At 43.9% G+C, this 72,089-nt stretch overlaps 1 long non-coding RNA gene across 1 annotated transcript; it reads right to left on the bottom strand.

Annotated features, from left to right (window-relative positions):
• Window positions 1-30,439: 30,439 nt before the first annotated feature.
• Window positions 30,440-43,618, bottom strand: LOC128114092 (uncharacterized). Its single transcript, XR_008219721.1, has 4 exons — window positions 43,517-43,618; window positions 40,293-40,458; window positions 36,747-36,834; window positions 30,440-30,943 (listed from the first exon to the last, which is right to left on the bottom strand). It is a non-coding gene; the product is annotated as an uncharacterized LOC128114092 (long non-coding RNA).
• Between the last annotated feature and the right edge of the window lie 28,471 nt (window positions 43,619-72,089).

Below are 72,089 nucleotides of genomic sequence, written 5' to 3'. Positions count from 1 at the left end.
GAATAGAAATGCTGTGTATTTGCTATAAGCAATACCCTGCTTTTCATAGCTGGGCAGGCACAAATCCACAACAATGGAATGGTTGAATCATACCTTAATTCTGTACTTATTCTTTTTATAAACAAAACCAGTTTTCTACGGCAGTACACTTACAGTCCATCCTCATCATCATTGATACTTATTATCTTTTTTATAAGATATATTTATTGGCACAAGTGAATACACACTTGTGTGTGCAGGTGTACAAGTGTGTAGATGCATGTGTGTGCTCATAGATGTATATGTACACACACACACACACACACGATGCTAACAGCTGAAAGCTGGTGAAGTATTTACTCTTAACTACAGAGTCTGTCATATTCCAGCTTGTCTCCTTACATGTTGCCTCTTTCCCGACAAACAAAAGGTTTACCTAGCACATTTACTGTGCAGGTGGGGGGCGGCACACAGGGAGAATTGCTGAGGGCTCTAAGTGGAATAAGAAAGCATGAGGTCAAGGACTCAGATACCAAACTTCCCACAGACCAGGAACAGGGCAAAAGGCCAATACAACCCAAGAAAGAAAATAAGAGATCACTCAGAAAGTCACAATCCGCTATTATGGTCCAAAGAAAGGCATTAAGCACACACACCTCTCTCTCTCCAGGCCCCCACTATGTACCCCTCATTAGCTTGGATCTTGTTACATAGACCATGTTAACCTTGAACTCACTGTTGTCTGTCTCTGCCTCCTGAATGCTGGGATCAAAGCTGTGTGCCACCAAATCCAGCTCAGAGGAGAGATTCGATGAGACCCCAATCTAGATAGGTTGGCCTATGGGCATGCTTATTAGGAATTTTCTTATTTGGGTGAATTGAGGTTGACACAGTTGCTTCTGGTATGGGTGGGATGAGTTCTGGGATTGTATAAGTAGAGAGAGTGAGCTGAGCATGGGCAGATGGGCATTGAACTACGCTCTCCACTCTTGACTATAGATGGAATGTTACTAACTGCCTCCATTCCTTGTGACTCAAATTCCTTGTAATGATGGACTGTAGCTGGACTTGTGGGCTAAAATCAGCAGTCCCTCCCCTAGGCTGCTATAGTCAGGATATTTTATCACAGCAACAGGAACAAAATTAAGGCGAAATGACTAATAACTGAGAGAAGGGATTCCAATGAATTAGAGATGCTCTTTTAATCACCTGTGGTCCTTAGTGGCAGGTGTAATTAAAGTAAGCCAAGGTAATATTAAATAACATCCTGTAATTGAATTCTGGCATGGAGACAAGAGGCTGCCTGTCACTAACAACATGCTCTCTGTGGATCCAGGATGCTCTGGCATCACACATGAGATAAATTATCCATCTCATGAATCTGCACAGTGGCCTACGTGAGAAATGGTATTAGCCTATCGCTTTGACTTGTGGGGGTACATGAACTAGAGAGACCAAGGCTCCTGGAGGGTTGTAAGTTATAAGGGGCAGAGCTGAACCCCAAATCGTGTCTCACTGGCTGGACCATCCCCTCTACTTTATCAGCTGAAACATCAGGAAGTGTAATACTTCCCAATGGTCCTTTATAATTAGCCTGAACCTGATTAAGAATCTTTGCCTAATTTTACTAAGTCACCTGCTTATATGTATGTGTGGGGATACAAAAGATAGGTTTGCATGTTTATGGACATACATGTGTCTGCACATGTGCTTGTGGAGGTGGAGCTGAGGTGCGGTTTCTTAGGCACCATCTATTTTAATTTTTGAGACAGATCCCTTGGCAGCCTGGAACTCACCAAAGATTAGCCTCCTGCCTGGCCAGTAATCCCCAGAGATCCACCTGACTCCACCTCTACCATGCTGGGGTTACAAGTGCAGGTGTTAGCTTTTTAAAAACCTAGTTCTATTTAAATCTCTAAAGAAAGAAATTGAAGAAGATATCAGAAAATGGAAGGATCTCCCATGCTCATGGATAGGTAGGATTAACATAGTAAAAATGGCAATCTTACCAAAAGCAATCTACAGATTCAACGCAATCCCCATCAAAATCCCAACACAATTCTTCACAGACTTGGAAAGAAAAATACTCAACTTCATATGGAAAAACAAAAGACCCAGGATAGCTAAGAGAATCCTATACGATAAAGCAACCTTTGGAGGCATCACCATCCCTGACCTCAAACTCTACTATAGAGCTATAGTAATAAAAAACAGCTTGGTACTGGTATAAAAACTGACATACAGACCAATGGAATCGAATTGAAGACCCTGACATTAATCCATGCACATATGAACACCTGGTTTTTGACAAAGAAGCCAAAACTATACAATGGAAAAAAGAAAGCATCTTCAACAAATGATGCTGGCATAACTGGATGTCAATATGTAAAAGACTACAAATAGAGCCATATCTGTCACCATGTACAAAACTCAAGTCCAAGTGGATCAAGGACCTCAACATAAATCCAGTTACACTAAACTTAATAGAAAAGAAAGTAGGAAGTACTCTTGAACGCATTGGAACTGGAGACCACTTCCTAAATATAATACCAACAGCACAGACCCTGAGCACAACAATTAATAAATGGGACCTCTTGAAATTGAGAAGCTTTTGCAGGGCGAAAGACACAGTCAATAAGACAAAAAGACAGCCAACAGAATGGGAAAAGATCTTCACCAACCCCACATCTGACAAAGGATTGATCTCCACAGTATATAAAGAACTCAAGAAACTAGACATCAAAATACTAAACAATCCAATTAAAAAATGGGCTAAAGAGCTAAACAGAGAATTCACAAATGGCTGAAAGACATTTAAAGAAATGCTCAACGTCCTTAATCATCAGAGAAATGCAAATCAAAATGACTCTGAGATACCACCTTACACCTGTCAGAATGGCTATGATCAAAAACACCAATGACAGTCAATGTTGGAGAGGATGTGGAGCAAAGGGAACACTCCTCCACTGTTGGTGGGAATGCAAGCTTGTACAACCACTGTGGAAATCAGTGTGGCAGTTTCTCAGAAAATTAGGAATCGAACTACCTCAAGACCCAGCCATACCTAACTCTTGGGCATATACCCAAGGAATGCTGATTCATGCCATAAAGATACATGCTCAACTATGTTCATAGCAGCACTATTTGTAATAGCCAGAACCTGGAAACAACCTAGATACCCGTCAACTGAAGAATGGATGAAGAAAATGTGGTACATATACACAATGGAGTACTACTCAGCAGAGAAAAACAATGAAAGCATGAAATTTGCAGGCAAATGGATGGAACTAGAAAAAAATCATCCTGAGTGAGGTAACCCAAACCCAGAAAGACAAACATGGTATGTACTCACTCATAAGTAGATTCTAGATATAAAATAAAGATCAATCAGACTACAACCCACAGAACCATGGAGGTTATATATATATATATATATATATATATATATATATATATATATATATATAGAGAGAGAGAGAGAGAGAGATAGATATATAGATATATAGATATATAGATATATATATAGATATATATATATAGCATGGAGGTCCCTAGGACGACTGTGGCTTATAATAAATTTTGGTTTTACTCAATTACTGAGCAAGCCTCAATGAAACATCTCACTATTAAGATAAGAATACATACTGTATCAAGCTAATAATAGAAAAATAATTAATTTTAAACAATAAAAAATGAATAAAAATAAAAGAAAAATTTGAAATATTAAACAAACAAACAAACAAACAAATATTTTACTAAAGTAAAAAAAGGGAGAACTAGGGACTCATCACTCCTCTCCACATTCTATTCTTTCCTTTGTTTTATATATTTAAAATTTTTTATCGGTGGATTCTGCTGGAGTATCCGATGCAGATAAGCACTGGAGGGCTCCTGTTGCAAATCACCCTCTGGAGCGATGGAAGGATCTTTCTACTAGCACATGGATGAGACCCAATCTAGTGTTGGTGTGGCCCCGGGGTTCTGTTTATGTCTCTCTTCAGGACAATGAGGTTCCTCTTTGGATTCCTGAGCACTGAACGCGCCCTGTGGCTGCTGCTGAAGCCCAACATGACAGAGACCTAATGGGTCTTTATGAAAAAAATCTACCCTTCTGATGCCAATGGAGATTGAGAGCCCAATATCGCCAGCTTTGGCAAGCAATAATGTAAGCCTAGGAACTGTAGCCATGAGATTGGATTCTCCAGAAGAGCTGCCAGCTAAAGTCGTGCTGAGATCAAGAAAAATGGGCCTTGGCGGTTCGTGTTACTGGAGTTGTATCCATGCCAGTGGATGTCCACACACTCCAGAAGAGAATTTGACATTGTTGCTGCTGCTGTTGCTGTTATAGCAATGGCGGCCACCGCTGCTACTGTTTCTGGGATTACCATTTCATAATTGCTTACTACAGCTAGCACAGTGGAGACCCTGGCAACAAAAGTAGCTACCACATTTAGTTAATCTTCCATTCTATTGGGCATAATAAATTTAATTCAGTAGTTATATACATCTCGATTGGCTTTGAAAATTATAAATTTATAAACTCAAGTTCCAGTTGCTTTTGGGATACTATCTTACAAGGACTCCAACGTACAGTATGGCTCGTTAAGGAAGGGAATGGCCCAGTTGCCTTTAGCCTACTGGCTATGGGTGAGATAGGACCTCTGTTGGTCTTTTCTGTGTTGAACACACAGATTACAAGCCCAGTGCCACTTTGAGATCTTGGGCAGCAGTTAACTCTGCAGCTCACACACCATTGAGCCTGTATGATAATGAGTATTCAGAGACGGGTAACGCCTGGGGGGCACTCACCAAACTAAGACAGAGCACCTGTGGGGCCTGGGCAGGCGTCTCCATGACGAGTAAGGTGACCTGCTGATGTCCCATGCAACCCAAGTCAGAAGCTCATTATTTAATAAAAGGGGGAACTGTAAGTCCCTGGCCCCCGTTTTGGGTAACTGTTGCCTTGCTTGGGGATCTTGACCTTGATATCCTCCCTATGCTAATTCCCTGCCAGGTTCTACCCTCCTGAATAATGGGCATTAACAGCTTAGATGCAAGATTGTAAAACATCAGTAGCGAACTTCTGCCCTCCGGGGTTTTCCCATTGTGCTGTAAGCCTGTGTTTAAGACCTCCTCCCTCCTTCAATAAATGACATTCGGCATTTAAAATTAAAATATATATATATATATAATATATATATATACATATATATATTATATATATATATATATTTGAATGAATACTGCGAATGTAATCTATGAATACCACAAATGTGATTAATATCATGAGTGTAATTAATGAATATCATGAGTATAATTTAAAAAATAAAAAAATAAAAATAAAAAAATTATCAAGCAGGAAGTGCAGTTACAATATTTAGTCTATAATGTCTGATCTATTTGTATTTGGCAAAATTAAGGAAGATGTCCTAGCTATCTTATATTTGTGAGTCTAAGGTTTCATATCTAACTTATCTTTTATCATAACAAAGAAAATTATAACTATCTAGTCTTCAACTACATCAAAGACCTCAGAAGGATAAAATATTACCTGAGAAAAGGGAGATGGACTCAAGCAACTTTCGGGAGTCTTGCAAGAGTAGACAGAGACAGCTGGCAGGCCTGGACAGTTATCCAAAGTTCCTTTGTAAAGTTGGGGCACCTATCTTCAGCCCACAGGCCTAGAGTCTCTCAGTCACTTTTCTCTGTGTTCTGTAGAATGTCTGGCAGTTTCCTCTACGAAGCAGGAAACTGAAGGACCATTTTGTCAAGCAGTTTAGTGGTCACATTCTTATGGGTCCTGCATGTCCAGTTGATCAAGCAGTCCAGGCAAGAACAGTTTCTTGCCCAAATGGCTATTTTTACCAAGAAGAAGATAAACTCCTTATAGAGTGTCTTTGATGCCCATCCTCCTCTCTGAGGTAAAGGTGCTGCCAGGAGCAGACATGTCTCATTGTCCAGAAAGTCTAAATTTTTTAAAACATTTTAAATGCCATATTCTGTAGGTCTTTGAAGTATTTGAAGACTAGATAATTATAATTTTCTTTAGTTATGATAAAAGATAAGTTAGATATGAAACCTTGGACTCACAAATATAAGATGGATAGGATATCTTCTTTAGTTTTGCCAAATACAAATAGACTAGATATTATAAATAGACTAAATATTGTAGCTATAATTCTTGCTTGATAATTGTTTTGTTATATGTAATTTTACTATGTGAAAGTTAAAACCTTCCTTTTTGAAAAAAAAGAAAGAAAAGGGGGGCTAGAAAGATGGCTCAGAGGTTAAGAACACTGGCTGCTCTTTCAGAGGTCCTGAGTTCAATTCCCAGCATCCACAGGGTGGCTCACAACCATCTGTAATGAGATCTGGTGCCCTCTTCTGGCCTGCAAGCAAACATGCAGAAAGAACACTACATAATAAATAAATAAAATTTAAAAAAAACAAAAAACAAAAAAAACCTAGTTCTAGAGATAAAATGCAGGACCTCATGCTTACAAGGCAGACACTAATGACTGAGCCATCTGCCCAGCCTAAACTACCTTATTTATATACTAGTTGACATCTCCAGGCTCCTTGAACTACCAAGGGCCTTGGGAGTATACAGCAGATGACAACTAGTATTTAACAGGTCAACCCACCAGACCAACCTGAAGGGGAACTCCACCTGGCAAGGCCGTGGGGTCACTGGCTGTGAAAACTGGCTGTTTTCTGTCTGTAACTTTCTCAGGTGCCACCACTTACCTCCCTAAAATGAATAGCTGTGGGATTCTTTCTCTAGCCCATTGGTGGTGTGTTTTACATCTTTGGGCACACATAGAGTTGTGGATGGTCAGGAAGATGATTTCTGCTTAAGCTGTATAATTCTGATAATGCTAGAATATTTTTCATAACTGACACAAGAAAGTAACAGTACTCTCAGTCACAGAGACAGCTAATTTTGGACTTCAGAACAAATTCAAAACAGACTAGTTGAGAATACACAAGGACAAATTCCCAGGTGTTTATTGCTAAATCAAGGTCAGACATGAAGCAACTTTGGCAGACATAAGCCCCCTGCAGTAATTCTCTTTCTGCACATACCCCAACCACTCAAGGTTCAGCCAACTAACTGTTATTGTTAAGTCCTGAATTTCAATGTCATTCTCTGTCTGGGAACGCTAACCATTCAGGCTACATGCTTGGCCAAGTTATTACTCACTGGCCAGTTAATGTGACCTTGCCAGCCTGTGAGAAACTGTGTGATTCCTTACGAGTATCAGTTTGGCTCTGTCTCTGATTGTTTACTCCAGAAATGCTTTGTGACCCTGAGAATGAAACTCTTAATTTGTGCAGAGTTTGCCTGTGAAGGGGGCGCTGTGTGGAGCTATGTAGGGGAGCTGTGTGAAAGAGCTGTGTAAAAGGGCTGCTGCTATGTTGAGAGGGATGTGAAGGAATGGTGTAAAGAGCTGTGCAGTGAGGGAGGGAGTGTGAGTGTGTGTTAGAGTGTGGGTGTGCAGAAGGAGCTGAGGAGAGAAGAGGAGTAGCTAGGCAGGAGAGAGAGCAAGAGAGATTTTTCAGAGAGGGTTTTTTTAAGGTGAAGTAAAAGAGAAAGTTACCATCAGAAAACATGTGTTATTTTCCCCCTCAGATAGAAAAAGTCTAGCCCTTGCCCCATTCATGGAATTTTTTTTTTTTTTTTGCATACCCTGGTGGTGACTGGAGGCTGGCCCTCCAGTTACTGATATTGAAGATATTGAACACTTTCTGTAACCTTGACAAGCCAACATGGTTTGGGGGTCCAGGATTGCCCACTCTCCTGTGTAGAACTTCCTGGGAAAGATAGCTTTCCTAAGTCACAGGCCCCTCTGAGTATCTCCTCATACTTGGTATCTGGAAAATCTTTTAGTTGAAGGCTCCTGAGAAGATAAATTAGTTAAAATTAGAGCCTGGGGCATATGCACAGTCTTGCTGCACATTGCACACTAAATAAACACCAATTGCATTGAACAAAAAATGATTAACAGGAGGCATAAGGCTCCTTTGAAGTAGCACACAGTAAAGTGGACTTTCACTGATGTACAGTTGTGTGAAGTTTAATAGGTGTAAAGATTCATACAAACACTACAGTCAAGAAACAGAACAGGTGGCCACACAAATGCTCTGTGAGGTTGCTTTGACATCACACCTTCCTCCTAGGAGCTAATCTATGCACTGTTGCTGAGCTCTGTCCTTTGGAAAATGTCATGTGGATGCAGTCATGTACTACGTAATGCTGATGAGTCTGCTCATCCCAAGTCTGCTCAAGTTACTGCTGGCATTTTGCATTTGGTGGTGATGCTGTACAATTGTGTAGCAGTTCCCTCAGAATTGAAGCATTCCTTCCTGGAAGGAAGAGGAAGGATCACAGGACTGGGGGTGCAAGCAACCTTACAAGTCCCAGAAATATAAAACTCACATGATTCACAAGGCCCCTCCCCAACATTATAAAAGCAATAAATAACTGCCTAGCCAAGCCACCTGAAGGAGAAAATATTTGGATTGGAGAGATGGCTCAGCAGTTCAGAGTGCTTGCTGCTCTTCCGGAGGACCTCAGGTTGGTTTTTAGCAACCACATGAGGCAGTTCACAACCTTTTGTAACTCCAGCTCCAAGGAATCTGTCACCCTCTCCTGGTCTTCACAGGTAGCTGTACATACATGGTGTTCAAGCACACACACACACACACACACACACACACACACACAGGCTCAGAGAGACAGAGAAATAACAAAGAAAACAATCTTTAAAAAGAGAAGAAATGAAAGCAAGGGCTTGCTGGAGGGGCAGATTAAGTGTGAGTGGAAGGAGGCAGGATTCACACAGTGCCGCTTTGGAGTCTGACTAGGTGGCTTTTATGGAGGTCTGACATCTTCATAGGAATACGGCAGGAAGAATGGTACATAATGCTCTGAGTGTGAATCCAGGGCCACCGGAGACTACAGAAAGTTCCAGACCTTGAGCCACTGGTCACTACTTCAGGAAGTCAGAGAGTATACGAAATAGAAAAACATATCCCGGTGAGGCAGCTAGGCCATCCTGCGGCTCTCCAACAACCCACACTGACCAGCTCTGCCCAAGGCCATGTTGTGCTTGTGTGGTAAATTCTTTGCCCACTGAGCCGTCTCCTCACCACCACCACCACCCCCCATACACACACACACACACACACACACACACACACACACACACACACGTGGCTTTCTGAAAGAAGTAACTGTCTCAGCCTGGCCCTCTTCCTTTCTCTCCCTCTTATCACCAACACCACTCATATATATGCAAATGGACCTGAGGTAGCAATTTAAAAAAATAATAAAAAAAAAAATAAGAATCTCAGGCTGCACATCAGTTCGAGGGAGGTGGCATGGAGGAGAGCCAGGAATCTGGCCTACTTTATGCTCTCAGAATTTCATAAATCACTCATTCAACCAGGCACAAAACTGGGTTATGCCTATTAAGGTTCTGGGAGCTGTAAGAAACCTGTTAGATTTATTGTTAGCCATATCTGCAAACCATTCCTGACAGGAATAAAAGCTAATTGAGTCAGGCTGGCCGCTTTTATTCTGGTGTGGCTGGAGGTTAGACATATGCGGATGTTTCAAAGAAAATAGGACAGCTGCATGCCCCAAACCACGGAGAGAACAGTCCACTTTCAAGCTCGGCTTCAGCCAGAGCCAAATCTCCTTTGCAGAGTGTGCTCTCTCTTCTTGCCTCCCGTAGCTCACCCAGTGTGGAGCTGTTCTCCTGGCCTCCTGGCTTCTTCTCATGGGGTGTTTGTATTGCACTGCTAGTACTTGTGGGGGACAGTGGAGGGTGTAAAAAGGATACACTGGCCCCTGCATGTGCATGCAGAAGGGTATCCCCTGTTTTTCTCCTCTTCATCCCCACAAAATAGATTCACTTGCTGAACCTGAAGATTGCTGGTTTTTTAATTACAATGAGTGAGTCCTGGGTCTCCATGCCCCAACACTGGGGTCACTGAAAACAAAATGTAGCCATGCCTGGATTTTATGGAAATGCTGGGGATTCAAACTCAAATCGGCATGTTTGCACAGCAAACAATTTTCCCATTGGGCCATCTCCTAAGCATGCATTTGTCGGTATTTTTAGAACTGCTTCTAACTTGCCTTCAAGAAGCCCTCAGTTTACAAGAAAGAGTACTGGACTTGGGAATCTCCAGAACTGGCTCTTTTCTGTGCCTATGTTGACTACCATGAGCCTACCTTATAATGAGACCAGAATCGTGAATACATTTTTGTCACTTAGAGACTCTGTAGCTAGACAGGCTTCTAAAATAGGCTAGTTCTTGGCATAGGCAAATTTTGCACTCAAAATTAAGTCCCTTTTTCCCTGTGATCTGAAGCCAGTCTCTGTTGGAGGATATTATTTTAAGGTGTGTTGCTTTTGTTTATGTTGCATTTGTTTAACTCTGTGAAGCCGTGTTACTGTGCCTGTGTAAAACACCTGATGGTCTAATAAAGAACTGAATGGCCAATAGTAAGGCATGAGAAAGGATAGGCGGGGCTGGCAGGCAGAGAGAATACATAGAAGGAGAAATCTTGGAGGAAGGAAGAAGTAGCCAGAGAAGGAGGAGGACTTTAGGGGCCAGCCACCCAGGTACACAAGCCACGGAGTAAGGAATAGTGAAAGGTATACAGGAATAGAGAAAGGTAAAAGCCCAAAGGCAAAAGCTAGGTGGGATAATTTAAGTAAAGCTGGCTAGCAACAAGCCAAGCTAAGGATGGACATTTATAATTAAGAATAAGCCTCCAAGAGTGATTTATTTGGGAGCTGGGTGGTGGGCCCCCCAAAAGAGCAAAAACAACAACAAGAAGTCTCCAGCCATTGAGCCTGGTCCCTGGTTTCTCAGGGACCTCAGAGGGTGAGATCTGATGACTTCCATGCCTGGCAAAGACAGGGCCACTAAGAGGGAAACCCCCTCAGATGCAGACTCTTGCATTCTCACTGCCCAGGCCAGACTGAAAGCTCAGGGAGGATTTCTCTAGGTCATATCATGGCTTCAGTTTCTGTACATCCATCAGACTAAATGGAGCAAATAAATTTCAATGTCATTACTATGTTGAAATGAAAGTTTCTAAATCCATATTCTAATTCAGGAGCGATGGTGCTGTGTTTGATGAGTGATGTCTGTCCTGGTCAAGTGGGGGTATAATGGCACTTCTGTTACATTTATCTATCCTTTTGTGGCATAGTGATCCCCTAAAAACTAGTACATGTATTTGCAAGCCCAGAGACAAGAACACATCCACACATGCTGATGTCTATGTCAAGAAATTAAACCCATTTAATAAAGCAATTGCTTTATTTACTGGGTAAACAATAAGTTAAATAAAACTGAAAACTTCTCTTATGTTAGGGAGATAACTATCTCAGTAAAATACTAGGATGAAGACCTGGATCAATACTCCAAAACCCATGTGCACACAAAAGGCTGGAGTAATAGTGCATGCCTACAATACTAGCACCGGGAATGTGAAGACAAGCAGGTCCCTGGGGCTTGCTGGCCAGGTCCAGGCCAGTGAGAAACCCTGTCTCAAAAAGCAAGTGGACAGAATTTGAGGAATGACACTCAAGACTGACCTCGGCCTTCCACATGAACACACAACATGCATGTGTACCTTCACACAGGAACATGCACACATATGTGCATACCTATACATATACAAAATAAAACTCCTTATGGATTCTCAGCAATTATCATGAAATTCTTATGTAAATCAGTTTCAGATGTATGGTTTAGTCTTTACACAATGAAGCTTGAAGTTACATTTCCTAGGTTAATGAACCTCTGTTTTAAAAAAAAAAAAGAAAAGAAAAGAAAAGGAAGTTCTGGGCTAAGTCAGTGGCTTCATCTGGCCTTTTTTTTTTTTTTTTTATTTTCGGGACAGGGTTTTTCTGTGTGTAGCCTTGGCTGTCCTAGAATTCACTCTGTAGACCAGGCTGGCCTCAAACTCAAAGAGATCCACCTGCCTCTGCCTCCTGAGTGCTGGGATTAAAGGCGTGCGCCACCACTGCCTGGCACAACCTGGTATTTTGACTTGGGTCATTGTACTTACAGGAGAAGTATTTCACTGAGTGAGCCGGCCCTCCAGTCCCCCTGGAGGATTCTCAAAGGGGGAATCTAAGACCAGTCTATAGTTTTGAAATCTTCTTTTGTCCCAAGTCTGGTGGCTCATCCTTTGTAATCCCAGCATTCAGGTGGCTGAGGTTGAGGTTGGGAGGATTGCACTGAGTTCAAGGCCATCCTGAGAAGAGAATAAGACCGTGTCTCACAATAAATTTTAAAAATTGTATTTCCATTGTCATTTGCTGAAGGATGCTCAGATCACAAAACAGAAAGCTGTTATAGATCTCCAGATGCATGGCAAGGAGGGTCTGTTCTGAGCTAGCTGCGAGACAAGAGTGTCTTCGGTCTGCACCAGGAAGCCGTATGTATCACATTCATGACCAGTGGCACCGATGGCATCTCCTTGCTTCCTGGAAGTTCCTACCTGTTGTAGAAGATGGTCTTGTGAGGAAAACAGCCTCCATCTTCCTCACCTCATCTGGGCCTGCCTGCAGGATTCCGTCACCATCTGGCTTGTGTACTGTTGACATTTCCTCAGGAAAGGAAGGGAGGCGGGGTGAGGAGGATCCTCACCGGAGTTTCCAGCCGCTCCTCTCAGCCACTTGTATACAATTCTGTCCTAGCTGCTTGTGGTCTAGGGGTCTCAAGAGGTCCTGAGGGAGGTTGCCTGAGAGGGTCTCCACCTATACTGAGCAGAGGCTTTCCACTGAGGCTGCTCTGCAGTCACTCATACTCCTGTGGGCAACCCATCATCCACGCTGTAAGTAAGCCCAATAAGATCATTTGGTTCTCCAGGATGATCTGTGAGGCAGTGGTGCTTTGGTTTGTCAGTGGGACTTATGAGGAGGGTGTAGACATTGTTTATGTCTCCCCAGGGAAGGATTTCTTGAAACACCATCTGATGTAGGGCTCAAGGGACTAGCTCAGAAGCCATCATCACCAAACGAGCTCCTGAGTGGAGTTTAATGTTTTTCAATGGATCACAAACACTCAAGCAGTAATTAATGATTTGATTCATGGTGCTTCTGGGAGCCACTGTCCAACAAAATAATCCAAGTAATTTAAATCTGCAATAAAGTGGGAGGGTGACAACATTCCAGGGCTGCACACAGCAATGATTTGCTGGAGAGGAGAAACACCAGCATTTTTATTAGTGCTACATCCAAATAATCCATGGGAAAGCAATATTGAGTTCATGAGTGATTTGAGTACATTCCTCCGTAATAATCCTCCAAGGCAGAGTCAAGTCCAGAGGCATTTTGGTGAATGTGCATAAGACTGAGGGTTCAGTAAACCAACACATTTCATCAAAATTACTCTGTACGTTTCTGAGACAGACCATGTTTGCAGAATGCTAACTGCCTTTTTACTCTGAATAAATTTCTTCCGCTATTAGCATCTGGCATCTGCAACTGATGTGAGCTCAAATATATCCCTGGTAGAGGCAGGACGTCCCTACATGAGCCCCTCTCAGTGTCCCTGGCTTGAGGCATCTACATGCAGGTGCAGCTATCCTTCACATACCCATGGAGGAGCTTGGCACTGCTCTGTGCCAGCCCTATCTTGGGGCTCCGGGCGTGCCTAGGTAGGAGTATTACCAGACTTGGGGTCACAGCCTGTTCCCAGAGGTCATAAACCAGATTTGGCAACCTTTCCTCTATAAGCCAATTCAAACAGCAAAATTAATTTTAAAAAGGAAGAATAGATTTATTTAATGTAGGCACATTGGGAAGAGGGCAGAAAAATCTGGTGCACCCATTCCTGTGCTACCACCCAAGTCTGGGTCCTGACTTTAGGTTACTGTTTAAATTAGCAGTTACTTTAGGTTACTGTTTAAATTAGCAGTTCTCAACCTGTGGGTCATGAACCCTTTGGGGGTCAAATGACCCTTACACAGGGGTCACTAAGACCATCAGAAGACATAGATATTTACATTATGATTCATAACAAGTAAAATTACAGTTATGAAGTAGCAATGAAAATAATTTTATCGTTGAGGGTCACCACAACACGAGGAACTGTATTAAAGGGTCACAGCATTAAGAAGGTTGAGCACCACTGATTTAAGTAGAAGGCAAGAGTTATGCATATCTAAGCAGTCCAGGTCAGAGTGTTGGCCTGCCCATACTGGCCCATCATTATGGTCTAACAAATGGTAAACCTCTTTCATGGAGAAGTTTCCCCTGCGGCTGGCCTAGGCTCTAGACTTTCTCTTTTTCTGGCATGAGATTCTTAGGAAAATTCCAGCTTCATGGGGTCCTTTGTTTTAGTAGTCTGGCAGCTAAAATGGGGAGCACAGTGCAGAATATCTTCAACCATGCAAGGCTGGTTGTAGGGGGAGACACTGACACACACTGAGATGGGCAGATGCAGCTTGGGGGCAGGGGAATGCACCAGAGCATCTGTGTGCTGTGAGCATCATCCAGAGACACCTCAAGACTATGAATCCCGAGGGGTTCGCTGGGGCGTGGAAGTTCTGGAAGACAGGGTGGGAGTCTCCAGTGGCACCCATTGAGCCATGTGAAAAGAAAGCCCGTGTGTTTCTTTCATTGATCATTTACCTCTGAGGACAGAAAAACAATCCTTACATTAATGGTCCATTATGGAATCAAGGAGATTTTCCAGCAGGGGACCCCAAGGGTCTCTGTGGGGACACCTGCTTCACTTGTTCCACGAATGTTTTTGCCGAGTGGCTGCTACGCCACAGGCAGTTTTTTTTTTTGTTTTTTTTTTTTTTTTTTTTTTTTTTTGGTTTTTCCGAGACAGGGTTTCTCTGTGTAGCTTTTGCGCCTTTCCTGGAACTCACTTTGGAGACCAGGCTGGCCTTGAACTCACAGAGATTCACCTGGCTCTGCCTCCCGAGTGCTGGGATTAAAGGCGTGCGCCACCACCGCCCGGCGACACAGGCAGTTTTACATGGTAAGAATAAATAAGAGAAGCAGGTAAGAGAAATGAGTACTTACCTCCTGATACAATAAGGATAATATTGGAAATTTCAAAGAAACTGGATGAAAGGACTGTGGATGCTCTCACCATAAAGGATACATGTCAGAAGCGAAGGGTCAGGGATTACCATGTTCTGCTCATCACACAAGTAAACCTGCATTAGTGCTCCACATTGTACCCCCAAATATGGCCGACTGTATGTGCCCACTTTTAAGAAAATGGTGAGAACACACCTGAGGAGATATACATGTTTGCTTTGTAAGGAGTTGAGATCGATTCCCCAAAATGTCAGTCAAAAGCCAAGTGTGAGGTACAGATTCAAACTGCAACACTTGGGAGGCAGAGACACGTAGATCCCTGGGACTCTCTGGCTAGACATACTAACCAAACCGGCAATCTCCAGGCTAATATGAGATACACGATGGACAGCATCTGAGGCATGCCACCCAAGGATATCTCCTGACCCCCACACATGTGCACACCCGTCACCCCACACACTGTTAAGTGCTGAGGCAGGGAATGACAATGAACATGTTGGGAGGAGGCACCTCTGAGGGCAGGGTTACCCAAGGTCAGCAGGAAAAAGCAAAGGGAGGTTTTGTTGTGACAACGTGTCCCTTACTTGGGGATGAAAGAGCTCAGGCCATTGCAAGGATAAAAGCAAGAGCTGAGCAATAAGCTGGATGTTGGGGGGGTCTTTGGTGGGGGTGAGGGCAGAAGCCTTGGACAACGGCTGGGCGTCTGCTAGGTTCCACAGCTGCGGAAACTTCTTACAGCATCATGATACTGCTAGGATGCTTTTCTCTCACCCTGAGTTATGAACTGAGTAACTGTATGTCTAGATCACCCCAGGGTAACATCTGCATTCCTTAGATCATGTTAATAGCGCCTCTCTCCCTTTTTGAGTTGCAGGTGTGTTCTGGATTGGATTAGAAAGTTGATGTTCGCCCTAGCTATGGAGAATTGAACATCTCTCCCAAGCCTGCCTTGTAATTGACCTACCTGGTTCATTCTCCCTTGCCTCCGGGTATAGATGCCAAACCTATGAAAACTCAGAACACAGTGTAGCACGAATCTTAAAAGTTCTTATTAATAAAATCAAACCTGAAACCAGGTATTAGGGTGAATGCTAGAAGATCAGAGAAGCAGAACAAGCCACAGCTTTCTCACCTTGCCAATTTCTCAGCTGATCCTGTTCCCTCAGACTGGAAGTTTCTGAGTACTCACCAGAATGGATCTCAGCTGAACTGCTTGCTGCTCAAAAGCCTAAAAGCTTAACCAGCTCTAGTTCCTGGTCCTCATGCCTTATGTACCTTTCTGCTTCCTGCCATCACTTCCTGGGATTAAAGGCTCTTGTTACCATGCCTGGCTGTTTCCAGTGTGACTTTGAACTCACAGAGAGAGATCCAGATGGATCTCTGCCTCTGGAATGCTAGGATTAAAGGTGTGAGTGCCACCGTTTTCTGGCCTCTGTAACTATCTAATGGCTGTTCTGTCCTCTGATCCCAGATAAGTTTATTAGGATGCACAATATATTGGGGGGCACAATATATCACCACAACACAGCTTCTGGATTTTTTATCAGAAATGCTAATCAGAACCATTTTTGAGTGATGCTATAGTTCACCATAACTTGAAAGATGACATTTCATCAGAGATCACATATGTGGCATTGTCTTCTGGGCTCCACCTTCACCCACATGCATCTCTAACTTTCATTCAGATGATTGTGACAGTTACTCCGCATTGGCAGTTTACTGGACTTAAGATCACTGTGAAAACACACCTCTAGACATCACTATGAGGGTATCCCAAGAGAGGTGTGATTGAGACGGGAGCGGCAGCATCCCATGGACTGGGGTCTCAGACTGACTAAGAAGAAAGTGAGCTGAGCACCGGCATTCATCTCCCTCTGCTTCCCACTGCCTCATGATTTTACCGCTGTGACTTCATATCATCCCCCATGACTTCCCTGCCATGATGAACTATACCCTCAAATTGTGATACAAAATAAACTCTTCCTTCCTTAATCCTTGATAGGATTAGAATCTCCTAGAAGACCAGTCACTGAGCATGTCTCTAGAACAGGTTAACTGAAGTGGAAAGATCTACCCCAAATGTGAAGGGGACTGGTCCATGGACCCTCACCTCTCAGTTTCTTTACGGCAGATGCAATATGGCCAGCTGCCTCACATGCCGGCCCTCACACCTTCTCCACCATGAGCGACTAAAATGTGAGACAAAATCAACCTTTCCTTTCTTAAATTTTTGAATTGGTTATTTTGTCACAGAAATTAAAGGAAGTAGACATTACACATTCCAACTCAGCCTTGAATGCTCTGGGCTTTAGGGTCCCAGCTGCTGAGTCACCCTTCATCATTGGCTCTTAGTGAAGTCAAAGAGCATCACTTGTTCTATTCACAGATGTTATCAATGTAGCCACATCCCGCCTCAAAGATACAGAAGACCCAGACAGTCAATAGTTCAGTTTCTTCCCGTTTCTTCCCTCCCTCTCCTTAAACTGAGCTCTTGATACAGGAGTGTTGCACAAATCCTAGTTGGTCTTATAATAAAAACCCAGAGCCAGATATTGGGGTAAATGCTGAAAGAGCAGAGGAAACAAGCCACAGCCACTTCTCACCTCGCCAACTCCTCAGCTGAAAAGGGAAGATCCTGTCTCCACAAATCCTCAGACTGAATGCTCCTGAGTCCTCAGCCAAAAGGGCTGAGTTCCTGTCTCCTCTGGCCTTATGTGCCTTTCTCTGCCCAGCCATATCATTTCCTGTCTCAACCTTCCTAGTGCTGGGATTAAAGGCGTGCGTGCCTCCCAAATACTGAGAGCAAAGGCATGTGATCCCAAGTGCTGGGATTACAGGTGTGGGCCACCATTGCCCGGCCTCTGTGTTTAATCTAGTGGCTGGCTCTGTCCTCTGATCTTCAGGCAAGTTTTATTTGTTAGAGTACAAACCAAATATCACAGGAGCTGTTCTAGGCATTGTCCAAGCTTCTCCACATACTCTGAGAAAAGCATCTATGACACAGCAGCATTAAAGGCCCATTAAGAGAAACCTATTTCCTTCTAGTTAAGAGAATGCAGTCTCAGGCCTGAGATTGGGCCCTAACATTCTGGTTAGGCTGGTAAGCCGTCTAGCCAAGGGACCAACCCTGGGAAGGCTAGCTCACCTTAAGTCACACTAAAGACACAGACAGAATAATTATCCCTTTAATGAAAACTGTACAGTGTCTATGACCCACCGGGAGGTTCAGCTGGGTCTGCCCACCATCTCAAATCATCTCATCTACCTGTCCTTCTACATCTATGTTTTCCGTGTTCTTCAGTGGTGAGGAACTTTGCCTCTTTTTTCTCTTCTGTCTCCTTTTGGATGCTAGCCAGAACTTTGGGTTTCCCTAATCTTTTACAAAACAGACTCCCTCCTGGAAGTTTGTCTGCCTGACTCCATGTGGCTGACCTCCGTGCTGGCTCAATCCAAACACCATGACCTCTTTTCTTTCCTCCTCTACTTCCTATTACCTTCCTCCAGGCACCTGCCAAGATGTAAGGCTTGCCTGGCCTGGAAAATTCTAATCAAAATGTCCAGGAGATTCTGTTTGAATCTGTTCTTAAATTCTCTTATTAATGAGACTAAGAATATCAAGAAAGCACCCTAATTTCTCCAGTATCGCTTTTTCTTTTACTTCACTGATGGTTTATAAGTCATTGACCTTGTTTAACATCAACTCCAAAAAGCAAGTTAGGAGTATTTTTGCCTCATAAATTTTCTGGCAGAACATAGATTTGAAGTATCAAATAGTATCAAGTAGCTGTAGGTCTAGGGCCTGAGAAGGGCACATGGACACCATGTGTAGCAGCCACACCCCAGTCCAGACTGCAGAAGGCACAAAACAGGGTCATCTGAAAACACACAGCAAAGAGCTCCACATTGCTGCTTAATTATTTCCGTCCAACACAAACTAGACTTACCTGGGAGGAGGGAAGCGCCATTGAGGAATTGCCTTCATCAGAGAGGCCTGTAGGCAAGTCCATGGGGACATTTGCTAGATTAATGGTTGATTTGGGAGGGCACAGTCCACTGTGGGTAGTGCGAACCCTAGGCAGGTGGTCCTGGGTTATATAGGCAATAAATCAGATCAGCAACACTCCTGTGTGGTTTCTGCTTTAGTTCCTTCCTGATTTTCTACCTTTGTTTTCCTTGAAAATGGACTATAACATTCAAGATTAAATAAATCTTTTCTCCCCCTAGTTGGCTTTGGCTCATGATGTTTATGACAATAAAAAGTAAAGTAGGTTACTCCATGACATATACCGGGTGGCCAGCACTGCTAGAGGATAGGCATGAACAGGGGGGGTGACTGGCATGGACTGGGTATTTCCTGCATGCCCAGGAGTGTATGTGCCATTTGAGTGTATTGTATTTATGTCTGCACATGCACATGTGGTGTGTGTGTGTGTGTGTGTGTGTGTGTGTGTGTGTGTGTGTGTGTGTGTTTCCATGCACTTATGGAGCTGCGAGTGTATGCATGGAGTCCAGAGAGTCAACAATGTGTATCTTCTACCATCATTCTCTGTTGTATAGCAATTTTATCCAAAATAACACATTGTTTCTTAGAAGGAAGCCTATCAAGACACAGGATGTTATAAGTGGAAATGAAACATTCCATCATTCAGGGAAGCTAGTTAAGCACAGGAAGAAAACAACTCAATAGCTTCAGGAAGTCCCTGAAACTAACCAGATTCACTTGCCCCGGCTCCTTTCTCAAATGCATACTACTCTCTGTGAAAGACACTCTCAAAATAGTTAAGCTGCTTTGAAGATCAGAGCAGCTGAGCTGTCTGGAATAAGCAGAAACAAACAGTGACTTAGAAGAGGCAGAGACCAGCTGAGCTTCCCAGAAAAAGACACTTTATTGTGCTGAGCGGTCTGAACATTGTGCAGTGTGCTATGTATGGGTTTCCAGATTTTTTGAGCTATTGCCTGTGCTTGGGTGGGATTTTGGTGATACAGAGCTGTCTTTGAGTCATTTTTGCTCCAGTCAGTATCCTCATATTCATATTCCTGTAAGTACTCCCCCACCCCACCCCACCCTACCCCACCCTGCCCCAAAATATAGAAAAAAACTCATCGGTTCACCAAATTTATGGTGTCTGTACTTTGGTCCCTCATCAGTTTCCATCTCTGGGGTGAATAGATATTTGTTCATTTTGCCCCTGAAACAGTGCCATATAACACTCTCCATCTTACGTTTTGAGACAGAATTTCTTGCTGAACCCAGATCTTGTTTATTTGACTAAGCTGGCTGGCCAGAATGCCTCCAGGGTCCCCCTATCTCTATTCCTGGCATTGGGGTCACAGATGTTCACAGGTGCTGGGACATCTTCTCACCCCAGTGCAGGCTTTCAAATATTCTGCAAAGTTAAATTCAGGGACACAACAGCTACATCTGCCTGAAGAGGTTGTCCAGATGTTTTTGAGGTAAGCGTTTTTTTGAAAAATGGGAAAACAAACACTCGGAGAAGTTAGGCTAGCTGGCCAACATGACGCAGCTAAAGGCAAGAACATTTTAAATTCAACTCAGCGCTGACTTCGTGAGAACCCTGAAATGCTCCTGTGTGTGTTTCATCCAGCATTGTCAGAGAAATCATCCTTTAATTCAGAGAAAATATATGCCCCTGTGCTGGCACATAGCAGTGTGAGCTCGGTCACCTTCCCAGACACAGTGAGAAATATAATAGCTACAAAGGGACACAGTGGGATGTGCCAAACCTGCCACCGTTACTCGGCTAGAATTAGTGGGAGAAAAAAAAAGAGAGAATTTGGAATGGCACCTCTACCTCCCCTTACAGAATGACTGTTATCCACTTTCCCAGGCTCTCTCATTCAGAGAGCAGAATATGAGGCATCACAGGCAAGGCAGAGCACTGGGCTCACCCCCACCTTAGTCATGGAGGCATCTGAGCAGATGGGATGTGGCTGTCGCAGTCCCTCAGAGATACAGTTTCCATCAAATGACCTCCAAGGAGCTTTAATGCTCACAGAAATGCTACCGCAAGCCACCGGCTGCGGCACTTCCTTTTTCTCTTTGCTGTGGCCAAACACCTGGCCAAAGCTACTTGATGAAAGGAAAGGCTTATTTGGGGGTCACAGTTTGAGGGTACATTCCACCACAGCAGGGAAGGTAGTTGGTCATGTTGGGTCCAGAGACAGAAAGCAGACAGAGAAGATCACTGGTGTTTAGCTCACATTCTTCTTTTTATTCAGTCTAGGACCTAAGCCCATGGACCTAAGCTGCTTACATTGAGGGTAGGTCTTCCCACCTCAAATAATATGAAACTCCCTCAAAGAAATGCCCAGAGCCTTGCTTGGCAGGTGATTCTAGAGTCTATCAGGTTGGCAATCAGACTCTCCATGCAGAGCATCATCCGTTTGCTTGTTCCCCAGATGTGGGGAATTCTATTGATCTTTCTCATCCCCTCGGTCTATATTCCATCACTTCAAAAACCTGTGGCCTTTTTCTCTACATAGAGCTAGAGTTCCATCCCCCACCATGAACACTGTGAAGGACTGTCATATCCCAGGCCAGATCTGAGACAAAACAGAACTCACCCAGACAGTGGACTCATAGAAGCCAGCTTTCACAAGGTATACTTGAACTTATATTTGGCTAGGTAGAAAAGGGTTGGTACTTCATAATGTAGACAGGATCCATCCAGTTCTGACTTGCCACATGCATCCTTATATACCTCTGGACTGCCTAGCTCCCGGGTTCATGCTGCTATCCCTGCAGCTAGCCATCAGCTTTTTAAAAGCTAAGTCACAGGCAGCTTTCCCTGCTCAACACTTCAATCAATGGCTTTACTTCCTATTCAGGATAAAACTACAATCTTAAACTTTTATTTATCTTTCTGTGCCTGCATGCATGGTAATGGGAGGGGAGCACATGTGTGTACCATGTGTGTACTTGGAGGCCCGGAGTCATTCTCCAGTGATGTTCTTCAAATGCCATCTTGTTTCTTTTTTTTTTTTTTTTTTTTTTTTTTTTTGGTTTTTCGAGACAGGGTTTCTCTGTGTAGCTTTGCGCCTTTCCTGGAACTCACTTGGTAGCCCAGGCTGGCCTCGAACTCACAGAGATCCGCCTGGCTCTGCCTCCCAAGTGCTGGGATTAAAGGCGTGCGCCACCACCGCCCGGCTGCCATCTTGTTTCTTAATAGCATCTCACTGGGACCTGGAGCTCATCAACTAGGCTAGGTTGTCTAGAAGGCAAGCTCCAAGTATCCTCTATCCCCCATCTCCCCAGAAGTGGGATTACTACACCAAGATATTTGTGGAGGTTCTGGGGATCAAACTCAAGGTACACATGTTTGCTTGGCAAGTGCTTTAATAGGTGAGCTACCTCTTCACCCCCAAAACCCCAACTTGTTAAACAAAGTCCAATAAGCTCTGTCCCTAAAAAGCACTCCCTTCTTTATTTTGCCCCCAAGCCTCCTGAGACTCACATGGTCTGGCTAAGCTCTTCTCTCCAGATGCTCATGACCATGTTGGCTCTACTCAGATTCCCCTCATCTGAGATTTTTCCCTGGCTCCCAATCCCACCAATCCCCTAAGTGTCTGTGTTCTATTGGCTTCATAGGATTTAGAGCTATGCTGTTCCATGACTATTTTATTAGTCATGTGACCCACTTAATGCCCTTCAAAGGGCCAAAGTGTCACTTGCTCACATCACAGGAAGGATTGAGACTTGCTGAATGAATGGGGAAAGTAGAAAGTAGAAAGTTGGGTCTTGTTTGCTCAGCAAGGGAAGAGGGTAGCATATTGGGATATGCTAGATATATCAGACCCTGAGATGTAAATAAATAAATTCCTATTGTCATGTATGTGAAGAATGCTCTGAGATGCTGTTTTTTCTAAAACCAATTTCCAGTCAGCCTCACCTGGCCATAACATGCGCTTAGTGAATGTGGTGGTTTGAATGAAAATGGCCCCCACAGGCTCATAGGGAGTGGCACTCTTAGGAGGTGTGGCCTCGTTGGAGTAGGTGTGGCCTTGTTAGAGGAAGTGTATCATGGGGGCGGGAGGGGCTTTGAGGCTTTGGATGCCCAAGGCAGGCCTAGTGTCACTCTCTCTTCCTGCTGCCTGTGGATCCAGATGTAGAATTCTCAGCTACCTCTCCAACACCATGTCTGTCTGCAACCCACCATGTTTCCTGCCATAACAATAATGGACTAAATCTTTGGACTGCAGGCCAGCCCCAGTTAAGTATTTTCCCTACAAGAGTTGCCATGGCCATGGTGTCTCTTCACAGCAATAGAAACCCTAACTAAGTCTGTGAATGTCTCTTCCTTTCCCAAGACAGGCCAGCCTTGCCTCACTGCTTCTTCTGGCTTCCCAAGAGAGAAGAGCACATTCTCCCTTGCCTGTGCTCACAACACAAAGACTTGCCACATAGTACCTGTTCCAAAGCAAGGACCCTTTTACTATGTATCTGCCCCACCTGACAACCTCCTAGACCTAAACCCACAAGAAGGACCCTGTTTCCACAACATTCACACAGACCTGGTCCAGGCTGTGTGGTAGGCTTCTGAATCAAGCAAAGATTCAAATCAGCACCACCAAGGTCCAGTTCCACAATTGTTTTTTTTTTTTTTTTTTTTTTTTTACTATTCTCATCTCTCATCTGGATCTTCCATCCTTCCTTATCTGCAAATGTTGAGATGTCTGATGTTAGTACATACCCTCTTTCTCTGCTGTTCTTGAACTCCCACCAAGAGCAATCTCTTCTTCAATGGTGTTGAGACCCAGTCACTGTTTGAAGGGGAAATGACTGTATGGACTCACGAGTTTGAACTGATCTCCAGACTGTGTCACTGTTTGGAGAGGTTGTGGAGCTTTTAGGATGTGGATACTTGCTAGAAAATCTAGGTCATCAGGGGCTGGCTGGCCTCAAGATTAAATATCAAGACCCCACTTTTTGTCCAGTCTCTGCTTCCTGACTCAATACAACCAGGGGTCTCAGACTTGTGCCATTTTGCCTTAGCTGCTAGAGTGAACCATGTGCCTTATTAAACCATAAGCCAGGACCAACTGTTCCTTAACCTACTTCAGTTGGGTACTTTGTCCCAGTAGCAAAAAAAGTAACTAATATGACTCTAGACTACACTGACCATCTCTTCTACAGCTATTCCTTAGCTGACAGGTTCCCCTACCAGAGTCTGATCTCCTGCACCCTGTTTCCCCACCTTAGCTTCAGGCTTATTTCTGGGAGGCCTCTGAGGCACTGGTTCTGATGGCTCCTCCCACTATTAACACTAGAGCCAGCAAGGTCTTCTGGAGCAATTTATCCAGACATTCCTCTGCACAGAATCTTATCATGTCTTCTCATCTCATGCAGAAAAATTCATTTAGTGGCCATGACTGTTTCGAAGGACTTAGATGGCTCTGCCCTTCCAGTTTTGCTGACTGCAAAACACTTCTTTCTCTTGGGCTGGTTCCACTCCTTGCATGCAGATCTCCACAGTAGACATCCCCAGGCTCTCATCTCCAACATCTTGGGATCTCCAACATAATCCAGGCTTTACTATGACAGTTTCGTGCAATGGCCTCTGATCTCTGAGCACAAGTCTTGGCTCCAACATTAAATTTCCTGGCATTCTTTTTCTTTTCTCTCAGATGGTACATGGTATGTGTCTATTTGCCTCATGTGCTCTTTTTCACTGTTGATCTGCACAAGACTGGTCACTAATGACAACGCTTACTCACTGGGATGGCGATGGACTCTAGAACAATAAACCTCAAGTGAATCCTTTGTTCTATAAGTTGCCTTGGTCATGGTGCTTTATTACGTCAACAGAAAAGTAAATAATACAGAAGTTGATACCAGGAATGGGGCATTGATGTGACAGATCTGATCCTGTGTTTTCGTTTTTGAGAGGGGATGACTTGGACTAGAAAAGTGGTTTAACACTGTGATCGGTGTTAAGGGGCCATCCTAATATGAGCTTGGGAGATATTCCTACTGAGAGCTATGTCAACTGTGGTGGTCTAACTCAAGCAGTCTCAAAGAGTAACAGTATTAGCAACTTGGATAAAGACTGATTCTATGACATTTTAGCAAAACAAAATAAAAACTGCTTTTTGCCCATATCCTAATAATTTGTCTGATGCTAAGTTTGAGTCATGAGATAATTTTTTTCCTCAGGTGCAGATTTCAAGACAGTCTAATATTCACGCTGTCATATGGTCATTAGTAATCAACTGCATACAAGACTATGATGAAAAAGATAAAACGGGCATAAAGAGACACAAAGTATACACTTTGGGGGAAAGAACATTCAGAAGTGTAATGTTACAGCCAAAGAACATGAGGGAAGAAAGGCTGTAATTATTACAGAAATCAATGTCATTAAAGAGAGGCCTTCTCTGCACTGGAATAAAGGGAAGGGTGCTCTTAGAGCAAGACTCTGCCCAGGTAACCTCCCAACTTGTGAAAGAACACTGAAGGGGTTTGGGCTCCTAGAGAGCAACTAAATAAAAACATCGATGCTAATATGATCAGTGGATCCAGGGACCATCCCAGGATGGGAGCTAAACTTGACAGTGTCGTTCAAATGGTGCTATATTAGAGGCATGGAGAATGCAAGTGTGAATGGTCATAGACTCTCTTCCATGAGAAGATTCTTCAGAGAGCCACTGAGGTCGGGTGTTCTCTAGCAGGGAGTCCCTTCATGAAGGCTCAGAGAAGTTCCAAGAAGACTTGGCATGACGCTGTAAAGTGAAGCCTGTGTTGCAGTGGAGACTTCCCAAGATAATGGAGATGCCAGGGTTATGAGATATCCACCATGAAAAACTCCATGCATGGAGTAGAAGCAGTTCTAAACAGATTTGTGTTACAGGCAGTAAACCTAGAGGGGCAGAGCCATCTACACCCTTTGAAATTAAAGTCGCAGACATCAGACAAGGAGCTACAGGGTTTGCTCTGGTGGCTTTCTGTCTTGCCTTGGTCCAATATTTCCCCCACTATGGCCCCATTCCTTGATTTCAGAATGGCAATGTGTACTCTGTGCCATTCTGTCTTGGAAGTGTGTAATTTGCTCTTGGATTTTATAGAGAGGTACAATAAAGACAATGCCTTGAGTTTCAAAGAGACTTTGTACTTTGGATTTTTCAACAGTGTTGAGACTGTGAAAGACTATGGGGGTTGGGGGAGTTGGACTAAACACATTTTGCACTATATAATATTCGAGCCTAGTGGGTCCAGGGACTAGAATGTGGTAGGCTGAATAAGAAATGTCCCCCATGGAATTTGGTTTCTGAATACTTCATTCCCAGTGTGTGGTACTCTTGGGGGAAGGTTTAGGTGACACAGCCATGTTAGAGGAAGTGTGGTACTTACTAGACTCGTGCCGATTTCAGCATTCTCTCTCAGCTTGTTTGCATCTGAAGATGTGAGCTCTCAGCTCTCTCTTTCAGCTGCCATTCCTCGCAGTTGGCTGCTACGCCTCCCCACCATAACGAACTCTCATCCCTCTGGAACAATAAGCTAAAATAAAGTCCTCACATCGTAAGTTTCTGTCATCATGTCATTTTATCACAACAACAGAAAAGTAACTAATTCACTAGGCATAAAACTCTACCAAGAGCTACAGACTTAGCCAACCCCTTGGGTTAAACATCCCCTCTCTGGCATGTGCACATTAAAAGGAAGACCAAGTGTAAGTCAGTGGCATCTATTGTGACAACAATATGGACGAAGACAGGTCTACGGTTTTGTCAACGTGGACACATGGTCAGTACCACTTCAGTTCTGGGGAATCTGTCAGGAAGGTCAGCTTACATCCACTGGGTAGACTTTTGGTTAGGCCAGGAAAATAAGCCAGGGTGAGATGTAAATGTCTTTGCTTATATCTTTCATAGTATTCTTTTGCTTTGAACAATAGGTCATTTTAGGCCCTATACACTGATGTATGCTACAATAACAAGTGTACTATAGCATGTTCATTCTGTTATATTTAAGTAATTGGTATTTATTTTTCTAAAATAAGTGTAATGATCTATCGTGGTTTGAATGCGGAATGTCCCTCAAAGACTTATTGACCTAGTCTCATTTGATTACTGTAAGCCCTCTAAAAGCAACTTGGGAAAGAAAAGGTTGATTTTATCTCACAGTTCCAGGTAACAGTCCATCACTGAGGGAAGGCTGGACAGGAACTCAAAGCAGAAATCTGAAGCAGAAATCATGGAAGGATGCTGCTTGTGCTGGCTTGCTTGCTCTCTAGGTCACTTGCTCACTTCCTTGTGCAGCTCAGGACCACCTGGCCAGGGATGTGCCACCCACAGTGGTCTCGGACCTCCTGCATCCATTAATAATTATGACAATCTCTCATAGATATGTCCATAGAATAATTCCATCTATATAATTCCTCAGCTGAGGCTTTCTTTTCAAATGAATCTAGGCTGCATCAAGTTGATAGTTAAAGCTAAGATAGTGTGTGTATGTGTGTGTGTGTGTGTGTGTGTGTGTGTGTGTGTGTGTGTGTGTGTACATTGCATATGTGATTCTGTGTGTGTGTATAGGTTCCTCTGCAAGTATGTACATCTGTGGAGGACAAAGTTTGATGTACATTGTCTTTCTCTATTACTATATATCTTTTATTTTATTTTTGAGACAGAGTCTCTCACTGAATCTAGAGCTCTCTGGTCCTATGCTAATTGGACGGCAAGTCCTAGATACCCTCCTGTTAGTGACTCTTAGTGTTGAGATTACAGATGCAGGATGCCATGTTTGGCTTTTTACATTAGTACAGGGAATCCAAAGTCAGGTCCTCGTGTAGTGCAACAAACACTTCATCCTATGAGCCTCTACCTTTGCCCTAAGATCGGGTGTGAGTGCTTGTTCTCCAGCTGGTGGTACTCTTTGGAGAGACCGTGAAACCATTAGACACTGAGACCTAGCTGGTAGAATTGTGTCACCAGGGGTCTTTGGAAGTTATAGCCTAGCCTTGATTGCTCTATACTTCCTGGTCTTATCATCATCAATTCTACTGTGGCTTCCCTGATGATAGACTGGGGTCTTCCAATACCTATGAGCCCAAATAAATTGGTTCTTTAAGTTGTTTCTGTCTAGTATTTCATGAGTGATGGATTGAATATGTATCATCCAAATTTATATGTTGAAGCCATCCACCACCAGTGTAATGATATTAGGAGGTCGCACCATTGGAAGTGAGTGGGTCCTGAGTACTTTGCCTGTATAAACACCCTAGGGGGCTTTCTCAGCTGCTTTCTGCCATGTGAGGCTACAAGAAGTTGTTCTTGTACAATCAGAAGCCCAAGGCCCTCACAAAAAGCCCAACCTGGACCTTAGGCTTCCACATTCAGAGTTATGAGAAATAATTCTCTGTTGTGTATGAGACACCCAGTCTCTGTCACTTTGTCATAAAGCTCCAAGTGACTAAGATAGGAAGTGACAAAATCTTATCTTCCTTAAGTAAAAAATTGTCTGAATGCTTATGATCTGCTTGCAAGATGCAGTAAAATGCTACTTCTGCTTTTTCCTGAACTGCAGACTTAGCTCTCCAAGGTGACATACTAATGATTCAAAGCTCACAAGAAATATGATATTTAAAATGTAACTGTAGTGTGTGGGAAAGTCTTTCTGTTTCTATTTTGTCATTACACAAAGCTGAGATTTTCTGCTTTAGAAAAATTTATATTATATTATTTTCTGAGTATTGGATGTAGAAAGTATCTAAACACCACAAATATAAAGAAAAGTTAAAATATAACCCAACCTACCATGGGTAATCCATTAGCATATTTGGAGTCTTTCCAAGATGTGGATATTGCAAATTTAATATCTAGAATAATCTTTAAGAATAATTTTATGACTTGCTTTATTTTTTGTGAAGAACATACTCATATTCCAAAGTTTCATATACATATTTTCAATTCTTTATTTTGTGTGAGAGAGTGATCTATGTCCATAGAGTGTGTATATACGTATATATGTATGCAGGTGCTCATGAACAGACATGCAGGTGTGGAAAGGAGAGAAAGATGTCAGTTGTCCTGTTCTGTCAATCTCCACCTTAGTTTACTGAGACCTGGCTTTGGACTGAGTCTGGAGCCAGGCTGGCAACTAGCAAGCTCCAGGAATCTGCTATTGCCATTACCTCAATGCTGAGGTTATAGGCATGTGACCATACACAGGTTTTTATGGGTGCTGAAAACTGGACTTAGCTCCTCATACTTGCATAGAAAGCTACTTTTGCCCACTTTGTAGACTTTCTTTTCCAAAAAAAAAATTAACCATGACTTTAGGACGTTGTTTATTGAATGATCCTGGATGTTGAAATCACTTAATAGATGTCTATCTTAATTATTTTTCTGTTGCTATGATAGTAAAATATATCCAAACAAGTCCACACACTATAAACCCAAGAATATGGGGGATATTTCTCATTTAAACCACCACATTCCTCTTCCTGGCCCCCATAGTCTCATGGCCATATCACAGTTCAAAATGAATTTAGACCAGCTTCAAAAGCCCCCATAGGCTTTCAGTCACAACACTGTTTTAAAAAAAATCCAAAGTTCAAATTCTCTTCTGAGACTCAAGGCAATCTCTTCATTTTAATCCCCTGTAAAATCAAAAAGTAAACCACATACAACCAACATAGAATGATGAAGAATATGCATTATCATTCCAAAAGGGAGGAAAGGGAATTTCGGTGGGCAAATGCTGGACCAAAGCAAGACAAAAACCCAACGGGCAAAATACCAATTCGTACATCTCTGTATCTGATGAAAAAGAGCTCAGATGGCTCCTCCCTTCTAGCTCTGTTGTAAGTCTTTGTCTTAGCTCGTCCCACTCCCTGTCTTCAGCTGTCCTTGGTGGATGTCTCAGAGCTCTGGCCATCTCTAGCATCCTAGGGTATCCAATAAGATGAAGACTATATCTCATAGTTTTACACAATGGCCTCTCAGGGCCTCTGTGCAGGGACTCCTCTGCCACATGCCTGGCCTCAGTGGCTCTCTGAAACTGCCGAGGAAGGCTATAAGACCCCTTTACTTGTGTATCCTTCATGACTCCAAAGATAGCACCTTGTGGGTGACACTGCTAAATTTGGCTGCCTGCCTCTAGCCTCATTGTTAAAGTCCTTGCTTTCCTCTGAAACCTCTTCAACTGTGTCTCTACAATCAGCTTCACTCTCAGTATGACTGTCTTCTAGGCTTCCAGGAGATAGCCTGGAGTGGGCATTCACTCCACTCATGACCTTGGGATAGCTGGCCCCATAGAGATGGTGCTTCTTGCCTGCCTACTGTGACCTCTTAAAAGGGAAGGGGCCAGGGGTTGAAGGGACTCAATGGGAAAAAAATAGACTCACTGATACAATCTCTCAGGGAAAGATGGGGAAAGCTCCAGACCAGGTGGCCTAACCAGGCACCAGGAAACCTTCCACATCCAAGAGAGAGCTCATGACCCCTTCCCCCTTCCCTTTTAAGAGGTCACATAGGCAGGCAAGAAGCATTGCCTCTATTGGGCCAGCTAACTCAAGGTCCTGGACGGAACAAATACACAATACAACAGCCCATAAACTGCTGTTTACAGCTTTCAACTTCTAGTTCAAAGTTACAAAGTTTTCAACATCCCTCCAAAAGAACAATGTGGTCAGGATCTTCACAGCGATACCCCACTCCTGGTACCAACTTCTGTATTACTTACTTTTCAGCTGCTAAGACAAGACATCGTTACCAAGATGACTTATATAAGAAGGAGCTTCTTTTGGCTTACAGTTTCAGAGATATCAGTCCATCATAGCAGGAAAGGACAGCAGCAAGTGGCAGGCAAAGCAGCTGGAATGGGATGATGGGAGGTCACGTCTTCAGATGTAACACTAAGAGGAGAAAGCAAAGCAGAAGTGTTGAAAGCCTTTTAATCTCAAAGAACACCCTGGATGACGTACTTTCTCCAGCGAGCCTGCACCACCTAAAGCTCCCCAGACAGACCCACCTACTGAGAACCAAGTATTCAAATACCCAGTCTAATGGGGGAATATTTCTCACTCAAACCACCACAACTACCATGGACAAACATCTGGATTCCTTTCCCAGCACTGAGTGAAACTGAGTGTGGTGATGCATACATGTGTTCTCAGAGCTCAGGAGGTAGAGGCAGAAGGAGTAGAAGGTCAAGGCCATACTTGAATTTGAATCCAGTCTGGGCTACATGTGACTCTGTCTCAAAAATCAAGCAAACAAACAACAAGGAACAATGAAACAAGGGGGGGGGGAAAGAAGGAAAAGAAAAAAAGTAGAAGAAGAAGAGGTTTGGAGGGGTTTAGATAAGAGACAAAGTTTCATAGAAATATCCAATAAGTTTAGCTATGTGCCAATGATTTCTAGAAAATAGCTATTCTGTCTCTCAAAGTCCCCTAGAGTCCATGTCTATGATGGCCATCTCTGTCCTTTAAGGCCCTTATACTAGCTAAAACACTACCCACCACACTGATTAATAAACAGGAACTGATAAATCTCCCTGGGAAGGGGAAATAGAGATTTCATGAGTGGACTGAGGACAGGTGGGAACAGGAACGTGACTTGGGGGCAGGGAGGGAGAGAGTGCTGAGGGAGACTGCTGGGGGGGCATTTCAAGGTTGGGCAGAAACCTGGCACAGGATAATCTACCAGGAGTCTATGGGGGAGGACCCCAGCTTAGACTTCTAGCAATAGTGGATATGTAGAATGAGCTGGCTGTCTCCTGTGACCAGATTGGTACTTGGCCCAATTGTCACCAGAGAGGCGTTTATTCAGCAACTGATGGATGCAGATGCAGAGACCCACAACCAAACATTAGGCAGAGTTCGGGAATCCTGAGGAGGAGGAGGAGGAGGAGGAGGAGGAGGAGGAGGAGGAGGAAGAGGAAGGAGTGTAGGAGCCAGAGGGGTGAAGGACACTGTGGGAAGGCTCACACAATCAACTAACCTGGGTTCATAGGGGCTCACAGAGACTGAACTGACAACCAGGGTCGCTGTATGAGACTGACCTAGGCATTCTGCAGATATGTGACAGTTGTGTAGTTTGGTCCTCTTGTGGGACTCCTAACAGCGGGAATAGGGGCCATCTCCTACTCTTTTTACTGGCTTCTGGGACCCTACTCCTCATACTGGGTCACCTTGCCCAGCCTTCACACATGGGGAGGTGCTTAGTCTTACTCCAACTTGATATGCCATGTTTTGTTGATACTCACGGAGACCTGCCCTTTCCTAAATGGAGACAGAAGAGGAAGGGACTGGAGGGTGGGATGGGGCTGCAGCTGGGATGTACAATAAATAGATGAAAAACAAACAAAGAAAATGGGGCTGAGCTGTGCAGGTTAAGGTTGTACTTGGTCCGTTGGGCTTTTCTCATTTTATTGCCCTGGTTCTCTGGCAGCACTGGAGGGCACTGGAGGCTTGCTGCTCCATCTGCTATGTGAAGGTGTTACACCCTACTGCACCTGTTCGTGCAGGCGTCCACATTCTATATTGTTTGAGGTTGGGGTGATAGCGTGGATATACTGAGCCGTTTCTTGTCTTCATCCTTCTGTACCTGCTAAGTTAGTTCAAGTGTCTTTCTGCGCTTTCATGCTTTGAAATTGATTAAGTAAATAGCTACAGAAAGAATGTGACGAGCCCCCCACCTCCCACTCCTGCCCTTTACACCACCCTTACCTACGGCCGCCTTTGGACCTACTAAAATCTCAGGATTCTACCATGCCACCGGCACACTGCTCCCTGATTTAAATATTAGGTTATATATTCATGTTCCAGGTTCAGTAGAAGGAAAACTGAGGTAAGTCACCCTTTAGAAAAGCCTTATTGTGAAGTTTATAGCAATATAGCACAGAAGGGAGCCTTCAGACCCTTTACTTCCAAAAACGGAAAGTATTTTATGATGGTAATAGGTTTGTTTTCAGAATAGGAGAGGGATTCCATACTATGTGACACAGCTTCCATGCCAGGAGCCATAGAGGAAGGCACCAGAAAAGGATAAAGCTAAATAATTCAAAAACTGTCCTGAGTCTGTCCATGGAGGGGGAGTGCTCTGTCTTAGGTGGGGTTTCTATTGCTGTGATAGAATACCATGACCAAAAACAACTTGAGGGGGGCAAAGTTTATTTCACTTACTCTTCCGGGTAATAGTTCATCACTGACAGAAGTCAAGGCAGGTATTCAAGGCAGGGCAGAAAACTGGAGGCAGGAACTGAAGCAGAAGCCATGGACAAACATTGCTTTCCTGCTTGTTCCCATGGTTTGCTCAATATGCTTTCTTACAGTACTGGGGACCTCCAGTCCAGGGTTGGCACCACCCCCAGTGCATTGGGCCCTCCCACATCAATCATTAATCAAGAAAATTCCCTAACGACTTGCCTGTAGGCAATCTGATGGAAAGAGTTTCCCAATTAATGTTACTTCTTCCCAGATGAGCCTAGCTCATGTCTAGTTGACATAAAAGCTGGTCAGAAACTGGCTTGTCGCCAGAGGAAAGGATAGACATGGCCACAGTGTGCTTTCCTTATCAAATCTATCTGAGAGATCTGCAGGTGGTGTTGATTTCTGGGAAACATACACACAGAGAGGGAGGGGGGGAGAGAGAGAGAGAGAGAGAGAGAGAGAGAGAGAGAGAGAGAGAGAGAGAGAGAGAGAGAAACAGCACTTAGAGGGTCTATAACTCAACACTCCCTGGAACCCTACCAGCCCAAGAGGAAATACTTGGATTTGAATGACATCAGAGATTCCCTGAGGAAGTGGCCCTTTTGTATCCCTTCCCATGAATTTATCAGTAGCACAGCTTAGGCAGCCTACATAGCCTTCAAGCAGCAATGCCAAAGAGTAACTAACAACTAGCAGATAGTCAAGGTCAACAACCAACAAAGCCAAAATCAGAGATGGAGACAGGGAGGTTCACTAACTGGATTCACTAACCCTCACTAACTGGGTGAGTGAGCAACATATGAACACATGGTCATCTTCCTGGTTGCCCAGGGGACATGCACAGAGCATGTAGGGCCTCCATAGACTCAGCCCACGACAGCTCAGAGAACTAGTCATTCTTACAGCCGTTATCTCTGCCTGTTCCTGGTTTCTGCCATGGCCTTATAAAACCCATACAACAAAGGAGTTCAGTGGATTTTTATGTCTTGGAAACCATTCCACTCTCAGTTTCTTATTTTTTCTTAATTTTTGATCTTTCCTTGCCTTCTCATTTTTCTGTAACTGTCCTTAATGCTTGTTTCTGTTTTGCATGCTCCCACAAGGATCTGTATCTTTAATCTCAGTGTGAGACAAAAGACTCAGGAGTTATTGTCCCAGCTCAATTTTGGTGACCCTGAGTACTTGACGACCTTGGTCTTTGGGTCCAGCACATCTGGGCAGAGAGAGGTCCAGCTATACTCAAAGCCTGTATCAGATAGATGAGAGACAGATGATTGGGAGGTAGAAATGAAGAGTTTATTAGATTATAGATACATAGAGTAATATAATATAACATAGGTATATGCTAAATAGGTAGATAGATGATATATGATAGATAGATAGATAGATGATAGATAGATAGATAATAGAAAGATAGAAGACAGATAGATAATAGATAGATAGATAGATAGATAGATAGATAGATAGATAGATAGACAGATAGACAGATGGATAGACAGACATTCTGTGTGTGGTACGTTGAGGGAGATGCAGTCTGTGACCCATCTATTTTCATCTGCCTTCAATAATTCTAGTGAAGGCAGCAGATTCCATCTGCCAAGATCTGTATTTCTGTGCCTAGAAGTTTTTTCCAGAATGGTATAAGGTTACTATTCTGCCTGCAGTGAGAAAGACGGACACACAGCCCTGAATCAATGAATATTGGGATTTATTACACATGCACTCCAGATCCCTGACTCCTGGGCCAGGAAAATTCATACGCCATACATTGCTCACAGCTTCCCCTGGGGCTCATCTTCAGATGTCCAGTGTCACCATACCTAACAATGTGCCTTACTTGGTCATTTTACTTCCTAGCATTCCACTCATCTCAAATATACCACTGCTATGAAATCTTTAAGTTGGAGTGTAGGGAAGTGCATCATAAAACATGACGAGGATGGTGAGGTCACTGGGTGTTTGGAGAACTCAAGAGCAAGACCATTGGATTCAGGGTCGTAAGAGGGAAGGAAGGAATTGCTTCCATAAGTAGGTAACTTTTGTTAAAAAGAAAAATTGCAACAAACCTAGTTGTTTGGACTCAGCAGCAGGTGGGATCAAAACTGGTTCTGAGTGCTCAACACCACAGCCGAGGCAGATTTTACCCATGGCCAGATAGAAGGAAGACAGGCAGACTGAAGATAGATATGGGCTGCAGAGGCAGCACAGCTGGTTACAACTCCTGTCTCATTTAATCACAGTCTGAACAGCTGGCTGCTGTAACTGGTCGAGACTCCGCTACTTGATATAAGAGAAGATTTAGGCTGTTAAGCATCAAGGTAGATTGCAACTCACTATGCATGGAGAGCCTTTAGGCCAAATTTACAAGTGCAGGTGTATGGAGGCCATCCTCAGCTAGGAGTTGCAGCAAGTTGAGCACCCTTTGGATGCTGGCCTGCACACAGGGACTCAGAAGTGCAGGGATGGAGAGCTGGGAGGGCAGATGTGCAGGAAGGAGACTACAAGGTAAGAGGTGGTTGACGTGCCACACTGTGTTGAGGGGGCAGAAGGAGCTGTGGCAGGGGACCCTCCAACTCCCAGCATGAGCTTAGTCAGCATCTCCCTCCCCCTTGTCACACCCTTTTCCCTCAGCTCCCCTCCCTCTCTCTACTAAGCCCCCCCTCTGCCAGTCCTCTACATGGTCCTTTCAGGGTTCTGTCTCAGGTCCTTCATGCCTTCCTTATATGCAGGTTCTGTCCCACTCACAGTCTGTCTTCTACTTCAGTTACCATGGATAAATCAAAGGTTAACTGATACCTTTCCCCCAGAGCCATGCTTTATGCTCTAATCCCAGGACTCAATAGCACACACCTCTAAGGAATCCCACTGGGCACCTTGCTTTCCACACAGCACACACACGAGAATCAAGTGGTTAGGAGATGGAAGTCTACCTCTCTCTACCCCTTGTTGGACAGCTTTCTTTTCACTCCAGAACATTCCCATGCCTGAGTGTTTGCACAGTCTTCCTTCCTGCAATAGCCCCTCATCCAGTGCCGTGCGCCCCTGAGTTGTCTCATTTCAGGAAACACTGTTCAGCAAAGTCAGAGGCTTACCCCACTCGCTCCACACAAATCAAATCTCTTTGAGATCCTGCTGGTACTTTCATTGTTTACATGTGTTTGCATGTGCTTTTGTGTATTTGCATGTTTATTCATGTTTGCACGAATAGAGGCACAGTATGCACGTGATGTGAGTGAGCGTGTACGGCTGTGCCTGTTTATGAAGAGGCCAGAGGATGCTGTTGGGTGTCTTCCTCAATTACTGTCAACCTTGTATATTGAATCAGAGTGTCTGCTTGAACTCAGAGCTCATGGATTTGGATAGTCTATCTACCCAGCTTGCTCCAGAAATCGCTGTCTCTGCCTCCTAAGTACTGGAATTTCAGGTTGGCCACAATACCACCCAGCATCCATGAGTGTTAGACATCCAAGATCCGCTTTCCACACTTATGTTGCAAGTGCTTTACCTGACAAGCCATCTCCAAGCCTTCTGCTTGTATATCAACATCACCCCGCTCCAGATATAATGGTCATTCCTGGTAACTGGGATTTAATCTGTGAGAGAAAAAAGGTCATATCTATCTCATTCATTATTCTGGGGAAAAAATATTCCCTCACTATCCATGGTATGATAGAGAGTCTACAGTCATTTGTAAATGATTGAGTTGAATTAAACACAATCCTCCAATCACCCAACTTTTGGGCTGTACTTAGCGTGCTATGAACACAATCATGAAGAGTACAACACAGAGAACTCAACACAATTCCTGTCCTCAAGAAAAAAACTGGAATCTAGTGCAATGTGTCAAAGTCCAGTAATGCAAATGTGCAAAAGCTACAGAAAGAAAAAAATGGACGAGCAAGTGTGTGTTGAGTGTTCTGCATTGAGAAGAGCGAGAACCTGAGAGCATTATGAACTATCCTGACTCACTGTGGCTTCCTGGGAGACTGGACAGCCTGCAACTCCATTCAGCACATAAAAGAGCACTAAATAAAACCAAGTCTCTAGGATGCTACAATATTAATGATGACATAAAAGCTTTATGGGCAATGTGGGCTGTGACCAAAATTTCTCTACAAGAAAATCAATAGAAACAGAATTGCCACCGTGAGGGTGAACATCTCATCGCTCGCAGTAGGACACAGCTGGCATTTATAGCTGTCAAAGAAAGTCCACTTGAAAGTATGAGAAATACCTTCTTCCTTTAAGAGATGATTTTAACATCAAGATAGGCAGAGCCAGAGCCTGGGGAAATAGCTCACTGGGGAAGAGTGCTTGCTGATCAACCCCAAAGACCTGTGTGTAAATCCCCTGCATTCTGTAAAAAGCCGGCGCAGCAATGTAGTCCTGTGATGCCAGCATGTTGGGGACACAGAGACAGGTTGGTCCCCAGAGCTCGATGGTTAGTGAACTTAGCTGAACTAGTGGGCTCCAGCTGTAAAATGATTTCAGTCAACTTTTGCTGGACTCACACACCACGACTGAAGTTGGTGACTTAAAATTATATCGATCACTCAAGGGCCCGCTGCCTTGACCTCCCCATAATAATGAATTGTAACCTGCAACAATGAGCTAAAATAAATCCTTTCTTCCCCAAATTGCTTTTAGTTGGGATATTTACCACAGGAATGGAAAGGGAACTAGGACATTAACCTAACAGGCACAGCCATCAGGCCCATCATCCATCAAGCATGTATTTTTTCGGCTACAACTGTGAAGCATGGAATCGTTTTCTTTATGAATGTCTCTTAAAGGTGCTGGTTGTTAGTGTAGACTTGTCCCTTGAAATTTGAAAGGTAAATTCCAAGGCCCACTGTATACCTAAGGTGGAAAACAAATTTCTCTTCTTTCCCACTCCAACCTATGTCCAGACACTGTCCAACATAGCTCATCAAAGTTTTTCAGTGATACACAGAACCTAGAGATACTTCAACTAAACTCATCATCAACGTATCAATAGGTGCTTGAAATTTAAAAATAAAAAAGCCTTCCTATTATGAAATTAAATTGAAAATCAATTTCCAACTTCTAATTTCATCTTGAAAGTATTATCCACAGAATTTTATTTGGGGTTGTTCATGTATGTCACTATGTTGGAATGAATGATATTAAAAGGCTAACATATCTTTATAAGATTGTCCCCCAATGATATTAACTTGAGGATAACATCACAAACCAAGATCCTGACATTGATGCACTCAAGACCTAGAGCATCCTTATAATCCCACAGGGTCCCTTATAATCCCTCAGATCCCTTTTGGTTACCCACATGTTACTCCTTCCCTCCCTCAACCTATATTTAGTCTTTGGCACCATAAATATGTAAGTTCTAGAATTTTATAATTTTGAGGACATTCTATTTCTAGAATTATAGAGTATGCAACATTTGAGAACAGGAGTGTTTCAGCCAGCATAGTTTGCTAAGGATTAGTCAAGTTGTTGGATGAACATAGGCACATACTGCATCTTATTACTGACTAGAATTTCCCAGCATGGATGTGCCACCATTTTGTCATTCACACAAATAAAGCAAGTGGAGCTCTTTCTACTATTGGGCTACTATGAATAATTTGATGCCAGTAGGCATCCAGGGAGAGGTTTTGTGCAGGTACTAGTTCTTATTTCTCTGGAATGCATGTCCAAAAGTTTAATCACTGGTACTTGATTTTTATTGTCTTAAGAAACTGCTTGTGATGGCTAGGGTTAATTGTCAGCTCGACAGACTATAGAGTCACCTGAGATATTTGTAATTGTCTGGATTGCATTAATTGATGTAGGAAGACATATCTTGAGTATGAGTGGAACTACTCCTTTGGCTAGGTATCCTGGACTGTATAAAAAGAAGACAGGGAGCAGAGCAGAAGTGATCAATCATCCTTTGCTTTTTGACTGTAGATGCAAGATGGCTAACTCCCTCAAGCTCCTTCACTATGACTTCCCTGCCATGAAGGACTGTAGCCTGGAACTGTAAGTCAAAAATACCCACTTCTCCCTTAATTTGCCTTTGTCACCAAGAAAAGGAACCATGCTGGTTTGAATAAGATAACCCCCATAAATCTCAGGCATTTGAATATTTGTTCTCCAGTGGGTGGCTCTTTGGAGATATTTAGGTGGGGTGGCCTTGGTAGAAGGGATGTCATTGGGAGCAAGCTTGGAGGCTTCAAAAGATTCCCACAATTCCCAGTGTGCTCTCCCTGTCTGCTACTTTGTGACTCAAGACGTAAGCTCTCAGCTCTTCCTGCAATCACATCTTGACTCTGTCACTAAGGACTCTAACTCTGAAATCTTAAGCTCACTTAAATGCTTTCTTTTTCAGTTGCCTTGGAAATGAAGTTTTGTCACAGAAATAGAAAAGTAACTAAGACGGGAACTAAGACATTGTCCAGTTGTTTCCAAAAGTTTGCCATATGTATTCCCATCAACAACACTGGTGAGTCAGTGGCTCTATACCCTGGCCAGCATTTCTTGGTATCACTGTTTTGTAGTTTAAATATCCTGATAAATGTATGGTGCTACTTCATTGTGGTTTTAATTGGTATTTCTCTAATAGTGATGTTGAAATGTATTATTTACACAATCTCTTTAGTTAAAATCCACCCTAGCCTAAGTGATGAGTCACAGAGGCTGTAACCCTGGAGCTTCCTGTGAAACTTGCATGCAGCTCACAAGGTCAGAAAATCTCCTAGAGACAATTTGGCTGGTCAGAGTCTCCTGTCTCGAGCAGTTATTTACTTCTGCCATAACCTTAAAGAGGGGCCTTGTGAATCTTACTAGTTTCAGGATATTCCTGAGAACTGTGAGTTGTTTATTTGCCAAGTTCCATGACCCCCACCCCCACCCACCGACACTTCCTCACTCCTAGAAGAATATTTCAATGTGGAAGATGCTACACAACTGTTCTGACAGCCTTGGTTGTCAACAAAATGTGATTTGGAATCAGCATGGAAACAACCCTCTGGGAATGTCTGTGAAGGATTATCTAGACTTGGTTGGTTGCAGTGGGAAGACTCACCCCTAATGTGTATGGTACCTCCCATAGGCTGGAATCCTGAAGTGAATACAAAGAGAGAAGCTCAGCATTGGCATGCCTGTCTCTGTGCTTGAAGTAATACAAGGAATACTTTCATCATAATCATGAGGAAGGCATGGCTGTGAGATGCTCCATGGTCTGCTCTTAGCTGGAGGACCAGAAATCTTAAAGAGATTTGACTTAGAATCAAGATAAATATAATCCATCAGCCCCAACCCTACAGCCCTTCATACCTATGTCAGCTGAGTTTCAAAAGATCATACTATCTCTCAAGATAGTGGCACTAAATGAGTATGAACTGCTCAAATACATGAGACGGTAGAAGGCATTTCACTTTTAAACTATAACAAGACTATAGCACAAAGAATAATTGCCACTTTGGCTCTACCAAGTTTCCTAATCCTTACATACCTTCCTTTATCTTACTTAAATCTTTGCTTTGGGCACGGGAGACAGCTCGATCAATAAATGTCTGCCATGTAATCACAAAGACTCAAGTTCAATCTGCAAAATCCATGTAAAAACAACAACGCAAACAATAAGGAAAAACAGGCATGATGGTGGACAGTCGTCGTCCGAGCATAGGAAGGCTCACTGGCTGAACAAGGTGGACAGAAACTTAGGAAAGACAGAGAGATTAACCTTGGGCCTCCACTTTCATACCCATATGTGTTCACTCACACACGTGAGCATGCACATATAAATAAAGATTTTAAGAAATGAAAAAAATCTTTGCATTGTTAATTCATGTTCTTTAGCTGTTAAAATATCCTGTACATATTTCATTAATTTAAAATATTAGTTAATTTATTTAGATTTACAAACTTAGGGTTTTTTGTTTTTGTTTTTAATATATAAATGAGGGGCCCACATGTTAACGGTTGGTATGTAGACATGCAGTGGATTTTTACATTTATCTTGAGTCATCTGTTTTTTGCTGAATTTGTTAGTTCTAAGAATTGATCTATAAATTTCTGAGGGTAGTGGTTCTCAACCTTCCCTATGCTGTGACCTTTTAATACAGTTCTTCATGTTGTGGTGACTGCCCCCCCCAACCATAACATTATGGTTCATTGCTACTTTATAACTAATTTTGCACTGTTATAAATTGTAATGCAAAAACTGATGTGCAGAATATTTGATATGTGACCCCTGTAGGTTGTCGGGTTGTTGACTGCCCAAAAGGGTCATGACTCACAGGTTGAGAACCACTGCCTTAGGTTTTTCTACCTAGACAATCCTAGCATCTGCATGCAGAGACGATTTTTCTTCTTTTATTTCAACCTGCTTGCCTTTGAATTGCTTCTCCTGCCTTTATTGCACTTTTCTTGCCTTATTGCACTGGCTACAGCATTAAGCATGCTGCAGAGATGTTGAAGAGAACAATATGAGTCAGTTGTGCCTTGCTCTCAGCCATGAGGTAAATAGTCAACTTTCACTAGGAAGAAGACCATAGGCTGTAGGCTCTTTGTAATGTTAATTATGTATTTGAAGAAGTTACTCATTGGTTCTAATTTTCTGAGAGTTCTTTTTTTAATTATGAATAGGTATTGAATTTTATTCAATGTTCTGTCTTCATTAATTAATATTATCATGTGGTTTTTCTTCTTCAATTTGTTGATATGGTAGATTACAAAGATTGATTTTCCAACATTGATCATCCTTTACATGTGAAGTAAACCTCATATTTTATGTATTGCTGAGCTCCTTTTGGTAAATACATTTGCAGCTAGATTCTTAATGGATATTTGTCTGTCATGCCTCATTTTGCTTGTTTTTATTATTCTTGATTTTGACATCAAGGGAACAGGAGCTTTCAATTAATTGGGAAGTATTTCCTTCTCTTAACCATATGTAAGAAAATATATGGAATTATAATTAATTATTTTCTACTAGAATTTCCCTTCCTCACCAAAAAAACGAGCCTGAAAATTTACAGGGGTGGTTTTGTTTGTTTGTTTGCTTGCTTATTTTGAGACAGTGTCTTACTGTGTTATCCATTTTTGCTTCAAACTATTTGTTTCAGTCTTTTATTGCTCTTATTATAGGTATGGACCACTACACCTTCATATGAACTATATTTCCTTAATACTTACAGTTGCTTACAACATCCAGTTCATAGTGGATGGTTTTGAGCTGATCCACTCAGTCTAGATTGTAGAAAGAAAAGTAGGGAGCTGTTTGTAGCACCTTTCACTCCCCTTTCAGGCTTTGCAGTAACTACAGTAGCAGCCCACTTGGGTCTTTATATATAATTTATATAATATATTAAATAAATTATATTTAATTTGTGCCATCTATATTTTTTGTGCTAGTTTTGCTATATTCTTATCAATTTCTTTTATTTTCTCAAAGGTTCATCCGTGTTTCATTGTTGTCTCTCTGTCATGTTTTGCTTTCAACGTTACTGATATCTGCTTTTACACATATTATTTCCTCCCTTCCTCTACTGTCCAGTCTATTTTTTCTATGTTTCTGCTCACAGTTTATACATTTGTACTTTTGCCCCTTTGCTAATATGTATTTGGGGGCTATAAACTTCTCATTCAGCTTTCACCACACTTCTGATACATTTTATTCATTTTTAAAAGATATATTGCCGGGCAGTGGTGGTGCATGCCTTTAATCCCAGCACTCAGGAGGCAGAGCCAGGCAGATCTCTATGAGTTCAAGGCCAGCCTGGGCTACCAAGTGAGTTCCAGGAAATGCACAAAGCTACACAGAGAAACCCTGTCTCGAAAAACAAAACAAAACAAAAAAAGATTTATTTTATTATTTTAAATTTTGTGTTCTATATGTGTGAGGGGGTGGGGGGTGGGTATGTACACATGAGTGAGTTGCTCACAGAATCCAGAAGACGGTGTCTGATCTCATGGAGCTGGAGTTACAGGAGCTTGTGAACTGCCTGACTTGGGCACTGGGAAACAAACCCAAGACCTAAACAAGAACAGTGTTTTCTCATAACCACGGAGCCACCTCTCCAGCCCCACGTTTTCATTTTCTTTCAAGTCATGTTTTTAATTTCCTTGGCACCTTCCCCTTTGACCATGGCTTATTTAGTTGTGGGTTTTGTTTCTGGCCTGCAAGCCCCATCTTTCAACTGGTATATTTACACTGCTAATATCAGTAATCACTGATGTGTTAGGACTTGAGCCTATCATTTTAATTTGTGGTTGTCTGTTGTGATTGCTACAGGTCTGACATACATGAGGTCAAAGACACCCACGATGTTCTCCTCTACACTGCTCCTCCGTTCCCAGGGCACTTCCTCGTGGTTTCTTCCTTTCTTCATTTCTGGAGTCCTGTTGACGGTTTCCTATATAAAAATATAATACACATATAGCACATAAGTGTGGGGCTTAGTGTTATTGTTGTCATTCTGACACAATCTAGAATCACTTTGGAGATGGGCCTTTGGGCAAGCCTGTGAGGGATTATCTTGATTATGTTAATCGATGTAGGAAGAACATTCTTAACTGTCAGTGGGACTGTTCACTAGACAAGAGATCCTGGACTCTATAAAATGGAGAAAATTAACTGAGCACCAGCATGTACTCATACTTCTCTTCTTCCTGATTATGGATAGGATGTGACCAGCAGCTTCAAACTCCGGCTGCTACGACTTCCCCAACAGGATGGACTGTAACTTGGAACTGTGAGATGAATTAAATCTCCTCTCCTTTAACATGCTTTTGTCGGAGTATTTTATCACAACAGGAAAAGAAATGAAGACACCAAGCAATAGAAATAGTGGAAACGTGTCTTTTAAATGTCTCAGAGTAAATGCCCCAAGATGCTTATCTCCCACCTACTTCCAACACTGCTCAGAACAGTGACATGGATTTTTTTCTCAGTTCAAGTTCCTTAAGCATCGAGGGTGGTTGAGCTCATCAGCAGCTGGAGCCTGTCGTCAGTCAGGATGTGGAACTAGTCTCAGTAGTCCCGAAGTTCCACCCATGCATCCCACCATCGCAGGCCTTGCTTTTATAATGTCTGAAAAATCAATAGGACACATGCAAGCACCATGTACTCACATACTGAGGGAAAAATGTTTCTTAAATATTCATCTTAAAATATTAATCCAGTAATATACATTCCTATGACAAAATCCCATTCCCTAATTCCAAAACGTCATGTGATACCACTCCCCAAACTCAACGAAAGCTAAGAAAGAGGAGTCAGAAAAAAATTCTTCTTCTCCCAAGACCAGGATCCTGCCACCTGCACACAGTTCATACAAGATAAGTAAGGGTGGAGCTGATCGGGGAGCGTGATCCAGTGTGAGCTGTAACTGGATGGCAAGGCTGAGGCTTCAGAAGAGGGACAAAGGAGATGGGGGCATCTGAGAGAGGAGTAATTGTCATCTCAAGAATAGATGCATGGCGTGTGGATCTGGTGGCGCAACTTGGATGTTGCAGTCAGAAAGGGACGCTAAACACAAAAAAGGGAGATGGAAATCATGTGATCAGAAGTGGGAGGGGTCCTGTGAGCTTCATGCCTTATAACCTTGTAGTCTAGCGGTGCAGCCATTGTGTGTGCGCGTTAGAGACCTGAACACAAACTGATGGCACAATTACTGTAGTCTCCCGGCTACTGCTGTTAGGGATGGGTATGTGCACCCTCCTTTTGTGTATATGTGTGTGTGTTACACGTTGGGAGGTAAGGGATACACATGCATGCATAAGTACCTGTACCCATGCTTACATGTACCCTACTCACTTAAGACAAGGAATCTGGAGCTAGGCTAGCAGTCAGAAAGCCCCAACCACTCCCTCTGGCTTCATCCCCTACAGCATTAAAAATACAGGTGCACATGCAACCATGCTGTCTTTTAACATGTGTCCTGGGGATTCAAGCAGCTCCTCATGCATGTGCAGCAAGCACCGGTATCCACTGAGCCTGCTCTTTAGGCCATGCTTGCCCTAATACCACTCTCTTCCTTTCCCGGTGCATGCCAGCTGAGTTCACACCATTAGCACCTCAGCAGGAGCCATGAGCCGGAAGATCGGCCATGACTGGACAGCTTTTCCCAGAAGCCTCGTTCTGATCTTGGCTTTTAAGTCAAAATGCAAGTTAAATCAAATTAGATTAGCTGAAGCATGTTGTATACCCAATGTGAATTCAAGGGGACATATGTTTAGGACTGACACACCAGGAGACAGAGTCACAACTGAGCTGGACATGTCTTAGATGTCATTCACTCTTCTTATTGCTATAACAAAACACCTAATAAAGCCAGCTTAAGGAAGGAAGGGTCTGGTCTGCCTCAGGAGCGTGAGACAGCTGGTCACAGTGGAGCAACAGTTCAGAAGCAAAAGCAGATAAATGCTGGTACTCAGATCTCTTTCTTCTCTTTATTCAGTCTGAGACTCCAGCCCATGGAATTGTACCACCCATGAATTTGGGTGGTTTTCCTGCCTCAGTTAACCCAATCAAGAAACTCTCTCACAGACAAGCCCAAAGGATTGTTTCATGGAGATTTTAAGTAGCATCAGTTTGATGGTCGATATCAGCAGTCATATGGTCCCAAGTCTTCCAAATCATACAGCCCTTACTTTCCTCTGGGCCTTTGACTATGCTGTTTCTTTGGTGTAGAAAATTTCCTTCTCCTTTGATTAAGTCAGATTTCATTTAAAGAGTCATTTCTCAACAAAGCTTCCTTTGAACACTCATAACTAAGGTCAGCTATGGTAGGCTTTCTTCAATTGTACTGTCAAGTGTGTACACTAATGGCTGGATGTCTCCCACCCAAGCTGTGTTCAGCGTGAACAAGATCACTTTGATCTGTATAATGAGTTCAACTGCAACTCTCAGCTCCCTGAGACCTACTTGGCAGATGCCGGGCAATATTTTCCAACAAAGGAATCTAAGACAGACCTGTTTTTATCTGGGATCAAGCCATGATGGTGAATGCACCATTTGTATAGTCCTGTGCTAAACTAGCATCTACAGAGATGAGGAAGTGATGACGAGGTTTTGTTTTATGATCCAATGTCAAAACAAGAACGACAGGCTGGAGAGTTGGCTCAGTGGTTAAGGGAATGTCCAGTTCTTGAAAAGGAACCAGGTTTGGTTCCACAACACCTGTGTCTGGCAGCCCACAATGGCCTATCCCTGCAACACCAGGGATCCCACACCCTTTTCTCTCCTCCAAAGGCATTGCATATACAACACACACACACAGAGACACAGACTTAAAAATAAAAGTGAATCTTTAAAAATATAAATAAATAAGAATGAGAATATTGCTTCTGTCAAAATGAAATTACTACCCATGGTGCTTCTGCCTCCTGGGAAGGCCTGGTCCGTACCCTCCAAGGCAATCAATGCTCTATATGATCTGAATTCTTTGCCTCCTACTGGTCCTAAAAGAATAGCTTCAGCTACAGCAGCCTCCAGTGTTGTCTCTTAGCTAAAGAGGGTGGAGGTCAACAAGAGTAGGAGTTTCTGTGAGACTCACACACAAGCTGTTGGGTGATTCTGTTGTGTGATATTTTGCTTATGTTCTGACAAAGCTTGCCTGGAGATCAGAGGGCGGAGCTGGCCACTATCTAACCATAGAGACCAGGCCGTGGTGGCTCACACCTTTAATCCCTGCACTTGGGAGGCTCATGCCTTTGATCCTAGCACAATTGGGAGGTAGATACAGTTATATAAGGCGGATGGAGACAGGATCCCCCACTTTTGGTCTGAGGATCTGGAGAGGTAAGAAGTCACTAGTGGCTGCTCCTCTGCTTCTCTGATCTTTCAAGTTATTAACCCAATATTTGACTCCTGGTTTTTATGATAAGACTAAACAGATTCAAGCATCATGATTCTTCTTATGCAGTTAAAAAAAATGAGGGGACCCAACAGGAGACAGTCTTCAGAGCCATACTACAGAGGATCCTCAAGTTAAAAAAAAAAATGTGTCTAAGTTTCACTTCCTGTTGCTGTGATAAAATACCCCAGTAAAAGCAATTTAAGGGAGGGAGAGGTTTATTTGTGTATGCCAGGAAGAGCAGGAAAGCAACTGCCTACAGGGCTGCTCCATTATTAGGGAAGGTTTTTACTGTGGATATGAGTGAGCGAAGAACAGAGACATCTGGAAGAGTCCAGACCAGAGAGAGAAAGAAGTGGACTGAGCGAGGCTTGGCAGACTAGACATAGTCAGGGCTAGAGAAGTGGGAGAGTGAGAGAGAACAGTGATGATATGGAGATCACAAGAGACAGAGAATAGAGCACAGTGTGAGAGACACTAGTGAGAATAAGAGAGAGTCGGGGGTAGAGAACAGTAGAGAACAGAATAGTAGAGAACAGCGGGTTGGAAGGAGTATGAGTAGCTGCGGGGAGCCTGTGAGCTGGATTGCGTTTAGGGGAGAGGAGGAGGTAAGAAAGGCCAGGATGCTAGCATGGATTTGAAATGTATAACAGGTATTTGTGATACTGAGGGAGCCGGGAGGCCAGCGTGGGCTTTGATATGCTGACAGGTGCCAAAAGATATTTCAATGGAGTCGTAAGACCCTTCTGCCAGAGGTCAGGGAAATGACTCCTTCTGGCAGATGAGGACCAGCTTCACAAGTTCCTGAGGAATGCTGGCTTTTATCTAATCTCCAGAAATCCTCCTACAGTCCAGGTTTTGTTCATTTCTGGATATTTGGACATCCTGAGAGACCTAACAACTTGCTTCACAAGTCCAGCTGACAATCCATCACTGAAGGGAAGTCAAGGCAACAGGAACTTGAGGCAATGGAGGTCACAGTTAAGTGCAGAGAGCAATAATGAATGCATGCATGCATGCATGCATGCTAGCACTCAGTTTGCTCTCTCATTTAGTCCTGGGCCTAGCTGACCACCTTCAGGGTGCATCTTCCACCTCAATTAACCTAATTAATAAAATCCCTTTTAGACATGCCCAGAAGCTAAGGTAATACAGACAACTCCTCTGTAAGACTTCCTTCCCAGGTAGTTCTAGATAGTGTCAATTAACAATTAAAACCAACTGTCATAGATTTCTGTGGACAATTGTACTCCCTGCAGAGAGAGAGTCTCCTTACAGAAAGCCCTTGAAGACAGCACACTGTATGGATGGATCTCTTCCAGATGTATGCAAGAGACCTTTAGACATTACAGAAAGATGGACAGGCCGGGCGGTGGTGGCGCACGCCTTTAATCCCAGCACTCGGGAGGCAGAGCCAGGCGGATCTCTGTGAGTTCGAGGCCAGCCTGGGCTACCAAGTGAGTTCCAGGAAAGGCGCAAAGCTACACAGAGAAACCCTGTCTCGAAAAACCAAAAAAAAAAAAAAAAAAAAAAAAAGATGGACAGCGCCATAAGAGTCCATGTGCTGACCTGAGGTTCCAGATTAGGGTATATGGGCACACACTTTTATCAATTCTGTTACATTGGGTGGTCTTACCTGTCTGAGCTTGAACTGATTCATATATAAAGCTTATGTGAAAATTGAGATACTAAGGTCAACAACGAGCTCATGGGCACAAAGACTCAGTGAGGTTCTGGCAGAAGCCTCAGGCAGCACTGAAATCCACACATGGTAGGCCTGTACTCCAGGCCAGCTAGGTGGCACCCTAGCTCTGGTCTCCAGTAAGGTAGACAGAGTCTTGGAAGTGGTGGTGAAGAGAGGGCCATGGATTCTATCCACTTGAAACAGCAAAAGCCATAGTTCTTGCAGCCCAACTCCAACTCTGTATGGCCTATGTGGCCTTTCTCAATGGGAAGCCCCCACTAGACAGCTGTGTACAACTGAATATGTGGTTCTCAACAGCAGGAGACCCAAGAAGGTCACCAACTGCCTCACCAAGGTCACTGACCAAAGAAAAATTCTAGGGCAGACAGAAAGGTTTAATGCTATTCCACGTTGCCCCTGGACACCAGCTAAGTTTTGGATGAGGCTATAAGCCCTGCCTCCTAGACACCATCCCATCCCCCTACCTCTGTAAGTATCCTCTGTGTTCTACAATCTTGTTAAAAGGTAAGTGGAATTGGGGTAACCATCCTCCATGGTGCCTGGTTTTGATCTCCAGCAAGACTTTCTCTGAGTGCTGGATGCACACAACTCATTTCCCACCTGGCAGGAGTTGCTGGCAAGTGTAAAAAACAGGTCAGGTAATCACACTCATTTGTCCCAAGGGAATACTGACTAGCTGAAGAAAAATAAGTTAATTTGGCTGAAAAAACACCCATGGTTTTCAGTGAATTGTGGTCGCAAGAGGAATTTGAATTAACACATTCATATAGTCATGCATTCATTCATCCATGCATTCACTAGTCAGGACTTACTTTTAGTAAGTTAGGGCCAAACCAGAGTCCAGGAAGACTGGACTGAGTGAAAGCACATTCCCTATAAGCCTGATGACCTGAGTTTAAGAGTCTCAGAACCTGTGTTAAAGAGACAGACCCAGTGGTGCACATCTGTAATCCCAGAATCCCTGTGATGAGATGGGACTGAGGAAGCTTACAAGTTGGTTGGCCTGGAGTATGTGAGGCAAAGGGGCAGAGAAGGTGGAAAGTGAAAACCAACTCACAAAAGTTATCCTCTGAGCTACACACTCACACATACACACACTCACACATACACACACTCACACACACACATACACTCACACAAACTCATATACACACACACTCACATACACTCACACACATACACACACACTCACACACTCACTCACATACACTCACACACACTCACATACACTCACACACATACACTCACACACATACACACACTCACACATACACACACTCACATACACTCACACACACACACACACACACATGCACACACACACTCACACACACATGGTGGGGGGAGTCAGATCCTTTGTGAGACACTGAAAATATCAGACCAAAAAGGAGGGCCACATAAACCATATCAGGAAACCCCAGTAAGATCACAGGCTTCAGCATAAATTGATTGGGTTGGAATTCAAATTCTACCATTCATGTCTTGGGTATCCTAAAAGAAGCTACTTAAGATCTCCAAGATTCGGTTATTCCATCTATGAAATGAGAATGATAGCTACCTCCCAGGATTCTTGGTGATGCATTTGTCAGATGTCAGCATAGTGTTGTGTTCAACAATTGGAAACAGCCTTTATTGTGATCACTGTCAGAAGCAGTTCATTGTCAACATCCTTTGTGCTAACCATTCTAAAAGAATAGTAAACAGCCCTTAAGGAAGCAAAGAGACAAGAAGGGCTGAGAAGGAAGAAGAGGATGAGGAGGAGAAGGAGAAACTTCAGTGTGGGCAGGTGAGAAGGATGAGAGAGAAAGCCATCAAGAATAAAATGTTAGCTGGGCATGACGGCACAGACCTTTGAATTCCAGCACTTGAGAGGAAGAGGCAGGCAGACTCTGTGAGATAAAGGCCAGCCTTGTCTACATAGAGAGTTCTGGGTCAAACGGGGTTACATGGTAAGGCCCTATTTTGTTTTGTTTTGTTTTTTTTAATTAAAATGTTAAAGAAACCAATGACAGAAGAAGATTAGGAACTCCAGAACAAAGGCCACATTTAAGGAACAAAGGAAGTGCTATGGAAGGGATCCATAAAGGGTTAGAACTCGTAAGGTCCAGTGCTATTGAGCCTCCAACCTTCTCCAACCCTATTCCACTTCCACCCTGGAAGTGCTCTCTAGTTGTGTTTCTCTGTGTGTCTCTGGTCCAATTCTTTGCTCCAGGACAAAAGAACCTGGGAATCTCCAAAGGAGCCCTTTGGGCTCAGATCCACATACAGAACTCTATGATAGACCATTATTTCACAAGGTCCCATCTTTCTAGAATGAGAAAGGCAGGTGGGGACGAGGAGTCATGCACAGGACAGAAACTTTGGAACTGTGCTGCCAGGTTTACAATTTCTCATGGGCGTTCTCTGATCCAGTCTGGTGATATGAAAATAGAATGCGATTCAGGATGTGGCAGAACATCTGGTGTTGGGCAGTCAGGGTGTGACTTTGGTCCCAGAGGTCTCTTCTACATAGAGAAACCAACACAAAACACTAGGTGGACTGTGGAGCAGTGAGGAGAGATGGGTAGTCCATCAGGTCACCCAGGGACTTGTAGTCCAGAGCAGTGACCTCAGACACTGGTGTCCAAGCCCCTCAACCTCTGCCATGATTCCAGGATAGGGCAATCCACCAGGCCCAACTTCACACATCTGCATGGTCAGTCCTTGGTTCCGAAGGAAACAAAACAAAGCAATGCACTAGTAGGAAAGTTCCACATTCACATAAGCAGGTGGCTAAGGAAACGGTGATAGCTAGAACATATCAGCTGAGCATAAGTCAGAAAGTGGGAGTGGGCACACCAAGCCAGGTGTACCCAGGGATATGCAAATAGTCCACACTCTGCATGTACATGTTCAAAATCATGTCACCAATAGGCTAATGTATAAGAGAAGAACACTTTTGATGGGACATGTCAAAACTTTGTCCAGGCAAGGGTGGGATGTGCACATGTGTTTGGGTATATCTGCAGGTGCATGTGTATATGTGTGTGGATATATTGGTGTGTAGAAGCCAGAGAATAAAGTTGAGCGTCTTTCTCAATTGCTCCCCTCACTTTAATATTTGAGACAAAAAACCTGGAACTCACTGACTCTGCTAGATTGGGTGGCCAAGAATCCCAGGATTCTTCTGTCACTGGCTTCTCAGTGCTGGAGTTATAGATACACATCACAAAGGAAGCTGCATGCCTGGCTTTTTTACATGGGAGCTGGAGATCCAACTCAGACCCTCCTGCTTGTGTGGTAAGTATGTGCAATGAGCCATCCCCCTAGCACTCGAGACCTTTAACTCATCACATTAAGCCTTTATCCAATCTCATTTTATAAATGAGATCACACAAGCATCAGAGATCTCAAGCACCATGCCCTGGTTTGCAGAGCTAGTAAAGCTTATGTTCAGTCAAAGACCCTTCAGACTCGGAACCAGGCTGGGTGGCAGTGGTGGCGCACGCCTTTAATCCCAGCACTTCAGGAGGCAGAGCCAGGTGGATCTCTGTGAGTTCGAGGCCAGCCTGGTCTACAGAGTGAGCGCCAGGACAGGCTCCAAAACTACAAAGAGAAACCCTGTCTAGGAAAAAACAAAACAAACAAACAAACAAACAACAAAATACAGACTCTGAACCAGGACCGCCCCACGGAACCAACTGTTTATTCGTTGTTAATTCCACCAACCTCAATTCAGGTAAATTTGGTCCCTATGTGATAAGGGGAAGCAGAGTGTGTAGACAGATACCCTGGGAGTTGCATTCTGTATTTCTGGGAGGCCTGAAGAGGGAAGAGTCAGAATCAGACACAACAAACAGGGTACAGGATTACGTGTCATTAAAGCCAGATGCATTATGGGAAAGAACATGCACAATGACCAAGCACTTATGTTGACGCTTGTCTTTCAAAAAAAAAATTATGCTTCTAGTAATGGAACTCATTCCTCCTCTCTTAATCCATCAAAAGAGTTGCCACACACAACCATCGGGACCCCTTGGTATCTTTACTCCTGAGGTTTGCTCTTCCCTTGTAATGTATTTTCATCTTTTTTTATTGCCTTGTTTTGAAAAAAAAGCTTCCTTGTTCCATTTACCTCTGGAAATCTGTGTGCACTTTTATTTCAATCCATTGTATAAGAGGCCATGAACCTGGGAACACCTGAACCCCTAGCCCTGACCACAGGCAATATGTTTATATGGGATATGGTTTTGTTTAGGAATGAGAGGAGAATGCTAGAACCTCAAGGTCACACATCCTTTTGGCCATAAGTAGCCCATTTTCATTCCTGTCTTTGACAAGATGTCTTTTGGAAAACCATACCTGGTCTCTGTGGACAGTGTGGGCTATACTAGTGATACATGAGCTTACTCACTTTCTTCACTATAATGGGAGACCAGAGCCTAGGAGGAAGGGCCTCTTTCCTTCCCATGCTCATCTTCATGGCCCCATCATTTTCTGTCTTCTATCATGCCTCACCTGTGTCTGTCCACAGCTGCCCTTGACTCCCTCTGCCTTACTGGACTTAAACAGCATCAGAGCCAGTCTTCCTTAGCAACACAGTACCAGAGTGCTGAGAGACAACATCCCCATGATAGCCAATCTTCCTTAGCAACATAGTACCAGAGTGCTGAGAGACAACATCCCCATGACGACTTAAAGCTCTACCAGGCAGAGCAGAACTGAAAATGTAAATTTAGCATCTCAGTAGAGAAGGCAGTGACCACTTGGTGGGATTCATGCCACTTATTTGAATTCATTAAGTTCCCAGTCCCCGGCCTTTGTCTATGGTTACCTAAATCACAAGAATAGGCTTAAATACTGGCTTGTCCATCCTACTTAAAAATGGGACTTTTGTCTGCACTTTCTTATCTCTTAAGGGTAGTGGGAACAAAATGCAAAAATATATGCAGAAGCAATTTAAACCCATATATTATCTATCTGACCAAGACTCCAAAGTATCATCACATCCCCCTAGGCACTGTGCTTCCTCCACGTTTAGAAACATAAATATTCAATCCCTTTTGAATGGAGTCCTACATTCATATGCAATAGCTCCAACCTCTTGCTTCTCGCTGCCTCCATTATCAAAATGATCCTTTTACAGCTAGCTTACCTACCACTGCTAGGCAAAAATGCTAGTTCTAAAATACCACCATTCTATGCCCATACCCACATACCCAGCTCAATACCACCAGGAGCCCTGATGGCATCTAATTCTGACTTTTTGCTTATAAGCCTTGAAGTAGCCCACGGCGTAGCACCTTTATTGTGCTTACTCACTGTCTACTCCCTCACCACATGGGATCCAAATTCCCCAAAAAGAGCCACACCTATCCCGAAGAATCTATAAAGCGATGAGAACATCTATGATTATGGAGAGTTGCCCATGGACAGCCAGTATCATCTTGTGCCGTATTTAATCCCCGTAATACATTAATTCTAGCCTTCCTAATGCTGTGACCCTTTAATACAGTTCCTCATGTTGTGGTGACCCCCAACCAAAACATTATTTTTGTTACTACTTCATAATTTTTGTCCTGTTATGAATCATAGCATAAATACCTGTGTTTTCCAATGGTCTTAGGTGACCCCTGCAAAAGGGTCATTTGACCCCCCAAAGGGGTCACCACTCACAGGTAGAGAACCTCTGCTTTAATAAGACCACCTGTATCTCTGACCTAACATCCTTTTGACTATCACAGAAAACTGAAGAATACAGTAACTTAGCAGACCACTATCTTCTAGTTACCCCAACGTTGAGAATGTCATCACATGGCTTCTGAGACCTACAGAAGAAAGGTCTTCACTTTTCTGTAGCTTACATGTTCAGTGCCCCTACCAGTATATTGGTAAACGCTTTGATTTATGACTTTGTTTTATGCCTAACAGGAACTTGTAAAACTGCTTCCAGGGTGGATGACATCATTCAAGGCAACCTAAATATTGTTCTTTGGGGGCAGGAGAAGGGGAATGGTGCACACGTACATGTGTGGAGGCTTGAGTACAACTTCAGGTGTCTATTCTCAAAGCCCCCAGTCATTTTGTTTTTAATATATGGTTTCTCAGGACCTAGAATTCACCCGAGTAGGCAAAGCGGCCTGTCCAGCATGACCCAGAGATCCACCTGCTTCCACCTCCCCATCACCAAGATGACAAGTACATGCCACCACATCGAGACTTTTGTGTGGGTCCTGGAGATCAAGCCCAGGTCCTGATGCTTAGATAGCCAGCACTTTATACACTGAACTCTCTCCCTGGCCCCAGACTTCTGAGGTTTTATTATCACAAGTCTTGACATGAATTTTGTTTATAAAAGATTTTTGCTTGAAGTTTAGGTTTCTTAAATCTTGACACTTGTGTCTTTCACTAAAATTTTGGGACATTACAACCCCTACAACTTTGTAAAAGAAAGTTTTATTTACTTTATTTATTCATTTGGTTATTTCTTTATCAATTCATTTGTGTGAAGGTATATGTACACATGTATATAGAGGTGCAAAAAGCTTCAGGGTCCTTCTCTATCACTCTGCCTTATTCTTTTAAGGTACTATGTAACTAAAGTTTTCCTGCCTGGCCCACAGTCAGGACAAATCTCTCTCACCTGCCAGTCCCACAGCCGTCAGACCCAAGCAAGTAAACACAGAGACTTATATTGCTTACAAACTGTATGGCCATGGCAGGCTTCTTGCTAACTGTTCTTATAGCTTAAATTAATCTATTTCTATAAATCTATACCTTGCCACGTGGCTTACCAGCATTTTCACATGCTGTTTGTCATAGTGGTGGCTGGCAGTGTCTCTCTGACTCAGCCTTCCACTTCCCAGCTTTATTCTCCTCCTTGTCCTGCCTGTACTTCCTTCCTGCCTGGCCACTGGCCAATCAGTGATTTATTTATTGACCAATCAGCAACACATTTGACATACAGACCATCCCACAGCACTTCCCCTTTTCCTTTTTTCTTTTTATTAAAATAGAAAAGGGGAAAAAGCTTATAACTAACATAAGAAAAACTATATACAAAAGTACAATAACTATATACAATATATACAAGTAATAAATACCCAAACAATGTCTAGTTCATTTGTATTTGACAAATTCAGAGAAAACAATTCCATTATCTATCCTATTGTATCTAATTCACTTTCTATCCTAATTAATCTTCAACTATAACTAACTAATCTTCAACTCCCTCAGAGACCCAAGAAGGAAATAATATTAGCTAACAAAAATAAAAACAGGAAGTACATGCAAGCAACTTCCAAAAAATTGTGAGTTGACAGAAACAGCCAGCTGCCTGGACAATCATCTGAGGTTTCTCCACAGTGTTGGGGCATCATCTTCAGCCTATAGGCTTAGCATATCTGACAGACTCATTTGTGAAGTAGGATGTACACAAGGTCAACAGTTCAACCACACATGGGGTGAGAGCAGTCTATATACCAGAAACACCTGAATTCCACTAGTGTCATGTCATGACTCAGGATTAAATTCTGGAAATTGTTGATGTTTTTTGAATTCAGCTGTCCATTCTTCTTGGCTATGTGTGTATGTGGCTTCATCTCAGTAGTACTACCTCTCCCTGAACCTACAGCTCACACATTTTTGCCTATGCTGGCAGGCAACAAGCTCCAGTAATCCTGTCTTCACCCACCCTAGTTCTGCAGTTACAGGAATGCCCTGGAACATCCCAGATTGTTATGTGGGTCCTGGGTTCTGGACTCAGGTCCTACAGTTGCCAAGCAAGCAATCATCCCACTGGGCAATGGCTCCAGCTTTTCAATTACTATTTCTGAATATTTTCATCCTCTGTCTCTCTTCCTCTGCTTCTGTGATTTTTGTCATGACAGTATCAATGATTATCACTATTGTTGTCCTATTTCTCATGTCCTGAGGCTCTATTTGTTTATTTTGTTGCTGTTCTGTATGTTGCTCAGACTGTGTACATTCTGCTGATGTGCACTGTCAGTGTTTCAATTGACTTGATAAAACATCATGATCATAAGCAACTTAGGGAGGAAAGGACAAATCTTTCTGTTTATAACTCTCAGGTCACAGCTCATCACTGAAGGAAGTCAGGGCAAGAACTCAGGCAGAAACCTGGAGGCAGGAACAGAGGCAGAAGCCATGAAGGAGTGCTGCTTACCAGCTTGCTCCCCATGGCTTACTCATTCCCACTTTCTTATATGACCAAGGACCACCTGCCCAGAGATGGCACCATCCCCAGTCGTCTGGACCCTCCCACCCCAATCATTAATCAAGAAAATACCCTACAGACTTGCCTACAGGCTGATGTCATGGAGACATTTTTTCAATGAAGATTCCCTCTTCCCAGATATTTCTAGTTTGTGTCAACTTGACAATAAACAACCAGTACATAACTTAGTATTCTCTACTAAGCCATATCCTTCTCTATGGCCATGTCAGCAAATATTTGATCATCATTGTCCAAGAGAATATTTTGAGGGCTTTTTTTTTTTATTGTGGCTACCTTAAAGTGTTAGCTAATTCAAGTGTTGAAGTTCAAGTGTACACAATAACCATGTTCTCTCTATTATTGTTATATTGGGTAACGTTTTACTATACCCTAGATGTTTGGACTTCTCTGTGTATGTAGGAGATTTGATCTCCTATAACTCACTCATATGATAAATTGTTACCATGTTTAGACTGAGCACACGGGTCCTCGAAATTCCTGGCAGTCTATCATTCCAATGGCTATTTCGTTGTCAACCTTTTGGTATGTTTTACTGTTCTGCTTGATTTAAGTGGGGCCTCTGGGCTCTCACTAGCAATGGGAGGTGACAAGAAGGCTTCCTCGGGCCAGGCTATCTGAGGCACTTGATCAGGAGTGGCCATGTGTTTTTGATGGGCTTGCCCTCACATGGGAGAACATTTTCTGGGGAGATGACTCATGTAGCCAGATCCCTGAGCTGTATGGACGTCTCTGTGTCTTTACTTAACTGCAAATATTAGTGGAGCTAGCCTCCCTAGTGCAGGAAGAACACTAAGGCTAAGTGCAAGACAGAGCCACACTGGCACAACCTTCTAATTCAAGCGGAAGTAATGTGCCTGTGGCCGGTGGCCTTGTGGAGCCAAGTGAGTCTTGTTCCACTGACTGCATGGCCACAGTCATGGATGACAAGCTGCTACCTCTGGGACTGGCCATCACTCTACCATGTTTGTTCTCCTCCGAATACTGATGGAGTCTCCTCCTCAGTTGAGGCACATCACCCATTCTGTGTGAGGAACTAAATGAGACAAATCCCTTCCCTCATCCTCTCCTGGAATATGACTAATGTCAGGAGGCCTGAGACAGTCTTCCTTCCTACATGGGAAGCCTCCAGGTCCCTGTCCTGAGGGACCTGCTTTCGTGGTCAGGAAATATAGAAGCCACATAAGGCCAGATTGGTTTGTCAAGAAGTCTGGACCCAAGCCACATGCTAGTTCCAGACTCTTGCTTTTGGATCTACTTCTTTAGTTTCCCTGCTGTGTTTGAAGAGGAAAACATGCACATATTAAAGAGCTCAATAAACTGCAAAATTGAGTCTGCAAAATCAAGAACTCAGAAAAGAGCTATAGTTTGATTTTTGACCTCTCCTGTCACGCACACATACACATGAGCATACACACATGCTATGCACACATTGAGTATCATATTAACATGTTGATTGGTTAAGTGCTATTATAGAAAATGTTCAGTTGCTGAAAAGCTTCCTGTGATGTCTGTCCAGCTAGTCCTCTGAGATGCTGCTAAGACTTACAAGAAGTAAACAAAGACTCTGAAGCTGGAGATGCTTTCTTCATGGTCACAAGCTTCACAGCACCCTTTCCCAAGGGTAGATAAACCCTAGCAATTACAGTAGGGAGGAATCCTCCTCCTGACCACATGGTCTACATGTCAGGCAGTGAGCTCCAGGGATGGAGTTTTTGTGAGTTATCAACAATCCATGCTTATGGGAGGTTTTTATGATAAAGGTGTTTTTGAGTGATCCATGCTCCTGGAAGTATTCCTTCACCCACACTGTAAGTAACACTCAATAAACTGACTTGTTCATTAAACTGGATTTGGGTGGAATTATTTCCTTGGTCTTCAGTGTCCTCTCTTAGTGAATAGATGTGTGTTCACAGGTCCCCAGGGAAGTCACACAATACTGATTCACATAAAATTCTGAGTATATTCTGGGATTGAGTTTTGTGGACTCAACTTCAAAGCATAACCTGCCACTCAATGGGTCATGTGTTATTGGGTAATTCACTCAGTATTATCGTGCCTCAAAGTCCATGAGAAGCGAGGACATAAGTCTGAAGATTAACTACTCACCTGCCTACCACATATGGGACCCTGGATTCCACCCCAATGCTACAGAAGAGAAAACAGCAGAAGAGATACAATGAGACCCTAATCCATGGCTTTTCAACATTTTACAGTGTGTATGAGAATCAAATTAGCTGCTATAGGTATAATATCCTAACAAATAAAGCAACCGCCTACTTAGAGCATCATTGCATTCTCCAGTGTGTGTTTACTTAGTTTCAGCTGAGGAAAAGGAAAAGTCTCACAATTTAGGTTCTGAGTACTAAGTTGCTGCTTTTTCCACTATGAACAAGCTCCATGTCGCACAAAAATGGAGCAGGGACGTTCCAGCTTGCCTTGGGGCAGCATAGAACACCTCTGGAGACCATCGGGCACAGGCTGAGAATGGGAAGCAGATGTCAGGCATTTCCAACATGTCTCAACTGTGAGGCGCTGCCAGCCACTGTCCTGCTCTTCTCTGCCCAGCTCTGTAGAAACATTATGCATCTAGCTCGGGTGAGATGCCATGATGATGGCCCAGTGTGGAAACTGTTCATTCAATCTCTCAGACTCTGGGGTTTTGTTTTATTTATTTATTCATTTAATTATTTATTTTTGTCCATTTGACACAAGGTAGGGCCATCAGGGAAGAAGGAATCTCAATTGAGAAAATGCTCGATTGTCCTGTGAGTATGTCTGTGGGGCATTTTCTTGTGGGAGGACTCCATCCACTGTGGGTGGCACCATCCCTAGGCAGGCGGTCCTTGGTTATATAAGAAAAGAAGATGAGAAGGCCATGGGAAGCAAGCAGCTGTCTTCCATGGCTTCCGATTCAGTTTCTGCCTGTAGGTTCCTGCTTTCAGTTCCTGCCCTGACCTTACTCAACGACAGACCGTGACTGGAAAGTGTAAGACAAGTAAACCCTTTCCTCTCCAAGTTACCTTTTCGCCATCATGCTTATCACAGCAACAGAAATCAAAGTAGACAAACGCCTTCTGCCCCTGGGGTGCTCAGCTATCCTCTGCCACCAGTGGACGATTCGCACTTTGCAGCAATCCCATAGTTTGTCAAGATGAGGTGAGGGAGTTGCATCCCTAGAGACTCTTGAGTGCCTGTCGTCGCTACCCATCATCACTCTGCCTTGTGGGAAGGTTATGAGGTGAAGCAGCAGACCAGCCAGAAGCCAGTTCACCCAGCATGGACAATGAGTCTTGGGACGATTAATACTGTAAAATAGACAGGAACTAGCACCACCAGGAGACATCACTGAGTTTGTTTATGAGGGAGTTTCTAGGTGGGTTCATTGAGGTGGAAAGAAGACCACCCTAAATGTGGGCAGCAGCATCCACTGGCTGAAGTCCTGGATTGACTGACGAGGAGAATGTGAACTGAGCATCAGCATTCATCTCTCCGTGCTTCTGACTGCAAACTGAATGTAACCAGCTGCCTCCTCTCCTACCACCATTCCCTTCCCATCCTGATGGCCTGTGTGTGTCCTCTTGAATCCCAACACATCATAAACCCTTCTCCCCTGAAGTTGCATTCCATCAGTTATTTGTCCACCATAACAAAGAAAGGAACTAATACAAAGCCCGAGGTCCCCCAGCACTTCTTTGCTGTCCTTCAGAGCATTGGTTGACAGCCATCAGTTTCTAGAAGTCCTTTACAGTTCATTAGACAGTCCTAAAGTCAAATCCCCTACACATCTACCCTGCAGCCTAGGGCTTTCTCCTTCTGGAATGTGCTCAACAAAGACAGATAGAACCAAAGGGCTCAGCATTTGGTTATACACCAAAATGAATGGACAGGGGTGAGCAAGAGGAGAGGTGGCAGGGGTGGTGATGGAAAGATAGCAAGGCTTTGGACAGATCCACAAGGCAAGGCTTTGGATAGACCCAAAAAAGTCTGCATGTGGAGTATGGCCTGTGTAGGTAGGGGTAGATCCCCAAAGCCCCAGAGAACAGCAATTTCCTTCATCGACAGGCATGTTTCCTCCTGTTCAGGTATCTCCTCCCACTACCCAGAAGTCTGTCAGTCAGTGTACTGTGGACCCACCTGGGAATCAAGGGAAGTTCAAAGTGTAGCTAATCACCCCCTGTGTGGGGCATATTTTGAGAAAATGAATAGCATGGACAGGACTACTCCAGTGTCCTGTTTCCCCTCTACTCACTTCCTCTATCACTACATATATGTCACTACAGGGGTGAGTCAGGTTCACCAAGTCCCAGGCCAGAAGATAGAGACATAAGGATCCCCACAACTTGTCTGTCCATCTGAAGCTCTGCCATAAGAGAGCTAGAGCTGGGAGGGAGTGCCTAGGGGCATTGCTGCTGTGCATACCAGCTCTTCTCCCCAAGGTACAATGACGAACATTTGCTATTTGACGCGGCCGTAGGATGAGTTCCACAAGTCTGGCTTTTCTTTCTTTTTCTTTTCTTCCCTTTCTTTCTTTCTTTCCATCTTTTTCCTTTTGTTTTAATTTTCAAAATATTTGTTTGTTTGTGTGTATGTGTGCACATGCCCAGTGTGTATCTCTAGGTTAGAAGGTTTTGTGGAGTCAGTTCCCTCCTTCCATCATGTGGATTCCATCACTGGACTCGGGTCACCAGGAACGGCAGCAGGTGCCCTTACTCACTGAGCCACCTTCTGGCCCAGATTTGACTCTTCAGATAATCTTCTCCAGTTAAATGAAGTTTTTGCTGAGGAGAAGCTTGTCCCACACCACAGTTCATCCTAGAACCACACTGAGAACCATGATACTGGAGTACTTTGGAGACAGATTCATGAGTAAAGTGTTTGCCATGCAAGCATGAGAATGAGTTCAGTCTCAGAACCAACATGAAAATAGGCATGGTGGGCACACCCCTAAACCCAATTCTGGGCAGGGATACACAGGAAGGTTCCTTGAGATCAGTGAGAGATCCTGCCTCAAAAATTAAAGTGGAGAGCAAGTCAGAAAGACACCAGACATTGGTCTCTGACTTTAACAAGCACACACGCATACATATACATACACACACATACACACACACACACACACACACACACACACACACACACACACACACATACAAGAAACAGTGTACTACAAATAATTGTTTACCTGTCAGAAAGTTTGTAAAGAGTTTCCATCAAAAACACCTTCTAAAATGAGTCCTGGAGTTCCCCCCAACCTACGCATGCTGTTGTAGCGCCCCTCCCTATCCCTGGCTTTGGTATGTCATGCTGTCCTGTAGGTCTACAGGGAACCACGCCATTCAATAACTGCCCTCTCCCTTCCTGCTAGCTGCTCTTACCCAGAGGAGCTGGCCTTCCTGAGCCTCAGCTCTGGCCTGCTGCAAATAGCAAGGACAGCTTTCCCCACTGGCTGGAGCACCTGGAATAAAATGTGCTCAGCTCCTTGTTCAGACTGTTAAAGGTGTAAATCAGAATCCAGAAGACACTCACTAGGATTTTCAGATTATGTCCTGGAGCAAATAACATCCTGGGCCAAGGGCATAGGGATAGGGATAGAAGTAGACACGACTCACAATGCAAGGAGAGCACTTCAGAAAGTGGAAGTGGGCCAGAGAGCTGGGGGAGTTTAGAAGCTCAGTGCTGGGCCATGAGAATCCTGACCCTGTGTGGGTCATTTACATAGCACCTGCCTTCTCCTACAGTTTAGATCCTGGGTTTTTCTTGTATGCAGCCCTGTAGAGAGTCAGGCAAGCACAGGAAAGATCCTAGTGACCTGGGAGTCTGCTTTGTGAAATGCATCTGTTCCTCCCCAATAACACATTTGGCAGTCCAGGCCTCTCACCTGTATGCACTGTGCACATACATCCCTTCCTAACGATGTAATCTAGGATCCTCACCTGCAGCAAACAAGGAAATAAGTTTCTCGTCCCCTGGTAACTATTGATCATGGACAGTTTCTATTCAAACATATTCACAGTTATACCTCGCAACCAGAGCAAAGGGGCTAATCTGGCCTAAACTAGCTTTCAGTACATGTAAAATAAGGCAAATTATTCTCAGAGTGAACTTCCAGGTAGAATCCCATATTTGCCACCTAATAAAGTACATATTTAGAATTACACGTAATTAAAGCCAGATGCATCATGGGATAGGGCATTGCAGTAGAGAAAAAAGTTTTGTAACCATGCCTGTCAATCAAAACAGAACTGCCCTTGCCGTGCTCCTTAATAACCAAGCCCCTCCTTTTCTTTAACCCCTTATAAGAAGCCCCAGGCAGTAGCTGAGAGTTCTTGCATACTCTCACTCATGTGGCCATCTGTCACTCTTGACAACATATTTCTTTCTGATCTGTGCAATCCACTTTGCTTTGAATAAAGTTTCCCTGCTGCTTTGCTATTCATGTGCATTTATTTCTATTCCTTTAATAAAACTTCAAGAACCTGGAAACACTGGCCAAGACTCCTACCACTGGGCTTGGTTGGGTACCAGTTCCAAGGCTTTCTGCAAGCCGACTTCTCCCATGTGCTCATCTTGATGCATCCCTCTCCGCCTACTTGCCTGCCATAGCATCACCTCTTTCACACAGCACCGTCTGTCCCTCCCATGTCCTGCAGCAAATTGCACAAAAAACATGTAATTCTCCGCTCAGTGTGTGTGTTTGTGTGTGTATGTCTGTGTCTGTGTCTATATCTGTGTCTGTGTATCTGTGTGTGTTGCTGCAAGGGAACTCTGAGCCTTGTATATACTAAGCTGAGTTACATCCTTACCTCTGCTCAGAACAAATAAGAAATAACTGAATTTACTTTATGTGTATTATGACTGCTTTGCCTGTGTGTATGTATGTATACAACATATTACCTCATGCCCATGGAGGTCAGAAGAAGGCATCAGAGCCCCTAGAACTGGAGTTACAGAGAGTTGTGAGCTACTGTGTGGGTTCGGGAAACTGGGGTCCTCTGCAAGAAGAGCTGTGCTCTCTCCAGATCCTGTCAGAATGTTTCTTTAAAAAAAATAGATAGGGTAGTGGCGGTGCACACCTTTAATCCCAGCACTTGGGAGGGAGAAGGAGGTGGATCTCTTTGAGTTCGAGGCCAGCCTAGTCTACAAAGTGAGTTCCAGGACAGCCAGGGCTGTTGTATAGAGAAACTCAGTCTCGAAAAACCCAAAAAAAACCAAAAACAAACAAACAAACCAAGGGCAACCAGGCTGGATGCTCTCTCTTCTCCCTTAGGTAAGCCATGGGCTACAGTGACTATGAAAAGTTGAGGCCTCTCAACAGATGGCATTCAGACAGGAGACAACAGCATCCTTGAAAGTTAGGTTATTAGAGAGAAGATGAGAGCGGTGTTTGAGAGAGAGGCACAATGTTGAATCATCCTTTAGGCAAGAGCTTTCTTAGTGTCAGCAGGCACACAGGCAACAGAGGCTTCCCTGAGTTCAGTAAACAAAAGAGAGGTGTCAACTCTTCAAGGTTCCTGAGGAAGGGGAAGTCCCTCATTGTAAGACAGCGAGTTTGCTTAACGTGGGACCTGTGCTAGGTGCCTGAGGTGGAGTGGGGCTTCAGGCTGTACAGCAGAGGTCATAGCAACACTGGACAGTGGGGCTCTGGTAATGTGTACCTGTAATCAAGTCGCCTTGTCCCCAGCACACAACGGGGCTGGGTGAGTTCCAGCCCTCTCTGCTTAGAGCTCGGTTGCTTAATAGTGGGGGGAAATGCAAAACTTAGAGATTCCTAAGTCAGAAAGTTGGGAACCATCCTAGGGACCCTGGCTTTAACAGGCCCTATAGCTGATTCTAATGCAACTCGAGTCTGGAATGCTCTGGTTAGGTTTGCTGAGAAATAGAATTGATACTGTCCTGGAGGTGAGCTAGACCTCCTGAACACACACATTCCACAGCCAGTGTACTGGCTGAAAAGGATTGTTAGCTGGTGACAGAAACAGGGAGCCCTTGGGGGGGGGAGGAACAAGACCCACTTGTCCACCAGTGCTTCAAGTCATCTGGGTGCCAGCGGCTCTTTGGCACACCTCTGGTGTTAAGGAGCAGACTGGGAACCACTGCTCAGTTATGGTTACAGTGGAGGGTGAGAGTTCTGGGGCTGTGACACTGTAGCATTGGGGGATATGCATGAGGTCCCTGTGAATCTGTCTATGGAATGCAGGCAGGGTAATGGGATGGCATACGGGCACAGTGGCAGTTAGGAAATCACACACATCTGCTTGCTGGATACTGGTGAGGCTGGAGTCACTGGGCCTCATCTCAGTTAATGCTTAGTCAAAAGTATCCTGACAGTTCTCACATTCGGAATCTGTAAGAAGCACCATAGCAAAATGCATCCCACTGGGGAGTCCATTCAAGCTGTGGAAGCATATTTCTGCATGGATCTGCAGACTGAAGTCTGAAATCGGGGTTGGCAAAGTTGGTTTCTCCTAAGTCCTCATTCCTGAGTGTAAGTAGTCTTCATCTCCCTTTGTCCTCCTGGGCTTCTCTCTCTCTCTGCATGCCTGGGTCCTAATTTTTTTTAATGTGTGGGCCTAGGGTCCACCCACAGATACTCATCTACCTTAACCAGCTCTTTGAAGGCCTCGTCTTGAAATACAGTCACAGCCTGAGGTTCTGGGCATTACAATCCCAAAATGTAAAGTTGTGGAGGGAGAGCCACACCTGGGTAATGTGTGTGGTGAGCTGAGGAGCTAAGGAGCTGGCTCAGTCAGTAAAGTGCTTCCTTGAAAGCATAAAGACCCAAGTTCAATTCCCAGAACCCACATAAAACAGTCTGGTTGTGATGCTGCACACTTACGATCTGAGTGCTGTGAAGATGAAGACAGGTGCATCCCTGGGGCTCTAGAGCCAGGCAGCCTAGCCTACGTGGTGAGTTACAGGCCAGTGAGAGATCCTGTCCCCAAAAATATGTAGTGGATGCAGCTCAGGAATGAGACGGGAGGTTGTCCTTGAGCCCCACGTGCATGCACACACATACACTCACAGTCACACAGGCACCAGCCCACACATGAACACATACACGTGCACACACAAGAGGTAAGAGATTCTTCCAAGGCAATAAATTTATATAGGAATAAAAATGATAATGGGAAATACATTCACCGTAATAAACTAAGTGTCTATTCAAGGAAGAGTAACTGAGGCTTTGTGGGTTCATGTTTTTATATCAAACACAGGATCAGAGCAGGAGGCATTGTGGGCTCATGATGTCTGCCTAATGTCTACAGTCTGTGTGGAAAATGGGAAAGATACCTGAGAAGGGCCCTGCCAGAAAGATGGCTTAACTTCCCTTCCCCCCTGTCTTGACCTGCAATGTAAACAGAGCAGAAAGAACCTGGTACCAACACCTAACTTCTCCAATCTTACCCTTAATCTCTGAACCTTGAAGTGTGCTAAATTCCAAACAGAGGTGTCTCTAACAGGTCCTTGTCTCCTCCCCTCAGCTCATATGAGTTGACCTGCAGAAAGGTAGTGTTTGGAAAGGAAAAGCTGCAGGTCTGAGCAGCTTTTGATTTTCAGCACACAAGAGAGACACACACCCTGGAAAGGAAGACTACTCAGTTCACCAATTTCCACCCCATGGCTCATGCCAGGAATGCCACTGTACCCCCAAGATGGAGACCTGAGATAGAAAAATCCCTGCTGTCTTCACATCCAGCCTTGGATAAATCTGCATCCTTTTCCTATTCCTCTAGTTTCTCTCCTGGTTTCTCAGTAGAACCACACAGGATCCTCAAGACAAGTGTTTTTCAAATCCATTTGAGGAAGCTTGCATGTGTTACTCAGCTGAAGACATCAATATCAACATGTCACCAGCCCAGGATTGAATAGGCTGCTGCTGGGAAGATACTCTAGTTGTGGCATTTCGTAGAGTGTTGAGTAACAGTTGGGAAATGTTGGGTTCTGGAACTCTTCTGTGATGCTTCTTGTTATAGACAGATGACCATGAGATCCCAGCCTTCAAGACTTTCAGTTTTACTACTCTCTCTCTCTCTCTCTCTCTCTCTCTCTCTCTCTCTCTCTCTCTCTCTCTCTCTCTGTGTGTGTGTGTGTGTGTGTGTGTAAGCCAGAAGGTAACCTCTGGTCCTCAGGATGCCATCTACCTTGTTTCTTGAGACAGGGTCTCTCTCTGGCCTGGAACTGATCAGCTGTACAGTAAGCCCCAAGATCTACCTTCTTCTGTCTCCCTGGAGCTGAGATTACAAGCATGTGCCACCAAAGTGGACTTTTATATGTGGGTGGTGAGGATAGAACTCAGGTCCTTACATTAGTGTGGAAGACAGTTGATGGACAGAGCCATCTCCGGATTTCACACTGGTCATTCCACTTTAATTGATTTTGAACCTCAGCCCACAGCAAGGACTTTTGGGTAATCTGAAGCCAGGAGACTTGTCAGCAGTCAGATGGCCATGAGCTGTAAAAGAGGACTAGGCCAGGTCTCTGGTTTCCACAGTGCTGGTTGGACCTGTCTCTTGTAGCTGCCTCTTCCTAATCAACCCAAGCTCTGTACTCAGTGACTCAGAAGCCTCTCATGGCCTTTGAAAATGACATGGCTACACCATTAGCCCCTTCCTTGGCCCAGAACCCATCACACACAGCATATCCCTTCCACAATCAGTCAGAGCCTGTGTGGACCTCCTTTCAGTGACTGTAGCTGAGGGATGGCACTCAAGACTCTAGAAGAGAAGAAACAACTTGTATCCCGTGGGTTATCTAGCAGGATTCCACTGTTGCCTCCACCTTGGCTCTGTCTGTTTTCTCCTATTTCTGTCCTCTGTACTACTTATTAACCACAGGGTCCTGAAAGCCCCACTTCCCACCCAAGAGAACACAACACAAGCCTTCACAGGGTGCCCTCAACATGCTGACCTCTGGCCACAGAGATAGCATCTAAGCCAGACACAGCTGCCAGGACCTGCCCTGGCCCAAGCCAGCATCTGGGAGCCTTTGGACTGATTGCAGCTGTGTCTGCACTGGCCAGCCTACAGAGAAAAGACCCAGTGTAAAAGGAGTTCTAAATTCATGCTAGTCACATCCCAGTCCAAGGAGAATGCATGACAAGGATGCTGATGATGTCAAAGCGTATTGCTGCCTACCACTGCTTCCTCCCTCCATCTTCCAGCCATGTGCAAGCAAGAGCTGAAATGCAGCAGCCAGCTGTAACCAGACATGCCCACAGTCCAGGCAGAGGTCTTACTCCTGTGCTCTTTTGCTTTAAAAGCAAGTAATGAAAAGCAACAACAGAGAAGAATTCTTTTGCATACATACAGTTTTGCAATTTGATGGTTCGGTGCTCTTTGCTGAGGATGGGGCTGCCCCCTTTTATACCTATAACTGTTGAGTTAATGCCCTCAAATAGTACTGTTCCACCATGCCAAGTGAGGCTGGAAGCTGGCCTGGGATTACCGCCTGAATTCCACTCAAATGGGCTTTGCTTTATCTCCGGCCCATTTGAAAGAGCAGCTCTCCGGGGACCAGCCACCCAGAGATACTGTTCAGACTTCATAAGTGCATGCCAAGCACTCCAGCCGTTATCTCCCCATGATGTATGAAATGCTGCTGTCTGCAGACTTACCAAGTAGTACGGAATTGCATTCACTTCCTCTTCATTAGCTCTATAATTTTGCTAATGATCCCATCTAGACAGAGCTCTCAGCCCTCAGAGATGCCAGCCCACTGATGCGACTTTGTGAACAGCAGCAGGCTCACCCCCTGCCCCTGCCTCCCCCAAGCATGGCCTTGTGCTTCCTCCTCAACATGTTACTTCTGTTTGTCGGTGGGGTAGTGTCATGTTGCCACTGAATGATGGCGCTACATATGAACTGACCATTTAGTGGAAGGATGGGAATGTAAATTAACAGATCCATTAGCAGTGCATGGTTGCCCTGGAGTCATGAGGCTGTGGACCACTGCTCTTTTCTCTGGGTTTGTATAGAAACATTCTATACTTGGTGTGCCTGCTGTGGTGGTATAGTTCCCAGTGATGAGAACAACAGCCAGAGTGTGGACTTCCTGGACTCCATGAAGAGGGGAGGATGGAAGCTTACAGGAGCTGGGACAGAGTAGTATGATAGTGTGGAGCACTGAGCTCAGAATTACTCCATGGCTTAGGTGGGGAGTGGGGGAAGATTTCCAACCCTGTCACTACTTCACACGAGTCTTCTTTTCTTGAGCTTCTTTTTACTCATCCACTGAGATGGAGACACAATTCACATAAACCCTCAGAAGATTAAAGGATGTAATTATAGAAGGTTTTAGAGAAGACAACACTCAGAGAAATGAGCTACCTCTCCATCATGCTCCAGGGGGAAAGCTCCTGTGCTGAAAGCCGAGAGTCCAGGGGGAGTGGAGGAAGGTAAATATTTATACGTCTCTGGAGCTGAAACACAAATGAAAGACTCAAAGAAGAGGCAAGCAGGCTGGCAGCACTCTTGCCTGTGAGCATACGATGGTAAATTACCAGCAGACCAAGCACAGTGGCCCTGGAGCCATCACAGAGGAGTAGTGATTGGCCAGGAAGTAATCAGTGCTGTGTCTAAAGTCAATCCACCCAAGATTAAGGATGTTGAGTCTGAGGTGACAGCTGAGTCAGGCTTGCCTTGGAAGCACGAGGACCTCAGTTCGATCCCTAGAACCCACAACCTGACGGGGCAGAGAAAGGCAGGTCCCTGTCCAGCCAGCCTAGTCTACCTGGTGAATTATAGGACAGTGAGTAAACCTCTTTTCAAAACACAAGTGATAACTCCTGAGAAATGATGACTCCTGAGAAATATCATTTGAGGTTGTCCTCTGGCCTTTACATGCCTTTACACATGTGTGTGCAGACACGGACATTCTCTCTCTCTCTCTCTCTCTCTCTCTCTCTCTCTCTCTCTCTCTCTCTCTCTCTTTCTCCCCACACATGTGTCCTGAGCTCCACCAGGTTCCAGGTTGAACTGCAGGTAGGGACATCACTTCCACTCAAACCCAGACAATCTCTATCTAACTTGTGGGGCAGAAGCTAGGAGGCTCAGAGGCTCAGAAGACAGATGTCCTGGTCCAGCAGGGACAGGAAGGTGGAGAGAGAGAAGATATTGGATACATGGAGGATGCATTTGCTGAACAATGTGCTTGGAGCTGGAACCGCCTAAAGACAGGGCCAAGGGGTCTATGAAGGGCAGACTCAGAACACCCCCAGGTGAGTGGACTTTGTCCTGTGATAAGAAGCACTTAGGAACTGCTTTTGCTAAAAGGTGCTGATTCCACACTGTGTTCCTCAGGACAGCTACAAGCAGAAGGAAAGCCTGGCACCCTGACTTGCATCTTGTGACTGTATCCTGTATGTTGAGTCACTTGCTTATCTCTGCATGTGGCATATTGGTCATCTTGAATTTCCTCATTGCTTTAACAATGAGGCTGTGATCTTAAAAAAATAAACAAACAAAGCCCTGAAGAGAGCACTGTAAGGAGAATGGGTTTATTTGGGCTCATGGTTCCAGAGGAAGAGAGTCCACTGTGGCAGGGATAGCATGGTGGCAGAAGCAAGGGAGCAGCTTGTCACATCACATCAATAGCCAGGGAGAGAGATAGAGGAGGAATTAGGGCCAGGCTACAGAACATCAAAGTCTGAGCCACAGTGATGTTCCTCCTCCAGCAAGGCCCCACCTCCTAAAGTTTCTATAAAGGTCCCAATGAACCACCAACTGGGGACCAAGTGTCACACGAGCACACTGGGAGACATTTCTCATTCAAACCACAACATCTGATAAAAGCCACTGAAGGAAGGCTTTGCTTTAACTCACCCTTTGATGATGCAGTCACCAAGGGAAGAGCATCATGGTGGCAGTTGGTGGCATTGCACCCCCAGTCAGGAAGCAGAGAGAGATGGAGGATTTCTAGTCTAGTTTGCTTTCTGTTGCTGCAAGGAAATGCCATCGCCAAAAGTAACTTGACGAAGAAAAGGATTTATTTCATCTTACGCTTCCAGATTGCAGTCCATATTTAAAGGAAGTCAGGCCAGACTCTGGAAGTAGGACCCGTGGAGAAATGCTGCTTTGCTGGCTTGTTCTCTGGCATGGTCAGCAAGCTTCTTAAACATGGTCAGCAAGGTCCTTCTTAAACAGCCAAGGACCATCTGTCCAGGGATAGTGTCACCCACAATGTGCTGGGTTATCCCACATCAATCATCAATCAAGACAATTTCTATAGGCCAACCTGATCTGTACTGTCCCTCAATTAAGAGTCTCTCAGATGATTCCCTGGGCTGTGTCAAGTTGACAAATGAAACTAAGTAGGACACTTGCTTTCTTCTTTTATGAAGTCTAAGACCCCAGCATGTGGAATTGTGGAACTCACATTTAAGGTGGATCTTACCACCTCAAGCAATTCAGTCTGGGAGTTCCTACAGACATGCCCAAAGGTTATCTTCTAGGAGATGCTGGGTCCTTTCAAGTTGATAACCAACATTAACCATCACAGAAACAACAACAACAACAAACTGTTTGGAAACCGGTGATACCTAACCTATTTCATTTGCCTTCAAGGCTGAAGACACAGACATACAAATATCTGAGGCACCTTGCTATTAGTTTTTATAATGTCCCGAGGTTTGCTGTCACTGTCCAAACCCTGTTTTCTCCTTGAATGCCTGACAACAGCAGACTCTTGCTGCACAGACCAACCTTCAGATGAGGTCAGTTACCCATGATGCTGTGAGACTTCACCCTGCAGTGGGAGTCGTCACTTCTGAGCACTAATTTATCCCTTCAAGCCATAAGAGTTTCTTGGGATTGCCTTGCAAAATCAGAACAGAGACAAGATTGACCACATACCAGGCAGGCCAAGAGCAGGGGAGGAAGCACAGAAAAGGATCTTGAGCTGACTCATTACGAGCCTCAGAAGTCTGATTGAACTGCCCTGAAAGGGATGTTAGGACAAGTCACAGCCAATTTTTGAACCAATAAAAGCATGGTGGTTTGAATGAGTCATGGTCTCAAGCATTTCAACACTTGGTCCCCAGTTCGTGATGGTGTTTAGGAGATTTGGGGAAGACATGGGCTT

This window comes from Peromyscus californicus, unplaced genomic scaffold (genome assembly GCF_007827085.1).
Source record: "Peromyscus californicus insignis strain IS unplaced genomic scaffold, ASM782708v3 Scaffold_19__1_contigs__length_69161282, whole genome shotgun sequence".
NCBI lineage: Eukaryota > Metazoa > Chordata > Mammalia > Rodentia > Cricetidae > Peromyscus > Peromyscus californicus.
Note: the sequence above shows the minus strand (reverse complement) of the source record. Positions and strands in the feature narration are given on the sequence as shown.